The sequence below is a fragment of the Bidens hawaiensis genome, unplaced genomic scaffold (genome assembly GCF_021521415.1).
Source record: "Bidens hawaiensis isolate Kalapana, Puna unplaced genomic scaffold, B.hawaiensis_p1.1 tig00029009_1, whole genome shotgun sequence".
Taxonomy (NCBI): Eukaryota; Viridiplantae; Streptophyta; class Magnoliopsida; order Asterales; family Asteraceae; genus Bidens; species Bidens hawaiensis.
The window spans coordinates 68066-129013 of record NW_027494773.1 but is presented as its reverse complement, the minus strand read 5'-3'; the positions used below and the strand labels follow the sequence as shown (position 1 = coordinate 129013).

General features: G+C 37.7%; 4 protein-coding genes and 3 pseudogenes across 6 annotated transcripts; 3 read left to right on the top strand and 4 right to left on the bottom strand.

The window, feature by feature from the left end:
• The first annotated feature begins 5362 nt into the window (after nucleotides 1-5362).
• Nucleotides 5363-8135, top strand: LOC143578060 (putative glutamine amidotransferase GAT1_2.1; annotated as a pseudogene). Its single transcript, XR_013143210.1, has 3 exons — nucleotides 5363-5500; nucleotides 6012-6739; nucleotides 7812-8135. The product of XR_013143210.1 is annotated as a putative glutamine amidotransferase GAT1_2.1 (transcript).
• Nucleotides 8136-9778: 1643 nt separating this feature from the next.
• On the top strand, nucleotides 9779-12458 carry LOC143578070 (LEAF RUST 10 DISEASE-RESISTANCE LOCUS RECEPTOR-LIKE PROTEIN KINASE-like 1.3; annotated as a pseudogene).
• Nucleotides 12459-12630: 172 nt separating this feature from the next.
• Nucleotides 12631-16481, bottom strand: LOC143578061 (delta(7)-sterol-C5(6)-desaturase-like). The gene is made up of 3 exons (XM_077061731.1): nucleotides 16303-16481; nucleotides 14291-14596; nucleotides 12631-13158 (listed from the first exon to the last, which is right to left on the bottom strand). Exons 2-3 carry the CDS (start codon nucleotides 14571-14573, stop codon nucleotides 12866-12868), a joined length of 576 nt encoding a protein of 191 aa, XP_076917846.1. The 5' UTR covers nucleotides 14574-14596; nucleotides 16303-16481; the 3' UTR covers nucleotides 12631-12865.
• Nucleotides 16482-18420: 1939 nt separating this feature from the next.
• LOC143578059 (plastidic glucose transporter 4-like) lies at nucleotides 18421-24983 on the bottom strand. Its single transcript, XM_077061730.1, has 13 exons — nucleotides 24754-24983; nucleotides 23908-24013; nucleotides 23746-23813; nucleotides 23534-23666; nucleotides 22802-22901; nucleotides 22604-22716; nucleotides 20880-20973; nucleotides 20638-20791; nucleotides 19836-19982; nucleotides 19678-19751; nucleotides 19514-19602; nucleotides 18908-19022; nucleotides 18421-18806 (listed from the first exon to the last, which is right to left on the bottom strand). Exons 1-13 carry the CDS (start codon nucleotides 24974-24976, stop codon nucleotides 18624-18626), a joined length of 1599 nt encoding a protein of 532 aa, XP_076917845.1. The 5' UTR covers nucleotides 24977-24983; the 3' UTR covers nucleotides 18421-18623.
• Nucleotides 24984-29049: 4066 nt separating this feature from the next.
• LOC143578069 (uncharacterized) lies at nucleotides 29050-33697 on the top strand. Of its 2 annotated transcripts, none has more exons than XM_077061738.1 (11): nucleotides 29050-29350; nucleotides 30570-30762; nucleotides 30875-30960; nucleotides 31052-31136; nucleotides 31235-31313; nucleotides 31410-31540; nucleotides 31634-31720; nucleotides 32291-32394; nucleotides 32478-32608; nucleotides 32680-32810; nucleotides 32902-33697. In XM_077061738.1, exons 1-10 carry the CDS (start codon nucleotides 29292-29294, stop codon nucleotides 32790-32792), a joined length of 1068 nt encoding a protein of 355 aa, XP_076917853.1. In that variant the 5' UTR covers nucleotides 29050-29291; the 3' UTR covers nucleotides 32793-32810; nucleotides 32902-33697. The 2 variants fall into 2 exon arrangements, with proteins under 2 accessions (XP_076917853.1, XP_076917852.1); XM_077061737.1 differs by having other exon boundaries at nucleotides 32680-32822.
• Nucleotides 33698-33862: 165 nt separating this feature from the next.
• On the bottom strand, nucleotides 33863-37065 carry LOC143578068 (caffeoylshikimate esterase-like). Its single transcript, XM_077061736.1, has 8 exons — nucleotides 36794-37065; nucleotides 35341-35370; nucleotides 35131-35257; nucleotides 34874-35020; nucleotides 34649-34779; nucleotides 34436-34573; nucleotides 34254-34352; nucleotides 33863-34139 (listed from the first exon to the last, which is right to left on the bottom strand). The coding sequence occupies exons 1-8, from the start codon at nucleotides 37052-37054 to the stop codon at nucleotides 33921-33923; spliced, it is 1152 nt and encodes a 383-aa protein (XP_076917851.1). The 5' UTR covers nucleotides 37055-37065; the 3' UTR covers nucleotides 33863-33920.
• An 8453-nt stretch (nucleotides 37066-45518) lies between these two features.
• LOC143578058 (putative carboxylesterase 17) lies at nucleotides 45519-58862 on the bottom strand (annotated as a pseudogene).
• Between the last annotated feature and the right edge of the window lie 2086 nt (nucleotides 58863-60948).

The following is a 60948-nucleotide window of genomic DNA, read 5'->3' as shown; positions in this document are numbered from 1 at the left end:
CAAACATACCTGAGGCAACGCTTCTCAAAGAAGCCATTACTTGGCAACCAGAGCTTCTTGGAGGGCGGCTTGAGCTTGGGTGCAGGCGCGTTCGGCTTCGCTTTTGTTAAGGTTGGCAAGTAGCACTTCCTTTGCAGCAGCCTCTTCAACGCCCTTAAGCTTCCGCTCGGTGTGATCAAGCACGCCCCTCTGGTCCAGGATCTCTTGAAGTTTCTTGGCATCCTCCATCGCCAAGGCATCATGAGCACGTTGGAGAGCCTCCAATTTGGCCTTGAGCTCCTCGTTCTCCATGCGTAAAGGCTCAGCAACGGCTTCAGCCTTGGTGGCCCTCTCGGTTGCGTTCCTCGCAGTCTCCTTAACCAGCCGAAGCTGTTCGTTAACAGCTTGGGCAGCCTTGGAGCGGGCCTCGAGTCGCGCTTGAACCTCAACCTCGAGGGCCTTGAAGGCCTTCTCCTTCTCCGCAGCAGCTGCGGCCAACTTTTGGTTCTCCTCCCGAAGAGCCCGCGCTTGAGATACGTCTTTGGCGCGAGCTGCTTTTAACTTGTCGTTTTCACGACAAAGCAGCTCGACGCGCGGCTGCATCCGGGCCTGGAGAACCCGAAGCTCATTGGTTAGCCTACCCTCCTGGTAGCTAGCCATGGCTTCCCCCAACGCACCATGGGGAGCAGCGTGGCGAGCCCATTCCACGCACTCCACAGGGGTACGAAGGGTTGTTCCTCGGCGTATGTTCCATCGCGGAACATACACTTCATTGGAATCCGACACTGCAAAAAACAAAAAAGCAGTTAGGAAAAGATGATAAATAATAAAAGTGAAAAAGGGCCAAAGGAACCCTACGCACCTGTAGGGTCTATAACAGGCCGATAGCCGCCGAACCCATCACCTGAACCCAAAGGAAACCCATCCAAAAGGTCAGGCACATGGGAAGGTGGCAAAGATTGACGAGAAGCCCTGCGCGTACCTGATGGGCCGGCCGTCGTTGCCGGTGGCGGAGGCATAGTAGCGGCCGCCGTGGTCGCCGTCGGGGTCGCCGCCGCAGAATCTGCAGCAATCGTAACCGCCGGCTCGGTGAAAGATGCTGTAAAAATCGCACTTACCACCGGCGGTGACGTTATCTCGACTGGAACAGTCGGCTCAAAGGAGTGAGCAACTGGTCCAGCGGAAGCAGGCGCAGGCGCCTGGGTCGTCGCCTCAGGTAGGCTGACCGAGCCTACCGTCATCGGCGGAGAGGTACTCCTCTGCGCTCCACCCTGGAATGCGTCAACATCCACGCCTGCACAAGAAGATAAGTGTTAATAAATTTATGAAGTATGATAAATCTACAAAAACAAGGATGTTTGTACTTACGGGTTTTCTTGAGCCTGAACGTACGGAGGGGCGGGGACGAGCCCGATGGAGCCGGTCTCTTGATGCCGGTCACCGTCGTCGTCAATGGTTCTCCGGAGGTAACAGTTGTAGCCTCCGGAACAGTGGTCTTCTCACCACCCGGGTTCCCCGCCACCTCTTCATTATCTGACTCACTGTCAGATAGGACCACTGGATCGGCTGTGGAGGCCACCTTCTCCTTCCCTTTCCCACCGGCAGCCTTCCTCTTCCGCACCAGCGGAGGACCATCTGAGGATTCCTCAGAAGACAGGATGTCAGGAATTCCAGCAGCGGGTACAGCATTGAGGGGTTGAGGATAGAGTATCGCCTTACCTGGCCGCCGTTGGCTCAGGATCTCGTGGCCCAGCGGATAGACCTCCACAAACCGATCCGCCGTCTGCTCCAGGATGGGCAACTCGTTCTCGTCAAGAGCACGAGTACCCACCCGCACGGGACCGTCAGCTTCCCGAAGGTACAGGAGCGACTCCAAATTGTTCCCCTCTGAAAGAAAAGAAGCAGTTAGAAGACAAACTCATATCAGCAAAAAAGACAAGACATACCATAAGGAATAGAGTTCAAACCGTATTCGAGCAGGATGGGAAACCGGGACGCATCCTTCCATACCCGGCTCATCCCCAGCATCACCATCCCGGACTCCGCAAACCGGTAAACCGGAGATTGGACCCGGGATATCTTCGCGAACCATTCCGCCTCCTGGTAGCTGGAAGCATGAAGGCTCGGAAGCGCTTGCCCCTTCTTAAACTTCATGGCAATGGGGATGGCGCGGGCAGAAACGTAGAAGAACTCCCGCTTCCACGATCGGAGACTGCGCTCGGTCACGCAGATCTTCAAACCCTTAATACGGGTTGTCAAGGTGTACCACCCCTGGATGCACCTCCAAGTATAGAAGATCATCAGGCGGTCCACATAGGGCTTAATACCCAGAATCCGGAACACCCACTCGAAGTGCCGGATCTTGGCAATCGCCATTGGATGCAACTCGGTTAGGTGTACATCGTGCCTCTCCAGGACACGGTACACAAACTTTGTCAATGGGAACCTAAGATTCCCATAAACAAAGAATGCAGCATATACCCCGATCTTGCCACTGGGGGCATCGTACACAGTCTGGTGGGGTTCAGGAAACTCAGGCTCAAGAGACTCAAGCATGAATTTCCTGACGACGTACTGGTACTGATCGACAGGTAGAGCACACTGGCACTCGCCAGCAGTACTCCTATCGTCGGCTACAGCTTCAGCATCATGGGAAGACATATTGCAGAGGAAGAAGAAAACGATTTCGGGAAAATGCTTGCCTGAAAAGGGGAGTATTTGCCGGAAATCGCTAAGAAGAAGAAGAGAAGGGTGAAAGTGTGGATTACAAAGAACCCTCTCCCCCTTTATATAGTAATCGCAATTAATGTGGTGAATTTAATGCGGAGGAGAGAGAAATCGAAGGTGCAATGAAACTATGACACGTGGCAAAAAGCAAGCTGGAAACAGCTGTTGAAAGGACGTGTGCCAGTAATTTCGCGGCCACGCGCCCGAAAATCGCGCCCACGCGCCTGAAAAGCGTCTGGAATGACCATGTACTGTCACGTCACCATAACTTCCTGCACGTCCTGACACAGTCAGAAGAAACCGTCGCACGACGTTTCAGAGGTTTGGACTGTTCCTATCTTTCCACCAACCCTTCGAATTTCAAAATTCAAATTTTGAAAATATTAAAAAGTAAGCGGGAAAATACCCCTTACCTTGGCAAACAAGTAACCGTAAGACGGGTGCGGGTACAGTGTTAAGGCAAAACCCTTCACATACCTAGCACCCGCAGGGAATTGAAGCCAAGTAAAACCTTGGCAAACAAGTAACCGTAAGACGGATGCGGGTACAGTGTAAAGGCAAAACCCTTCACATACCTAGCACCCGCAGGGAATTGAAGCCAAGTAAACTTTGGCGAACAAGTAACCGTAAGACGGATGCGGGTACAGTGTAAAGGCAAAACCCTTCACATACCTAACACCCGCAGGGAATTGAAGCCAAATATTCCTCGGCAACCAAGTAACTATAAGACGGGTGCGGGTACAGTGTAAAGGCAAAACCCTTCACATACCTAGCACCCGCATGGAATTGACGCCAGGAATACCTTGGAAGTAAAGTAACCGTAAGACGAGCGCTGGTACAGTGTTAAGGCAAAACCCTTCACATACCTAGCGCTCCGCTGGGAATTGAAACCAAGAAGGATCTTCTGGGCAATGCTTGCGGAAACGGAAATAACATCCCCGCATAGCGGGAACGTCGAGAACTACGTTGTTTGAAGCTCCAGGATGGAATTGGTGGTTTTAACATAATTGATCACTATGTTCAAAACTACCAAAACCTCATGGAGAGTCCACACAAGTGGGACTCAACGCTCCTGACTTGCGAGGAGATTACAGACCTACCCGCATCATACCCAAAGACCAAGCAGGAAACTCGGGAATTTCTGCAAGTGACAAGGACTTCCGCGGGAAGAATCCCCATGGAAAACCTTAAAAAACCCTTTGCTTAAGTCCAAAAGTTCACCTCACTTTATTAAACACGCATGAGAAGAACATTGGACTGGGGGGACTTGAAGAGGTAGGTCCCAGCAGAGCCCAGTTGGACCCGCAAGACTCACCTCAAACAGGGACGTCTGCGCAGAAACCAACTGGATCCGCAGGACCAACCATGCTCAGAGACGTGACGTCCTTACGCGCAGTACGCAAGCTGGTCCCGCAGGAAATGCCTCCCAATGGTGAAGGACTCCGCCTGTCCCCGCAGCCTCGGATACAAGCCATTAGGGAAGGCCACCCGCGCAGCAAGGCTACACGCACAAGGCACTTAGCTCTCAATCGTTCAGTGTCACCTGAAGGAATGAGCGAAGCCGGGAACAATCCCGCACAAGGGCGGGAGGGGAATACTCCCGCCCAAATAAGCCAGTCCGTACGATACAGGAAGATCTTCTGTACTGTACCTGACGAGGTATGGGAAAAAGATCTGACTAAAGATACGACAGCTTATAGACAACAGTATGGCGAGCAGCATGCTCCTACACTGTATGTCACTATTAGCCGTTGCCTACTCACCAACTCTTGTCATACCACGTGCGTAGCTGACAGTTGGTGGAAAAGGAATAGTATACAGCAGGCCTGGTCGCTATCAGCCGCTACCTACCCACCAACTACCAGCAGGGCACGTGCGTAGGCTACTGTTGGTGGAACAGGAACACTGTTGCAGCCGGCCATACCTCCTTGGAAACCTACCTTCGGCTATAAATACCACAAATGGTATGACCATCTCATCTTATCATATCTTATCACATTATCATCATATTATACCTGATATCTGCTCTAGCAATCTCTTAATATACTTTTATATTTAAAGAGCAATCTAGTCTGATTCTCACGCCGGAGGGTGGTCACAAGGAGGAACCCCCCCCCCCCTTCTCAGTGACGAGCTCACGGTGTCTGTTTTGCAGGTTATCAGAAGAACCATCTTCCAAGGGTCTAACCCCTCGTGGGAAACATCTATCTAACCCCCAGGTTACCAGTAATCTGTCCGGGGTCCGGTTAGTGTTTCTTCACAAAATGATCGGGCTAGTTGTTTCCTAAATCATCATGAAATTAGAAAATGGATAAAGCCTCCACCGGTGGCTAAACTCATTTATTTAGTTATTATAATAATATCCACATAACCCTATCCACGTCAGACTGCCCTCAGTTTTCAAAATTGACCACTTGCCCCTTAATTTCTTCCCACAGCTGACGACTCACGTGACGTTCCAAGAGTCAACACACTCCTATATATGGCTTTAGCTTCCACGTGGCTTCCACACCTCTCACCTTATATCCTGCCCTATAAATACATCACACACTCACCTTCAAATATATCATCAATAATATTAATGTTAATCAAGTTAAGTTATTATTATAAGTAATATTATTCATTCATATTTCATAGCCCCTGCGCGGCGCACCGTTATTGTTATTGTTATCGTTTTCGATTCTCAAACACCGCCACCCAGCCATGTCAACCTCGGATCTCGCCGACATCTTACCTCGTGTTATCATCGTATCTAGACGTAGTCTTCGTAAGAACAAGTTTGTTGATTTCGACGGTACGTACCATCCTCGTATGTATATGATTTAATAATTTAACCCTAATTAATTATATCATTGCATTTTCCGTCGAATTTTATTTTTTCATGAATGTTATGATTTTCATTAATTTCTTCAGTTCCTTACATGTATTATTATTATTATTATTATTAAAATAAAAAATAAAACTTGAAAGTCTATAAATTCGGTTCGTTTTTTCAGGTTTTTTGTTGTATGGAAAACCAAAATCTAACAGTAAGCTCCGTTTAAAAAAAAAACATTGAACTAAACCATTGATTTTTGATTCGGTTAAGTTTTTTTGGTATGGTTTTTTTGGTTGTTTCGGTTTCAGATCAGTCTTTTCGGTTTGATGTGCACCCCTAGTACAAACATAGGCAGATAATGCCAACAATTTACAAATGCATGAAACCAAACCGTCGATTTTTTATTCCAGTTCAGTTTTTTTGAGTTTCGGACAGGTTTTTAGTTGCACATAAGCCTGATAGAAATGTGGTTCATTTAACTTACCAGGTGAATACCATCTCGATCTCATCGTCGGGTACGGAGCGGTCCCAGTGATCGTCCCACGTGTCGCCGGGGTCCACACGCTCTTACACAGCTTCGAGCCAATCCACGGAGTCCTCCTCTGCGAAGGCGAAGACATCGACCCATCCCTCTACGAAGACGACGAGCCCAACTTATGAACCGAAGAACTAGAAGAAATCCGAAAGTTACACGTCAGCGACACCGCCATCGACAAAGAAAAGGACACAATTGAGCTGGCACTAGCCAAACACTGCTTAGAAAGAAACATACCATATTTAGGCATATGTAGAGGGTCACAAGTGTTAAATGTCGCATGTGGCGGTACGCTTTACCAAGATATCGGTAAAGAGTTGTCGAAAACATGCGCACCGGACCAAAGAATAGTGCATATGGACTATGATAATTATGATGGGCATAGGCATGTGGTTAATATTGTTGAGGACACTCCTTTGGATTATTGGTTTAAGGAGTCTTTGCATAATGATATGGAGATTAAGGTTAATAGTTATCACCATCAAGGGATTAAGAGGCTAGCGCAACGGTTCAAGCCCATGGCGTATGCACCGGATGGGTTGGTTGAAGGGTTTTATGACCAGGATGTTTATAGTCCGGAAGAGGGTAAGTTTATTATGGGGTTGCAGTTTCATCCGGAGCGTATGAGGAAGGCGAATTCGGATGAGTTTGATTATCCTGGATGCACTGCTACTTATAAGGTATAGATTTCATCCAGTTTCCTTGATTTATGTTTGTGTTAATAACTTGATATCATATCATAAGAACTAATATATTTTCTCGTTTTTAAGTGAACTGCGGTTTTCGTCCTTGTAGTCTGTCCAAATTTGCGGTTTTAGTTCAATAGTTTCAAATTTGTGATTTCCGTCCCTTTGGTTTCATTTCACTTGCAATTAAACCCGATCCCACTAACCCTAAGTCTGGTCGTTAAGCCCATCAGTGTGCCCCTCACGTGAGAGGCAGTTTTGTCCTCTTTCTCCCCAAATAAACCTCAACCGTAATCAGCAAGCCCCCTCACGAGAGGGTTGGGGTGTATTTTGGGGGAGAAAAGGACAAAACTGCCCCTCTCGTTAGGGGCACACCGATGGGTTTAACGATAAGACTTAACGGCGTTAGTGTGGTTGGATTTAACTGCAAGTGAAATGAAACCGTAGGGACGAAAATCGCAAATTTGAAACTATTTGACTCAAACTGCAGATTTGGACAGACCACAAGGACGAAAAATGCAGTTTACTCTAATTTTAACATATAAAAGTCGTTAACACATTTTCAAATATCACGAAAAGTATATACTTGTGGAAAAAATAAGTTTGTTTAAATTTTTTGTTAATGTAATTCGATCAAATTTTAACAACTTTAAGAGGTAGCAGGTCATTATATTAAAATATATTTTCACAAGCGCGTACTTCTAGACAAGTGTAGGGACTTTAATATAGCAAAACTAGGTCAATGAACGTTTTTTTTAACACATACAAGGACTTTTATGTGCAGTTGACATATAAAAGTCCACACACATGTCAAATATCACAAAAATGTCTCTTTAACACGATTTTGCTACATTGAAGTCCCTACACATAGTTGTAAAAAAATGTAAATTTATTTGTAACCCCTTAAATTCATCAAAATATTTTTTCTTCATAAATGTAAAGTGACTATTTTCTGAAAAGAATGAGAAAGCATATTGGTTTTTTATGACATTAACCTTTTACTCTTCTTTTAAAAAAAGAACTTTTCAAGCTATCGCGTATTGAATGACTTGTCACATGGTTGCAGGAATTTGTGAAGGCGGTTGTAGCGTATCAAAAGAAGCTAAATGCCATAAAAAGGGTACCATCATCTTTGAAACTTGATAAAGAATTGGAGCAAAAGAGAAAGGTTATTGTTAGAAGCTTCTCTCTTGCGAGAAACTTGTATGAAGAAGGCGATAATAATAATAATAATCGTCAACGTAAAGAATCTGATCTCAAACCAGGAGCTGAGTTTCTTGAGGTATGAGTAATGATTCAGTCATTCAACAATAGGCTTGTAAACAAACTAAACAAACACGAGCATATAATTGAACAGATTTTTGTGTTCATGTTCGTTCATTAAGAAAACGGGCATGTCCACATGTTTGTTCGTTTAGAATCTAAACAAAACGAACAAAAACACACAAACCTAAATGACTATAATAGAACAAACATAAATGTATGCAAATAAGCATAATTGACCAAACATAACCAAGTATGTATATATATTAATACACACACACACATACATATACATATACATATAATTCAAATGAGCCTCTTTTATGTATATATTTATAGAGAAAAGATAGAATACAATAATTGCTTAACATACATTAGGTACAAGAATACTTATATTCATGAAATCGATCCACGAAATCACATCACAAGATCTCGAAATCGTCAATACAAATCCAATTAATCATTGGTTCATCGAAATAAACAGTTTTGGATCGTTAATCGATTATTTTTTTACTTTTCTTCACGAAAACCGTTTTTGAGCGTTTTCATACATGGAAAGATTGAACAAATATGCAAAACATGTGTTCGCCTTCGTTTAATTAAATAAACAAAAAAATATGTTCATGTTCGTTGGTTTATTAAATAAATGAACTTCCCACCAAACAGTTCATGAACATTCAGTTCTTGTATTCTTTAGTTGACTAATGATTTTTTTTTTTTTTTTTTTTTGAATTGGTTACAGTCAAATATAGCATTAAGTATGCAACAAGAGAACAGGTTGAAGCAGATGGGAGCAACAGTGAGGAATGCATCTTCATACATGGAGAGATTGAAGATGAATGAAGAAAGAGAGAAACTAGCAAGAGTTGTAATGGGAAAGATGACAGTTGAGCAGTTATCTGATCTTAATCTGTTTTATCACATGATGGGCCAGATATGTTCTGATATGTTGGAGAAGAAGCAGCAGCTGCAAGCTGTCACTAATGGTGATCTTGCATGATGATGTTTATTATTATTATTATTATTATTATTATTATTATTAATGTTATTATTTGTTTTTAATGAGTCTCATGAAATCATGATGAAATTAGGAAAAAAAGTATCTTTTTGTATTTTTGTACCCTTTTTTGTCACTACTTTGTATTGACATTTGAAGATGAATTTTCAAATGAATTTGTGGTTGAAATCTTATTGGGCTTTTATTGGTTTGAGATTGTTTTGGGCCAAAACCGAAACTTCAGTACCGTTCGATTTTAGTTTTCCGGTTTTTGTTTTAGCTTCAAGTTTGCCATTTGAGCCAAAAACATTTTGGGCCTAAGAAAAAATTATAGGCTCAAAATAATGAATTTAGGCCCAAATCAGTTTGTTAACAAGTAAGTAATAACTAAATGATAATATACGTTTGAGCTAAAAAAATTTGAGTTAAATATTTGTTAATTTATTATAAATTGATTAAAATAAAATGAAAATCAAGAAATTTGGTTTGGATTAGCTTTTTCGGTTTTTATTAGATGCAAAACCAAGACCGAATTGTAAGTTTGGTCTTTACAATAAACGTAAAACCAAACTATCAGTTTTTATTTCAGCTCGGCTTTATCGGCCTTTTTGGTTTCGAGTCAGCATTTACGATTTCCTGCACCCCCTCAAAGCAGCTGAACCTTCTTTGACTTTCTAAGGTAAATTTGTTCAACAAGATTTTATCTTTAAATCTTTACCACATGTTAAACAGACTAATGTGTCATGTGTAACAGAAGTGTAGGTTACTTACTAGAGTGTTGATCAAATTTCCTTAAAAGTCCACCAAACATTCACCTATATTAATCAACTTTCAACTTAAATAAGATTTATAGTTGAAGTTAGTTGCATAATTAGGTACATATAACATTGACCAAAGTAACAACACACCAACACACCTTCATTAATATTAGAACACTCGATTACTCGAACACAACAATCGAATAACTCCCCGATGAATCTTCTAATCATCGTAACCGTGCTAGTTGTGGCTGCAGTTCCACAGGCTTCAAGCAGCCTATACAAATCCTATAAAAACTGCGCCACGTCATTCTCATGTGGGACCATTTCCGGTATCCAATACCCGTTCTCGAGACACCAAGATCCCGAGAACTGCGGGTACCCCGGGTTCCAGCTCGACTGCAAGAACTCGCACTCGCCTACTATCAACATGAACAACATGACTTACAACGTTTTAAGCATTGATCACTCGTCTCGAATATTAAAGATCATTAGAGAAGATGTAACCGAGTCGATATGTCCACACGACTTCACCAACACAACTATTAATCATAACTTGTTTGCATACTTTCCAGATTACATGAATATAACTTTCCTATACGGGTGCCTGAATAGTTTAAATCTTCACGGGGACACGTTTTCGTGTAATGATAACGGGTTTGATAAAGTGTTGGTGTTGCCGGGCGATCAAGGCCCGGGTATATGTAACAAGAGTGTGATTGTTCCTGTTCCGGTTATGGCACTCGGGTCCGCCGGGTTGGTGAATTCGAGTGGGTTGGATCAGGTTCTAAGAGAAGGATTTGAGGTCAAGTGGAAGCTGGATACCATGGGTTGCAGCCGGTGTACAGAGTCTAACGGTCGATGTTTTTATGATAATGGCACGAACCAGACCGCGTGTGCGTGCCCGGGTTCGCCTTTGGGTGCAGATAGCTGCACCATGGCTAATTCAAGCCAAGCCAGTTCCTCACAGAAACAAAAGTCCCTGACTATAGGTACTACTTACATTCTTCATATAATAACTTAATATTAGAGTAAATTACAGTTTTTGTTCAATATTATGTGTATATATAACGACAAATGACATCGTGTATTTGAAAAGTTGTAACACATTATGTCCTTTTCATTAACAGTTGTTTAAAACTTAGTTAACTTTTCACACACAACTTGCATATTGTCCTTTAGGTGTAAAGGCAGAATAGTCATTTAAAAAAAACTTTATTAGAAGTTGTAACACAAGTTAGTAAAAAGGACGTAATGTGTTACAACTTTTAAAATAAATGATGTTTTTTTTGTAATAACCTAAGTTTTAAGACAACCTGAAAAGGTTGACATATAAGAACGAAAACTGTAATTTACTCTTATTATTATATTATATAATAAAATCACAGTTTTCGTCCTTTGGGTACATAGGATATTACGCATTTCGTCCTTAATCTCCAATAGTATTCTGACTTATTTTCTTGGTATTTCAGCACTTCCTATCACTGGTGGCCTTCTTGCTACCATCGGGATCGGGTCGGGGCTCGTTTTATGCAAACAACGGAAAAGAAAACGCGATGCCGAAGAAAAGGAAACCCCAACCAAAGACTGCATAACAACCATTTCAACTAACTTTCCCACCACCATCACTTCCTACACTTCCACAACAACTGAACTCAGTAACAGCACCTATTTTGGCACCCACATTTTCACGAAAGCCGAACTTGAAGCCGCTACCGACGGTTTCGATGATTCCCGAGAACTTGGAGACGGTGGGTTCGGGACCGTTTATTATGGAAAACTCGTGGATGGTCGGGAAGTGGCGGTTATCAGAACAGTATTAAACAAGTCGAGCAGTTCATGAACGAGGTCGAGATTTTAACGATGTTAAACCACGAAAACCTTGTCAAGTTTTACGGTTGCACTTCAAGAAGAAGTAGAGAGCTTCTTTTAGTTTACGAATATATTAACAACGGTACGGTTGCCGATCATCTACACGGGAAACTAGCCGGTTCGAGTTGGCTAAGTTGGCCGTTACGGCTCAATATCGCGTAGAAACGGCCGATGCGTTGGCTTACCTTCACGAGTCAGATATTATTCACCGTGACGTAAAAACGTGTAATATTTTGTTGGACACGAGTTTTCGTGTCAAGGTGGCGGATTTTGGGTTGTCAAGGTTGTTTCCGATGAATGTTACGCATGTGTCGACCGCCCCACAAGGGACACCGGGGTATGTTGACCCTGAATATTATCAATGTTATAGGTTAACGGATAAAAGTGATGTTTATAGCTTTGGAGTTGTATTGATGGAGCTTTTGTCATCATTGCCAGCCGTTGACACGAACAGGCACCGACATGATATTAACTTGGCTAGCATGGCTATGGACCGGGTTCAAAATGGGCGGTTGGGTGAGTGGTTGATGAGAGGATTGGGTTTGAGAATGATGGCTTGGTGAGGCGGGTGGTGACTTTGGTGGCGGAGTTGGGGTTCAGGTGTCTGCAACGCGAGAAGGATATGAGGCCGACAATGAGAGAAGTGGTGGAGAGTTTGAGAGGGATTCGGAATGAAGAGTCGAGTGTTCAGAAACCGGAAGTGGTTGATATTGTGGTGGATGACTGTAGTAATCCACCTTCATCGGATTCGATGATGACGGGAAAGTAGCTGGGGCTAGGGTGGGACAGCGGGCGAACTTTATATTCATTCTTATGGAACTATTTTAGTTTATGCAGTTTGTACGTATCCACGAGAAACATGTATTACTACAAAACTCCGTATTTGAATTGGTAAACCCCCCCCCCCCCCCCCAAATAAAAAAAATTTAAAAATAATAATAAAAAAAACAGTAAAAAGTAACAAGAAATCATGATCAAACATAATACATTTCACCAAACAACTCAAAACAAAAAAAAATTCATGAAACTACATAGACCTTGTCCAGACAGACTTACAAATCTTAAAACTTCTATCAATCTGGTCTAAAATTTCAACTATACGGGAGTCAACGAAGCAAACCTCCACATTCCGCTAACGTTTTCTCTCTCCCCTAACGCGAGTCAACGAAGTCAACCATCAAGTTCATTTGCAAACAAAAACAGTCACAATCCACCTTTTAACGGTAGTTATTATATGTTCTTAGCCTCTTCTTCCAAAGGATCACAAAGGGTACCAAACATCCAGTCCATCCAAACTGTATAATGGCCATAGTTATGACGGTACGTTGTGTGATGTATTGTATGGTACCCTGCACCCATTACAGGCCATAATTTCCCATGAATGCAGTCATGGATGTTTGCAGTCCATATAGCTTCCAAGAATAATAACACAATGTGCGTCCTGAAATGTGTCGGGATAAGAAATAGCGCGACGACATGTGGCACCGCCTGTAATATCCCGTCTAGAGAGTGGAATGCTAGCCCTGGTTATAAAAAATTAAAAGATGCACACATCATTATATTTTTAAATCTTGAAACTTTCTTAACTAAAAATAGAGTTAATATTATAAAACAAAAAAAAACTAACATAATAACATCAATTTGGTGTATAAAGTTTTTGAAACCTGTTTCGCTACATTAAAGTTTCTATACTCGCCTAGAATGCACGTTCTTATGGAAAATTACTTAGAATATTTGGCGCATTACCCCTTAGATTCATCAAAATAAATGTTTTGTTTTGTTTTTCAATAAAGTTTAATTTCATTTCATCAGACTTTGACAAATTTTTAAGAGGTGACAGTCATTGTTTTTTATTATTTTTTCACAATAGCATGCATTCTAAACAAGTATATGGGGACTTTAATACAGCAAAATTGGATTGAGGGACCTTTTCATCTTTTTTACATGGGCATGAACTAGGCCTGTAAAAGAACCGACCAAAGCATATTCGTGTTTGTTCACTTAACTTTAACTGAATAAACGATTAAACACGAACAATTAAACGAACGGGGTTTTCTTGTTTCGTGTTCGTTCGTTAAGAGTATGAATGTGTTCGTTTATGTTCATTCACTAACGATATAAATGAACGGTTCACAAATATAAACGAATGAACAACTATGAGACATAACTAAGCTAAAATAAATAAAATTTAAACGTGAACAACAATGGGTTGAGCCTAAAACGTTATTAAAAAAATAAAATAAATTGTAATAGGCCTAAGGAACTTCATGTGAATATATTGATGAATTAACTTAAGCAATAACAAGCTAATGTCTAATGAAAATAAATAAACTAAACAAACTTAAATGAGCGAACATGTAAACGAATATTCACGAACATAAATGAACAAACAAGACATTTGTTCATCTTCATTTGTTTAACTAGCTGATCAAACAATTTTGTTCATCTTCGTTTGTTTATGAAATAAACAAACATTAACAAACTTCTTGCCAAACAGTTAACTGAACGTTTGGTTACTTTAAAGACTAGAAGAACTTTTATACACCAAAATTATGCTGAATAACTTTTTCAAGAAAAATAACAAAGTATACTATTTTTTTTACAATATTTACCCTTAAAAATAAAAGAATAAGAAAAGAAAAACCGGGTACTAACCAGCAAATGGTGAAAGGGTATTTTGTTTATTGTAGATATGATGAGTTGCATGATGCCATTTGTAAAGAGGTTTGATATCATGCAACTCTCCATGCATCCAATATATGCCGAACTCAACGAATATCAAATAAAGAGCCAAGTACCAAACGTATGAAGCCCATCCGATATCGGTTATACTTGAAAAGCATCTGGTCCATCCTCTTTCAACCATGTATTCAGAGACTGCAGGAAGAGCACAGTACCATGGCATTGCCTTCATTGCAACATATATTTGCAAATACATTGCTTTTTTAGTAGGAATAGCATCTGCAAAATAATAAAGATTTGACTTTGAGTGTCAAAATAAATTATTTTCTTAACTCTTAAATCTAACGCTTCTTCATTGTTGAAGAAACAAATAATATCACAGTTAACTACTATTATAAGATTTAAGAACACAAAAGTAAAACTTTGAAATAAAAGATAATAAAGCAGTTGTTTTTACAAATCTAAATCTGGACCGACTCATGTATGTGCTTCAACATTCATCAGCAATTCTCAATATTTCAATTTCTTTCTTATTAAAGTAGCAACAATTAGAGGTGTAAATGAGACAAGACACTCGCGACCTACTCGAGATCGGCTCGTAAAAGCTCGAATTGAGCCCGAGCTTAAAAATACCCTTAGTTGGTAAACGATCCCGAGCCTGAGCTTCACTTATCGAGCTCAAGTCAGCTCACGAGCAACGAGCCTGTTATTTATATAGTTTTTATTTAACTATTTTTACATATAAAGTTATGAAAAAAATAACTAAATAATATTTATTACGTTAAATGAAAATTGAAAGTATTAATAATACGTATAAGTTTATAAAAATCAATTAATAAATAATATGCTAGCAGAGCTCGAGCTTGAAAAGCTATGGGCTCATTTACACCCCTGGCAAGAATCAAACTGTCATTTTCACACTCTATTGATTCCAATTTTTTATGCAAAAAAAGAAAACCAGATCCATGAATCTAGATTGCCAACTCACCAATCACTGTCACAACCTAAAGATCCGATCCAATCAAAACAAAACAAAACCCACCCATAAATAAATAATCGACAATTAACATAAAAAAAGTTAAGCTAGACATTTATCAAACACCTGGTGTGCACCCCACTAATTAAAACCAAAAACATTAACCTTTAGGAACATAAACATTTCGCTTAATGTGTGTAATACAAGCACCAACTAAAGCCAGAGAAAATAAAGCCAGAGACAAAGTAAATAATCTAAAAAATACGTGTTTTCGGTATCAATACTTTAAGATACCATACCGATCTCATTCATACAAACACATAAAAGGAAAGTGGCAATTGATCAATTACAAGTTTACAACAATTTATAAAAACCCAATATGCAATTCACATTTTAAGCCCTAGCTAGTAATAACAAAAGCAAAAGGATTTATAAAAAAATAAATAAAGTTTAAGCTAAACTTTATATCAAACACTTGGTGTGCAACATGCAAAAAACTTACTTTTGGAACATAAACATCCCGCTTAGGTTTATTATCGCCCAATACATAAAAATGAGATTATTTATTTCCAATTTACGAAAAAATAAAATAAAAAGTTAAGCTAAACATTATATCAAACACGTGGTGTGCAACTTTTGGCCTAGCTTTGTTAACAAAGCTTATAGCTTTTTTAGCTTTTAATTACAAAATAAGCTTAATTTGGTGTTTGGTCTAGCTTTTTAAGCTTAAGCTTATTAGCTTATATGGCTAATTCGAAGAAGCTTGTTTGTTTGAAGATGGTTTTTTAGCTTATTTGAAAAATGCTTATTTGTGTAAGGATACAAGCATAAGCCAAAAAAATAAAAGCTAGGCCAAATACCCCCTTAATAGTCGAAAGGCTGGACGGTTTATCGGCTAATACACGGATTATTTATTTCCAATTTATGAAAAAATAAATAAAAAAGTTAAGCTAAACATTTTATCAAACACCTGGTGTGCATCCAACTGTTTGAAACCAATAACACTAACCTTTAGGAACATAAACATTCCGCTTAACATGGTAGATATACAAGCACCAAATAAAGCCAGAGACAAGGTAAATAACAGTTCCGGAAATGTAACAACGAAGCCAGCCTTGAACAAAGTGTGGGAGTGGGGTCCACAGTTTGTCCGGCAGTAGAGTTCCAAGGACTATCTGGCTGTACCAAGTGGTCGAAGTGGTGGGTGTTATCCATCGGAAAGTGATGAATTGGTGGAGTTGTGACGGTGAGATTCCGGCGGCTGGTGGGGTATTGACAAGGTTTGAAAAGACAATGGGAAGTGGAGTGGGTGGGAAATAAAGAAAGAAAGAAAGAAAGATGGCGATATTAATTAGGAGGGAGAGAATGAATGTGGTTTTGGAAGTATCTTATACAAGTGGTTAAGCGTTGAGTATAATCTGCCCACGTTACTCGGGTTAATCTTGATTAATATGATTAGAATTTATATGTAACTTTTCAAATATAAAATTCCTAAAATAGTCACTTTGTCCGGTCCCTTTCTAACTTTAGCCATGGTTTACACATAATACCCAAAATAGTCTTCCTAATGCGTCAGATCCTGCAGACGACGAAACTATGGGTGAGTATGGTTCGGTTTGGTACGGTTATTGGGTGAAACCCAAACCGAAGCTTATATCTTATAATACCAACCGATCGGTTTTCGGTTATTTTCGGTGTTTTTTATTGTAAGTAGACATTACAAAAAAAAATTCAAAAGAATAGAGTATCTCGTATATATTAAATTCAAAATACAAAAATAGGCCAACGTGTTACGGGGAATCAAACAAATACAAAGTTGTTTGAGTATTAGAATTTAAATTCTGCAAAGTTTTTAATAAAAAAACAATAAAAGTTTAGCCTAAATCTTCATTCATTATCTTATTCATCTTCAAAGTTTAGACCCAATCTTCATAATCTTTATCACCGTCAATGGTAGATTGTTTTGGTGTTTTGTTTCCGGTCATAACATCTTAAATAAACACGTAGAAAACATAGGTTCGATTAATCGGTTCGGTTCGGTTTTTTTTGTTTTTTTAAATGGATAACCAAACCTGAACCCAAAAATCGGTTTTTCGAAAAACTAAAAAATTAGCTGTCGGTTAATGCTTCGGTTCAGTTTTTTTTGGTTTTTTTAAAATGGATAACCAAACCTAAACCCAAAAATCGGTTTTTCAAAAAACTAAAAAATTAATTGTCGGTTAATGCTTCGGTTCTGTTTTTCTCGGTTCAGTTTTTTGGTTATTTGATTTCGGTTCGGTTAATTCGGTTTTCTGCTCACCCCTAGACGAAACATAATAACCTCTAAAATATCGCCACGTGTCTACATGTTTTGTTGTTTCGTCTTTCGACGAAATACTTCATCACATCTGAAACCCTAAACCTCTATAACCAACCTCCATCTCCATATTTTTGATACTCATCATCAACAAATCAAGATTCAAGAAAAAAAGTCAACTGATGAAATACATGATTGATTAATGAGAAAAGGTTAGTGATAAAAAGCTTGTAATCAATTTAGGACCCATTGCAATAGAATTGCTTCTAAAGACAACATGACTACACAGAAAGTATGGTCAATGCATGTTCGAACACTACCATTTTAAATGGATCTTGTCGTACTTGGAAGAATCTTGTGACCTTAAATTTTCATGAATATAAGACACAGCTATTACCAAATACCAAATTGGATTTGACAAGTCCAACTGTAGTTTTAACTTCTAGTGCAAACTCTCCACTCTATTGGTTTGAATTTAAGAAATCAATCTACATTTTCATTTTCTTATATGATAGCCGCATTTTATATAATTATTTTAAGCGTTTGGAACTACCCAGTACAAAATCAAACATCCATACTAATTTTGACATTCTTAACACTTGCAACGCATAATAAACCATATTTCCATCTCATGTAATCTGATTTACGGCATTAAAATTTTCAACCATATACCAAAGGTTACCTAGATAAAAGTTAATAACCGATTATATAAAGTGACTATGATCGATTAAACACAACTATAGTTTGTGAACCGAGTGATATGATGATAATTTGTTATCCTTCAATTGATAAGGACACACGAGGCGTTTTTTTAATAAACAAAAGATCGAAGATTGATATCGGGATAAAATAGATACTGAAAACCCAAGTCTCAACAAAAAAGAAAATACCCATAAATTTACAATGCGGGTAAGTATCTAGAACACGAAGAACAAAATGAAACAAGTTGACAGGTAGAACTATAGCCTCCATCAGAATTAATGAGCTATACCTTATTATTCCCACCAAAATCAACACCTAAAAAGTGAATACTCTCAAGTAGCGGGACTGAGTTCACGCTCGATATCCTCCAACGACCGGCCCTTTGTTTCAACAACATTACCGCCTATGTACAGAACAGCAAGAAGACAGATGGATGCGAATCCCAGGTACACTTTGCTTATGCCAAATTTAGTCACAACGCTCAAGAAATACAAGCCGATCACGAAGTTTGATATCTGCTCAACAACAATGTAACACCATTTGTAAGTAAAATGTATAAAATACTTGGTAAATATTAATCTTGGGGACTGATACGAGCAAAATCTAAATTAATTACCCAATGCATTCCAAGTGACAAAGCAACTGCCTTTGCTCTGATTCGGGAAGCGAAAATTTCAGGTAGTAAAAGAGCTGGGACGGGGCCCGCACCAAGAGAGAATGACAGCACGTACCTGTATAATTAACGTCGACGAATAATGTTATATAATTAGCTAAAAGTAGGCGTGCAAACGAGCCACGCTACTTGTGAGCTACTCAAGATCGGCTCACTAGAAGCTCGAATCGATCCGGGCTTAAACGAGATCAAGGTCGAGACTAAGCCTAGAAAAAAGCTTGTTTAATAAACGAACCCAAGATTTAGGTTCACTTATTGAGCTCAAGCTGGCTCACATGCCTAAATGAGCCTATTATTTATGTAACTTTTATTTAATATATATTCTTATTTTAACTATTACTATATATAAAGTAATAAAACGATAATTAAAACAGCTAAATAATAAATATTATGTATATAAGAATTATAAGTAAAAAATATGTAAAAAATTAATAAATAAATAGTGAAGGAGCCAAGCTAGAGCTTTAGAACGAGAGCTCAAAACAAGCGGAACCTGAGCCCAGCTTGGTTTATTTAAACCCGAGCTAAGGTTGAGTTGATTGCACATACAGAACAGTCCCGATAACAGCAAGTGGTCCAGAATACGGTGCCAAAACTTTCCAAGTGAAAGACAGTGAGAGCAGCAACATTGTAACAGCCTTGAGAATAAAAAAAACAATTATTACAAAATGTAGAACAGATTTTGAGATATAATAAGCGCATATATATTATACCATTCCGGAAAAGCTTGTGATCAGAAGACTTTTCCTTCCTTGTTTGTCCATCAAAGAAGATGCGATCATTGTGCCTGAAAATGCAATGAAATCAAGATATTGTGAGTTACAAGTTATAACTGTCAATCGGAAAGACTGTAAACAAAAGGGCGACTGACCAAACACATTTGCAGCCCCAACAAGAGCACTGGCTGCCACATCAGATGCAACTCCTGCTGTCCGGAACACAGAGGTTGAATAGTACACAACAGCATTTATTCCAGCCAGCTGTTGGAATAAGAAAAGAGCAGCACCAACACTCACAACTGCCATACACATATATGTCAATATCGCATGATCTAATAACAAAAGGTGTAATAGAATAAATGACATGGTGTCATTTTTATGTAGTTATAGAGGTGTGCATAAACCGATATTATCAACCTGTAATCAAAATAACTGACATAACCGAACCCAACCCAAAACCGACGGTGTGGTTTTATGTTTTTTTAAAAACCAAATTTCTGGTTTGGTTTCAGTTTTGCACATACCAAAAACCGAAAGAACTGACTTTATAACCGAACGAAAACCAAAAAAAACCAACTTTTGTTATTGAATTTATGAATTATAAAACTTATTTCTTGAATGTTAAGTTTTTTAAAAAAAAATAAATCAATAAATAAATAGTTAAAAAACCCGAATTCATTATTTTGGACCATTTTCCCCCGAAAATTTTCAAGCATATGGCAAAACCGAAAAATCTGAAACTACGTGAATACCAAAACCAAAAAAACGGAAACCGAACCCACAAAGAAAAGCAAGAACTGAAAAAATCAAAAACGAACCCATTGTGAAAACCAAAATCTGAAGTCGAATGGTTTTTAAATATCAAAAGCCGAATTTTCAGTTTTTTGTTCTGTATACCAAAACCGACACAAACCAATCAATGCACACCCCTAAGCAATTATGTAATGATGTTACCTTTGAAATATCGGGCACTGAAAAGGTCAAACCAACCAGCATCTTGTTCTTCTGAATTTTGACCAGATGCACTTAAATCAGCCATGACCTCAACAACTTTTCCATCACCGTATAATGTTTTAATCGCTTTCTCAGCTTGGTCAATTTTCTTTTGCTGCAAGTAAACACTCTCATTTCACTAATTGTTCACCCCACTAATTCATACAAAAGTGGGCCCACAACAAACTAGTTTTATTCAAAACCTGAACAAGCCAACGAGGAGATTCTGGTGAAATTGCCATTCCTAATGCCAATAGAACAGACGGGACAGCTGATATTGCAAACATCGTTCGCCACCTTGAAAATGAAATTATAAAAGTAAGTGAATAATATCTTGGGCCAATTGGGCTAAAAACAAATAAACCTTAATAGTATAAGTACATGAGTAAATAACGCTTTTCGTCCCTGAGGTTTTGCCTAGAGGTGGCAAATGGGTTGGGTTGGGTCGAAACGGGTCATGGGTCGGAACGGGTTAGTGTTGAAACGGGTTAGGGTCGAAACGGGTCACTTAAAAAAGGCTTGTTTTGGTTCGGGTTGGAACGGGTTAGGGTCAAAACGGGTCAAGGGTGGAACGGGTCAAAACGGGTCTGGGTCAAAACTCGTTTAAGTGATTTTTCATTTCGTTTCAGCGCGTAACAGCTCGTTTAAGCGATTTTTCAGTTCGTTTCATCTCGTAACAGCTCGTTTAAGCGATTTTTCAGTTCGTTTCAGCGCGTAACAGCTCGTTTAAGCGATTTTTCAGTTCGTTTCATCGCGTAACAGCTCGTTTAAGCGATTTTTCAGTTCGTTTTAGCATCTAATAGCTCGTTTAAGCGATTTTTCAGTTCGTTTCAGCACTAAACAGCTTGCTTTAGCGATTTTTCAGTTCCTTTCATCACTTAACAGCTTGTTTCAGCGTGTTTTTATTTCGTTGTTGTCGACTTTTCAGTTTCGGTTAACTTGTCGATTTTTTTTAACGAGGACAACGGACGAAACGTTTTACTTTTTTTACATTTTTTGTTTTTGTTTTATTTTTTGAGTTATGATTTTTTTTATTAATTTTTTTGAATATTTTTTGATGGTTTCTATTAAGATCAAAATCCCTCAAAAAAAATTCAAAAAAAAAATAAAAAATCATAACTCAAAATATAAACGAATAACGAAAAAAGTAAAAAAACTAAAATATTTTCGCCGTTATCCTCGTTCTTCAAAAAAAAAATCCGACAAATTAACCGAAACCAAAATGTCGACGAAAACGAATCAAAAACCTTAATCGACCCGTCTAGTGCGAAAACTCGAAAGAAACCGAAACCCAACCCGTTCAGTGCTAAAACTCGTGTCGGCACGAAAGCTGATCCGAGCCGAAACCTAAACCGATATCGTTCCAATCTAAAACCCGTTTCAACCCAAACATGTCACTTTTCCTTAAGACACTAACCCACATCGACCCATGTAGTTAAATTTGTCAACCCATTTTGACCCAAAAATAAGAATGTGGAATTTCAAGTGACCCATTTTGACCCATTTAATTAAAACCTATGACCCAAATCAACCCATTTGAATTTTAAAACAACCCAAATTGACCCATTTGGAATGGTTTGGGTCAAGGTTGCCACCCCTAGTTTTGCCTGTTTAACCCTTTCAGTCCAAAAAGGAATCTTTTGACATATCATGTCCTGAGGTTGCAATTCTGACTTTCTATAACCATTTGAGCTCCTGTCGTCCCATCACGGTAAAAAATACTAAAATGCTCCTCATGTGAGGGGCATGTTAGATGATTTAACAGCATTTTGGGATTGTGTTAGCACTATGAACTGAAATGGTTACAGAAATACAACCTCGGGGCATGTTATTTTAAAAGATTCCTTTTGGGACTTAAAAGGGTTAAAAAGGTCAAACCTCAAGGACGAAAGCGTAATTTACTTTTAATACAAGCATGGTAAATCACCATAACGGATTGGAAGCTAAGGGTAGTCCAGAAACCAAAGCTGCAAGGATTCCAATGCAAATAAACAGTTGGTTGATAGATCCAAGGGTGCCACGAATTTCAGTTGGTGATATCTAATATAAAAGACATAATGTGTGAAATGTAAAACTGTTGTTTACCAGAAAGTTAGAAATAAGTTGTGACAGGTGGCAGGTTTACCTCAGATATGTATAGAGGGACAATAGCAGATGAAATCCCAATTCCAATGCCAGCAAGCAACCGACCAATTATCATGGTCTGTACATTGGTAGCCGTTGCACTGAAAAATAAAAGTACATTACACATTTACACGCATCCAGTGTCATCTAAACAATTAAGCCTGTAGACGAACCAAACGTTCAGCGAACCATTCAGCAAGAAGTTCTTTAATTAAATAAACAGACGCGCATGAACTCAAATTTTGTTCATTTAGTTAAACGAAGGAACATGAACACATGTCTTGTTTGTTCATTTAAATTCGTTTATGTTTGTTCGTTTGCGTTCATTTCTGTTCACTAGTTTACGTTGGTTTAAGTTCATTCGCTTACATTCATTAATATATTCATTAAAAAATTTCTGGCCTATTACAACTTAATGTAGTCTTAAAAACTTTTTAGGCCGAACACGTTGTTATTCCAATTACTTTTAACTAATTTTAGTTCAGCTATGCTTTTATCCATGTTAAATTATGTCTGTTCTTTTACACTTGTGAACCATTCATTTATATAATGTTAACAAACGAACATAAACGAACAGGAACAAGAACACCCTGTTTGTGTAATAGTTCGTGTTCAATTGTTTTTTTCGATTAACGTTAAACAAGCAAATACGAGCATGCTTCATTCGTGGTTGTTGGATTCGTTTGCAAGGCTATAAACAATTATTATAATAAAACTTTAAATGATATCAAACCATAGAAATGCTCCAACTGTAAGAGGAATTGCATCCAGTAAAAAGGTTTTTGTTCTTCCAAATTGATCAGCAAGAGAACCCCCTGTAAAGGAACCAACAGTAGCACCAGCAAGAAGCGTACTAACAATCCATCCTGCAATAAAACCATTCATAAAAAACAATTGTATAACACATGTAAATGAGTTATAATCACAACATTTGGTGAATCTTGCCTTGTAGAACTGCATTTTCAGCGATACCGAGATCTTTAGCAAGATACTCGAGTGCACCATTGACCACACTGAAACGAGTACAGAATGAAGTTACTTAATTAGTCACGCTAAACTTTGATGATGTGTAGAAATAAATAAATCATAAGGTATAAAGTTATTTACCCTAGATGATATCCAAATAATATGGCTCCGAGACTAGCAACACCAACATAAGGTAAAACGGATCCAGAAGAGCTTGATTGGCTCTTGACAGGAGTAACGTCTCCATCTACATTTCAGTTAATCGCATAGCTTGTTAGATAACAAGATTGTACCAGAGTTTTATCACATCAATATCTATCAGTAATCAACAAATCCTAATGACTACCTTTGATAACACTATTTCCCTAACTTAATTATAGCTTAAAACCTAATAATTCCAAAATTTTCTATCACAATTCACCTGTTGTAAACAACAGGGTAGCTCAAATAATTCAATTACGGAAAATTTAAGCAAAATTAGGTCTAACATGAATACACCAAATAATAATGCACAAAATTGGATTCAATACTGAAGTAGCTAAAGAGTATAAATTCAACAAAACAAATCTAATGACCGTCTTTTATCACACTATTTTCCTAAATCAATTACAGCTTAATACCTAAACATTTCAACATCTGCAATCACATCAACTGTTGTGAACAACAGGTAGCTCAAATAATTCAAAACAATAATATAAAACTAGGTCAAACAGCACAACATAGCAATATACAAAACAGTTATGCAGAATTCAACAAAACAAACCTAATGACTGCCTTTAATCACACTATTTTCCTAAATCAATTACAGCATAATACCTAAACATTTCAAAATCTCCAATCACAATTCAACTGTTGTGAACAACAGATAGCTCAAATAATCCAATTACAGAAAAAGAACATTTTATAATTAGGTCAAACATCACAATACAGTTATGCAGTAATGAAGTAAAGCCAGTAACAGGAGATAACAGATTAAACGAAACAAACCGGAGGCTTGAGCTTTGACTGATCTGGACTTTGCAGATAGCCGAGTCACACTTCCGGCACCGACACAGAGACTGTCAAAACGCCGTCGTAATCCGAAACGAGCATCATCATCTCTCCGGTTGGCGATCACGGAAACGGTGGCGTTTTTGTTCGTAAACTGACTCGAAACCCTAGCACGAGTTTGGAGATTGAAGCTGTGCGAACCGAGGTTTATAGCTTGCATATTCGGTTACAAAATTAATGCCTATTAATTAACACACTATGATGGTTGTTAATGTAATGCTTGTGATGACTGATGAATGAATCAATTGTTAACTTACAGTCGATCTGGTGGTGGTATGAGTGAGTGAGTGAGTGAGTGAGTGAGTGAGTGTGTGGGTGGACCCGAGAGTGTTCTTGTTGTTTCCGTTTGCTTTGGTGGCACCGATCGATTGCTAACTTGCGTTAATCTGTCTTCTTCTTAAATCCATGTATAAAAGGAAATCACGTGTGTAATTTTTATGATTCAAATATTACAAATGGGACCAGATTTTTGTTCTCGCTGAATAAATGAACGAACACGAATAATTTCTTTCTCGTCATTTAAGTGAACGTGAACTAATGCCTCGTTTGTTCAGTTACGCCTGTGACCATTCGTTCGTTAATTTACGGTGTACCGAGTAGTTTACATTTGTTAAGTTCACTTGTTTAAATATTCATTAAAATAAATTTGGTTCGTTATATTATAGTCTTGTTTTATAAATTAAAATGTCATAGTTTAATCTAGTTTTATTGATTTTTCTAGTCCCGACAAATTGATGTACATTTTTACTCTAATTGATGTTTGTTGAGGTATGTTTAGTTATGATTGCTCGATTATATTCATTTACGTTTGTGAAACGTTCGTTTATATTCTCAGCGAACAAGCATGAACATGAGCATTTTCTTAGCGAACGAATAAGAACGGGAAAGTTTTGTTCAAAAATTTTTCATGTCCGATTGTTTGTTAGGTTAAAGTTAACAAACGAACATGATCCGTTTCATGTTAGCCTGTTAGGTTAACTGTTATAGTTCCATTGAGTCACTGACCCAAAGAAAAAGATAGCTAGCTCTTTTGTCATAAAGCCATGGAATGAATTCCACATTTCCACAATAAAAAAAACATATTAGAAATTTATATATAATATAATAATTATTTATTCTAGAGAAAAATAAAGCCAAAAATAATTTCATTTTATATATTTTGGGCCCAATGTGGTAATGTCCAGCATCTTTAAACATTAGACAGGTCGTCTAGATGTGCAAGAATCAACTTGTCATATATCCCTATTTTAGAGCATTCCTATCCCATCCTCTATAATTATGTGAGGGGGATTGGTAAATTATAGGGTGATGTTTTTAATGATTGTGAGTGTAAATTATAGGGTGACGAGAGAAATATAGTGTTTTTTTGTAAATTTGGGGAAACATTCAGGGAACATTGTTTGCCCCTATTTATTTTTTTAATATTTGTTGGATTGGTTGTGAGTAGAGGAGAGAGAAAACTGTAATGATAAAAGTATTATTTAACTAAACAGGAAAGAGAAATGTAGTGTTTTATAGTGTAATTATAGAGATATGGATGAGGAACAGGATGTGAATGCTCTAAACATTAATATCTGCATTTTATGCAATGTTTCATAACCTGGAACGGACTGTCCAGTCCACCCGGTTTAACTGGGAAATGGAGGTCCAGTCAGGCTTTTTCTTTAGATTTCATATTATTGATTTCAAGACTATATGATCTAGTCACAGGTCAGCTTTACTTTAACCCTCAAATGCCTTTTCTAGACAAATCTATAAAAGAATATGTTCTGGTTTATAAATATGTTTTTATTGACAAAGATTTCGTAAAAAGCATACTTTTAGTGACACGAACGAATAAGTAAATGCATATGATGATCGAAACATATTTGTATCTTATTATTTTTAGCCCATTATTTTATGCTACTCTAAAACTAAAAGTTAGTGAAAAGTTAGTTATACTTGCTTTTATGGCCCCAACATGAATGTAGTGATGAGTGAGGACTGTTCTTGCACGTGGTAGGGTTTTAATAACTTTTGAAATGCATGAAAGTTGTTTGATTAGTCACATATTATCATTTTCGACTAAAAATTCAAAAATTACTACTTTGAGAATCTCAACCAAGTCAAAATAGGTTAAATATTATAATACACGAGATTTTAATCTAATAAATCAATATATTTTAAATTTAATATAAACTCGTTTTGTTACCGTGTTTGTGTTATGTGCATGGAACATAAACACTTGTAAATGGTAATCACGTAAAATACTAATTTTTTTGAATTGAAAAAGAGACCAAGTTATAGCAATGACATATTCAAATTGAATATAATAAAATGCAAGTTTTTATAACGTAAATGATATAAATTAAAAATTGTTAACGTACAAAAGTTTATGACCGTTCAAAGATCATGAGCAGATTTGTATAAGATTGAAATTAAAAATAAATATATGAGTGGACAAAATTGTGAGTATTATTTAATAATCAAAATTGTGTTAAGATAAGAGGACAAAGTTTAAGTATTCTCTAAATACCTAAAGGTACATGGATGACTGTGCATAAAAATATACTTTTAAATTATGTGTGTTATTTTATAACTATGTTGGCTGTTATTTTTTACATGTATTTTTAAGTAAGTAAAAATATGCCTATACGAGTCATATAAAAGCTATACAGGCCAAGAAGCCTCTACGACTCATATAGATTGCAAAAAGATGTCATCATGTTCCCCGTACATTTGTCAGTCACGTGATGTCTATAAGATTTGTATAGTTGGTGTTTGAATAGCATCCCAACGAAATTATAGTGTGTTCTAATTTATTAAAAAAATAGACAGAATTACAAATTTTGTCCTTTAAAGAAAGCCAAATTACGGTTATGTGTCATTTTCTAAATTTATTTGCAGACGGTGTACTTTAAACATTTTTTTCCTACACGTTATGTCATTTACGCTAACTGAGTTAGAAAAACTCAGTTAAATACCCTCACGTGAGGCTCATGTGAGGGCATATTGGTCTTTTCGTCAAAATCTGCAAAAAGTTTGTATGACATTATCTTCTTTCTTCCAGTCTTCCAGAACTCATCACCACCATCAACACCCACCTTCACACCACCATTCAATCTCTAGCAACCACCACCGCCGCCCACCAACCTCCCCTCCAAGACCCAATTCCATCTTCCAGACTAAACCAAAAACCCCAAAATTTCCACCACCAGTTTCCGAATTATGGTTTCCAAACCCACTCCGGGAATGCTACCGTCGGATTTCGTCCTCGTGTCCGACGCTCTTCAGCCGGATGTACACTGGAATGAACAAACTTAATTGATAGGATAAGAGGGAATTTTATTACTAAACTGAGAGAGAATGGGGATGGGAATTACATAACTTAAGAAAGGAGATGAGAAAAAGGAATACTCAGATCTAACTTTTTGCATACCTCACACTCACACCATAATTACATTAAATAGAATGCACCCATATTCGGTTAGACCATAGATGACATGGCGTCTAGAATGTAGTCTTGGAATTTCTTTGGTTGGGCTTTAACTCGTTCACTTTTCTTTCTTTCGCCCGGATCCAATTTGGTTGTGTCGTTGTTCGGGGATTGGCTCATTGGGCTCATGACATACACCTCGTCCAAACTCTCAAACTCGTCGGCGTTATCTTCTCCGACGAGATTTGGTTCAAACTCGTCGGAATCGGATATGGGCTTGTGGGTTCGTAGCCGTTCGTCGGAGTTTACCGGAAAACTGGATTCAGGCGGGGTTAACTGGATCTGGGTTTGAGATTTTTGTGGATATGGATCTGGTCGATTATTATTATTATTGTTCTTCTGGACTTCTGGTCATTTTTATTGTTGTTGTTGTTGTTGTTGTCATGGAAGTTGCAGGATCCTCCATTGTTGTTGAGAGAAGAGAAGGGTGAAGAAGATCTGGACAGGGAGAGTGGTGTGTGTGTTTGTGTATGTGAATTTATTTTTATTATTATTGATTTGAGTATATGAATTTGTTTTGAAAAGAATAATATGCCCTTATATACGCCTCACGTGAGGGTATTTAACTGAGTTTTTCTAACTCAGTTAGCGTAAAGGACATAACGTGTAGGAAAAAAATGTTTAAAGTATACTGCCTGCAAAGAAACTTAGAAAAGGACACGAACCGTAATTTGGCTTTTTTTAAAAAACAAATTTGTAATTCTGTCAAAAAAAAAAATAATAATAATAATAAAACCATTATACATGTATACGTGTAATGGGTTTTATCCAAAGTTTTTGTTAAGCAGGCCCAACTGTTGCAACCGTAGATCCGAGCCCAAAACTTGAGAAACCCGAACGCAGTGTCTTCGTCTTGTTGCTTTGCTAGCGAGATTCAACGTCGTTTCTGAAATCTCGCAATCGCTTCTTCTTAGACTTACTTGTTCACATCGTTTTCAACTGCTTCTATTCTATTCACTGCGGATTCATTCTAATTCTAATTCTAATCTCACCGTACACGATGATGTTACCAAATCATACTCCGGACGATCGAGCCTCTTCTCACGCCGCTAATTTCAGGTATATTTCATTTAATTTGGTGAATAATGATCTGTTTCAATGCTAATATGTTGTTGCCACTAGTGATTGTTGAGGTTTTGGGAGAAATTGACCTAACAGTGAATGAAATTGGCCATAGGTGTTGTTAGTTAGGGTTTATGACGACGAAATGGTTTTACATTATGTTGAATCTATGTATTGTGTTGATTCTGCACTCTCGCATTCATTACTATCCACTTAGGCTTAATTAATTGATGATGTAAATGATTGTTGAGAAATTTGGTTAAAAGTTGCTTAAAAGTGAATGAAATTGACTATAGGCGTTGTTGATTGAGGTTTATGAGAATGAAATGATTTTACGTTATGGTGACGTATGTATTGTGTTGATTTAGTACTACTCCCGCATTCATATGATTAATCAGTATGCACTGAGGTTTAATGTTTGTTTTAGTCTTGTTATGTATTGTTAGGGCTTGGTAATTAGTTGTATATTTCACTTGAGACAGTAAGGTTTAAATAGATAATTATTTTTATTCCAGTTAGTTACAAAATGTAATGTTTTCGTGGCTCATCGTTATAGTTTAGTGCAATGGCGATTCAGCAACAGTTGCATAAATGATCACACAAGTATTGGAATGTGTAATAATGAATTGAGTACTTCTACTTGAACGTTTCAATTTTCAATCATAATTGAAGGACCATGTAAGAAATCCAGTTTTCCAGGGCTTTCTTGCAAAACAAAACTAATTGTGCTTTTCTGATATCTAAAGCGTGCTTGAATCAGTGCCTGTTTGCATTATAATGTGAATCTGATATTGTTTATAACTGTGCTGTCAAAAGCCCTTTGGGCGCGTGCCTAGGCTTTCATGCGAGGTGGAAAAGTGCCTCACTGCCATCCAGCCGATCTTGTGATTTTCAGACAAGATTCTAGCCAGATTTTGGTCCGATTTCAATTGAATTCCAGCCAAATCGTATAAATAGTGGCAAAATTTTGCAAATTCTGGGAAAATTGGTTTGGAACATAAAAAATGGCATGGAACCAGCCTAAAACCACAAATAATGTTATGTATATGCTATGCACTTTGCTTATCTCGGGCTCTGGCTTTTTAAGTGCCTTGCACCTAGGCCCAAGGCTCACCCTTTGCGCCTTGCGAAATTGACAACTATGGTTTATAAGAAATTCTATGCTAAAGTTGTGGTTTCTTATTGCTTGTTTAACTGCTTAACGCGTGTATAACAGGCATACGCCCTTGCAAATAATCCATGTCATTGGAAACTTCTTGAGGATATGGTCAGCGTACTCCATGTACAGATATTTGTCTCAAACGGGAGCTTCGGTTGTACTTTTTATCTTCAGTTGTCTTGTTCCATCATCAATTATCTTTTTAGTCTTACAAAAGCCATGGAAGGGGAGACCATTATCAAACACACAGGTAAAATGAATTTGTCTTTTAATAAGATAATTTCTCAGGATCTTAAGGCATAATTCTGGTGTACACATTTGGTTCTTTTCTTTTAGCATAAAGAGAAAATTTTTACTTTCAGGTTGTACCTTCTTTAATTAATGGCGGGATTACAGCTTTATACTATATCTTGTGGGGATTAGGCCTCAAATCCTGTGGACCTGTTAGGTTGGTTTTTCTGCTTTATGGTAAACTTGGTAATAGTTTCATCATGAATCCAATCTTTTCGACATTTGTTGAGTTTCAAGTGTAATTTCAGGGCTATTTTAGCGGAGTATTCAGGTGCTGTTCTTGGAGTGCTTTCTGCAGCATTGTATGGGAGGCGAGGACACATGTTAAAAAAGGTAAATATTACACGTAGTTAATTTCGATTATGATAAGCCAGTGTTTTTGGTGGTAAAATTTGGTACAATGCTTCTACAATTACTTTTACGCTAAGCAGGTTGGCGGGCTTTTTGCAATGTTAGCTGCGTTCTACTTCTTGTCTCAAGGATGGGCCATGGCTACATATTCTCCGTTCTATATCCTCTCACTAATGAACTTTAATATTATTTATAAATATAAATTCTTTATGATGTAAATGTTCATGCCTGACGTTAGACTTAACTAGGATATACCATTTAGTGATAGCCAAGTCAGCGAGGGTCAGACAGAGCAATTATTGGATATGAAGAGTATGATAGCTCCTATCCTTGCTGGAATTTTATCAGCATTGAGAAGGGTTATCACAAGACGTATTTCACTTAAGGTATTCACTCAACTAAAATAGTATTTTCTTGGTTAATTTTTAACTGTCAAATAATGGAGTTTATGAAGTACTATCTTTTCTTTATGTTTTCAGAATCAGCTGAAACGGAGGCTTCATGCTATAACAATTGCATCTGCAACTTGCTTTCTCTTTCCTGTTGCGATGTGGGACATGATTGTAGTAAGTTTAGCTACATATATTGTTACTTACAGTGTTACGAGATATTATGATATATATGTAACTCACTTTTGCCTAGGTCAGCGAACTGAACGGACATGAACGGGGCATGCTCGTGCTTGTTCGTTTAACTTTAACCGAACAAACGATCAAACATGAACAATTATACGAACTGCACATGTTCGTGTTCGTTTGGTAATAGTATAAATCAACGTTTCACGGACGTAAACAAACATAAATCATAACTAAACATAGATGAAAGATTATTAACAAACACCAATTGAAAGTAAATGTGAACATCACTCTGTTAGGCCTAAGAGAAGAGAAGAGGGGGGGGGGGGGATACTAGACTAAATTGTAGTAAGTCCTAAAAATTTAAATGAATATATAAACGAACATACTTAAACATTTAAACAAACGTAAACTAATGTACATAATGCTCGTTTACTTAAACGAACAAAAGGTTGTGGTCATGTTTGTTCATTTATTAAGTAAACGAACTTCAGTTCATTTACAGGCCTACTTTTACTATTTAATGTAATCCCTTCTTTATCATCTCAATGTAACATTCAGGGCTCACTCAAAGTGGAATTACCATTTTCTCCTTGGGCCTTTTCAAGCACCATTCTCTTTGGCATTATCTTAATATCCTATGTGGACAGCATTGCTGAGGAAAGGTATCCTTAATCCTACTCACATGCTTTATTTTCATTTAAGTTTTCATAAATATTTGTATAATATTAGTGAATATTGTTTTTAGGCTGCACATGGTTTTCTCATCCCCAAGACATATAATGGTCGCCGGTGGATGCTTGATTGTCTTGGAAATCTTCTACAAAATGGACTTCTCGTTACCGGGCTTTCTGATTTGCTGCACTCTGTTAGGATTTGGTACGTATAATGACATCACTTTCATATTTTAGTAAACTTCAATGGCTAAACTGATTTGACCGTTTTTGTAGGAATATACGAAGCAACGTCTTTGGATCGTGGGAAAAAAGATAATGTACACAGTACTGATATTACAGATGGGATTTTTGAGGATCAAAATCAGCGGTCTCCTCTTCCAACATGAAGTATCCGAGACTTGCAGGTTTGTTAATTGGTATGTTTTCTAAGACATACATAGGTTAATCGGTACTGATATTATGTGAATGTTTAATTTTTTTTATTTTTTTTTGCAGAATCGTTATGCCTATCGAGATTACAAGAAAATACTGGAAGCAAATGTTGTAGATCTGATTTATTTATTCTTAAGGACAAGTTACAATGGATGCAGGGTAAAGGGTACAAGTAGTCTTTCTTATAGATGAGATAGGTATGTCTACTTACAGTTTGAACATTCGTCATCTTGTTACGACAAAAATCTAATTCATCTTCTCGGAGAGAGTTTATGTACAGACAGTCGCTACTGAAATGAATTTTTCATTATGTCATTCCACAGTGAAGTTAATCTCATGTGTGTATATAGTGTATATTTATTATAGACTATAGAGCGTTTTTTAATACATAACCAATTTCTAGTAGAAAACTATTATACCTATTGCTTTAACCGTGATACATAAGGCGGTTATGTAACTGCATAATCCCATGTCTTTCACTCGTCTATTATATATGCATGTGGTCAACACCATGTGTACAACAATAGTCAATAGAAGTGGACCGTGGTTATGTTATTCTTGGTTCTCTATTTAGGATCGGTTATGCTCTAAACAAAGAACTTATTCTCGGTTCCCATGTGTTTGATTTATCGACATATCTTGACAAGTGAAAACTAACTTATTAATAACCTCCATAGCCATATCCATAGTGGAGAAACACTATTAACTTCACATGGGCATCTTGGTTGGATTAGACAGTTGTGGTGGCCATTGTGTTGACCATGTTAACAATGCTGTCATGTTGTAAGTCAAGAGTGCCTGCTAGATTGGACAATGCCTAAAGATATTTGTTAACATGAATGCGCGCGTTATATGTTTATTGCATCCACATTCTACCGATTCAACAAATATTTACACCCTTTCGAGATATTATAACATATCTCAAAGGTATAGTATTGCCATTAAATCATCTAACTTGTACCGTTATGAACCAACTAGGACGAAATTGATTTCATGACTCGACACATTAACATAACAAAATGTGTAAAGAGGTAAATATTTTATAAATCAAATAAATAAAATGTATACGTTCCACATAAAAATCACTTCGCTGCACTATGCTCATCGAGCCAAGTAACAATATCGTTAAAAACACGAAGAATAACGTCACCAGGTTCACCTTCTAAAAGAGCATGACAACCATCTTCGTACAAGTTAAGTTTCTTATCTTTACTCCTTGCTTTCTCATATAACGCTTTACTGACCGACGGATCAGTCACTATATCCGCCTTCCCATGCAGAATCAACAATGGCAACGAAACCTACGACACCATATAAACACATGTAACACATTATATTAGCCACTTTTACTGCAACTGATTATTATTATTATTATTATTATTATTATTATTATTATTTAAAACATACATGCATACCTTTTCAAGTTGATTTTCGATTTCTTGGGTCGTGTTTAAGAGCTCCACAGCTGTTCCCAAACGCGGTTTATCCTTATACGAGATAACATTATAGCTCGTCTGCACACGATAACCAATTATTCAAAATATTAACAAACTTATCAAGCAAGTTAAAACCGTTAAAACCACAAACTCAAACGAACCAGGGGCTTTTTTTTCGGGTCTCTAAATGCCATATCCCCTAAATCCTTTTGTGGAACAAGTTTAGACTTTGGAAGAACTTTTGCAACACCTATGAGAAATGTCTTTACTGCCCATGGTGGGACCACATCATCTGCAATCTACAATACTTTTAGTTAGTTATGTTGGATACATGTAATATTATACTACATATGTAGGCAAGGGCAAAACAGTACTTTGCACATAGGCGCGACAAGGACCGCACCATTCCAAAAGTCGGGTTGCTTTAATTGCACCTTTAGAGCCACGGCTCCACCCATCGACTGCCCCATCAAGAATCTTGGAAGATCACGCAACTCCCGATCGTCTATAACATAAAACGAGTTCATGATGGTTACCTATAGTAACGGCTTAACGGGTTGTTTGGATGCATGTTTCGAGAGTGATTACGTGAACCGAACCTTTAATTTTAGAATATTGTTCAATAACATTGTCGACTAGACCATCAAAGCTTGGAATATAACCATGAAGACCTTCCGAAAGACCGAATCCCGAAAAGTCCATGGCTAAAACACCGTATCCGCATGAAGCAAACTTTCTAGCAACTTCTGTAAACATCAAAGCAATTAATACTGAAGGTCACCTGCCCGGTGTAAGCTGTGTTTTATATGGTCTCACTCCCTTGGTGAAAAAAGTAAAGATGTTATTAATATGTTACCTTCAAAGAAAAAGGTGCACGTGTCCCCATATCCATGACAGAAACAAATCACGGCTTTTGGAGGACGCGTCTCCGGAAGCCAGCGTTTTACCAAAATTTCTAGTCCTTTCGAGTTCACCTCATATGACTAGATAAAAGAAGTGGTAACATTTTATTTATGTTTAATGCTGGTACAAGGAGTAGATAATATAATATTTAATGTTTTTTTACCTCTTTTGTCTTCAATCCATCATATCTTGTCTGTAAAACAAAAAAAGAAAAAGCTTTAAGTGTTACTTAAATTGCATCCATCAACAATACAACATGAAAGGCATGAAATTTTAACACAAAAATACTAACTTTTTCCACACATGAATAAAGAAACCCGAGCTCAATGGAGAAACCTTAAATTTGAAACATTTAGGACGTGCAATCGGGTATGAGATTAATTATAAATAACGGGTTTAGGGCGCATATGGTACTACTAAGGTACTTTTGATTTGTCCTTTGCAGAAACTAATATTCATCCTATTTATTGCTCAAACTCATTTAACTCTCAACATTAAATGCAGGAACTTATACACACTACCACATGCCAATTTACACATAAAATAGTCAAAATTCCAAACATAATTTCTTCAAACAGTGATGCAATTTGGACACAAATTTGAATTTGACTTTTTTTTGGTACCAGTTATTGTTGCTCCAATAAAAGAACGAACTTTTAAACAAAAAATCCAAACTTTTTCTACATGCGGTTAGGCAAAGCAGAAAAACAAACCTTAAACCCAAAACATTTGAGACGGACATGTATGAAATTAGTAATAAAAATTTGTACTTTTGCTTTTGTCCTTTGCATAAACTAACACCTCATCCTATTAATTGCTCAAAACATTAAATCAGTGATACATTTTGGGACAATTTTAAATCAAGAGACCTTTTTGGTACCAATTACTGTTGCTGCAATAATAAAAGCATTAATCTTTAACCCAAAAATCCGCACTTTTTTAAACGTACATTAAATAGTGACCGAAAAAACTCAAACCCTAAACCCGAAACAAGATTGGTATTCATGTGGGATCAGGTATATAATTAATTATAAGAATTTGTACTTTTTTGCTTTGTCCTTTGCACAAACACAAACCACCCAAGTACAGTCAAATTCCAATCATAATTTAACACATAAAAAAAGTCAAAATTGCAATCATAAATTCATAATATCCCCAAATAGTGATCTAATGTGTGCACAGCTTTCAATCTGAGATTTAACAAAATCACAAATTCCATTTACAGTTACTTTTTAATATGACTGACAATTCGTGTCATAACAGGTTAGAAACGACAAGCTTAACACAAGTATTAAACATGAATACAACTTCTTTTAACTATTTTATATCCCATGACTATAAGACAGTTTTAATTTTACTAATTTTAAATATTTAAGAAAATAAGAAAAACACATACCACACTTTTTTAATTAACATGTCTTATCATGTCTTAAAGAGGTACCCATTGCCACACCTATTGTCTAATCGGTCACACATCCGTCTACTCCTACTTCTAAATCACACAAATAATACACTCCATCTGACAAGAGTCTTTACCACCCACCCGATAGATTAAATCCATCAATAAATACATCCCACCAACCAAACAATAAAACAAAATAAAAACAATTAATTACCTTGAAGAGAATATGATCAATATTAAGCTGAATATCCTTAAAGGCCTCACGTGCAGCACGCCTCTGTTTAACATCATCCATATTAGCATTAAGTATTTGTTTCAATTCATCCGTTAATTCTTCAACCTTCAACATCTTTATTAAAACAATTGACTGGATAATAGATTTATGATGATGATGAACAAGATGATGAGGTTTGTTGTTGTTGATATGAAACTTGGTTGCAAAGTTTGGAAGAATAATATTAATATTCAATACCATGTGTGGATTATGATTATTATTATTAAATTATATTCTATCTTTATGTTATTCTAGAAAAGAATACTAACCAAATCTGATTCTTGATTAATTGATTCAAAATCAATGAGTTGTAGTTTTTGGAATTTGGACACTATGTTTTGTCATTAGATATCCAAACTCACATGTTTGGTCCTTTAACTAATAAATTTAGATACAAATATTTTGAAGATTTATCGGGTGAATTAATCGGAAATAGTAGTGTGAATTTCTGACATGACAAGGACCTAGTACGGAATTCACGGGTTTAGGTTTAGAATAAACGGTTCATGTATGTGTTTGGATACTGGGTTGGCCTGCTTAAAACATTTTTTTATTAATTTATTTTAAAATGCGTTTTAAGTAATACATTAAATTAAATGGGCTTTCTTATACCAAGATTATAACTAAAAAGGAAAGTTTATAATTTACTTTTTGTAAATATATATATTTAAGGTATTGGTATGTGAAATATATGAAAAGAAAATAATAAAAAAAATTCGAGTAAAACAAGTTAGGAAAACCTGCAGATATGCGGATCAGGTTTGGGTCCACGAGTCTTACACGATTTTGATTCTGGTGGTGTTCGGGTTGAACAACACAAGAACATGTCCCCTTTAACTAGGGATCAGCAGATTCGGTACTAGCATTTTTCGAATTTTGCATGAAATACCGGTACCGAATTAATACCAAATATTTTCTAATTTAGGAATCGATAATTTTGAGGTCAATATCGGTACCGTCTCAAACTTATCCCTACATTTAGCACCCTTAACCATAGCCAATATGACAAGTTCGATTTTGTTTCTCAAAAGAATATAGTTATTGAGTCGGTTAAAGAATTTATTTAATCAAAGACGGTTAAACCAGACTGTGACCCATAGGCAAATGTCACATAAATGTTAGTTAAATGTCTAATTACTTACATGGGTTTTTATAATCCTAAAAAACACTCAAGGTTCTCTTAAGTGATCATTTCTCATCTTCCACGTAACTTTGTGATGTGACAAATTGAATCATCATCATTTTTGAATAAATGCTATTTTAGAATTCTAATTAGAATTTATGAGTTTTTAAATAGGAGATGATCAAGATAAAACTAAAGCCGCTTTAAAAATGAAAGCCTATTAAACAAGTGTTAATAGAAAATCATTGCAACTTTGTAGTATTCAGGCCCCTAACTTTATGTATTCAAACATCATCCTTTCCTAAATTGGATAAATGTACTACAAATTTTATTATTTTATCGTTGGTTGAGTGATAGATCCCATAAAATAATTTCTTGTATTTAGACCATAAGTAGTCATAAAGCCTCACTACCAGGCATTATGAGACACGTGGCATCCAGTCAGAGTTATGATTTTTTACAAAAACAAGGTATAGTCATAAAGCCCCACCCCAGGCGTTATGCGCCACGTGGCGCCCAGTCACTATTTTTTTTTTGTTTTTTTATTAAAAATAATCAAATAATAATAATACTTATTAAATAAATATTACTTTAAATAAACCAATCCCTTCCATCTAACATCCATCCCTTCCATCCATTGATCTAACTCGCCGAAAAAGTCGCCGTAAAACATCAACTTGCCGTCAACATCCAACCACAACATCATCACCACCCAACAAAACCCTTACCGGTCACCACCATCAACAGAGGCCACTGTCAAATCATCTCCGGCCACCTACTCCTCCACCTCCTCCTGCCACCTCCTCCTTCCAACGGATATATTTTCTTGAAAATGGTGCCATTTTCGCGTTATATACAAAACGCTGGAAAAAAGAAAAACCCAAAACGCCGGGAGGGGGCGGTGTGCCCCCGACGTTATGGCCTAAAACGCCGGTATAACTCGCCGAGTACACATGGTCTTATAAGTTTTAACACATATTAGAAAAGTAGTAGACAAAGCCCAAAGGCTAGAAGCCCATAACTCCAGAAGCTGCAGGGCCCATTCCCCTTTTGTTTTAATAACAGCCCAGTTAGTAAAAACTAAACTAATCGCCTAATCTAGGGCCGTCCAAACCGCTCGTCGTTCAAACTCGCTCGAAAATTGCTCGCTCGTTTTTTCGCTTGATTGAAAACGAGCCGCTCTGCTCGGTTCGGCTTGTAAACAAGCCAAGCAACGAGCAAAGGTCTGCTCGGTTCGGCTCGGCTCGAATATTTTAATTTATTTTATATATAATTATAATCAAAACACATAAATATAAGCTTACAATTATTTTTACCCCTGTAAAATTTTTCGTATTCCATCAATTTTATAGTTTTATTTGTTCGCTTCCAATTTTTAGAAAACTAGACGTTTGTTTACATGATAATTATATTTTACTTCAAACTTATTTTTAGTAAAAATTTACAATCTATTACACGTTTGTATAAAAACTAGTAATTTATTTATAAAATATATTATTTATAACTTTCAAATTTGTTTCTTATTAAGATTTTTAAAGTGAAAATTAAATAAATAATGCTCGAAATCGCTCGATATTCGATCGGAAAATGCTCGATTCGATTTTGGCTCGTTTCGTTTTTCGCTCGGTTCGAATTTCAGCCGTTCGGTTGGGTTTTAAACGAGCCAAGCAGCGAACAAGCCTTCGCTCGGTTCGGCTCGGCTCGTGAACAGTGATAATTGGGCTTAACTAAATGTGATAAGGCTTTATTGAATAACAAGTGGCATGTAATGTTTTAAACTTTGATGCATGCTTTTAAAAAAAGTACATTACTTCAAAGAGAAATCAAATTAATCTATGCTACCAGCTATATCATCCCATAAACTGGAACCTGCAAAATTAAATAAACATATATTAAGATCAATAAAGTGATATTAAACTAGTAAAACATGCGTAACGAGACTAGTACTTACATTTTTTGTAATGTTCTTGATCGATTTATAGAACCGCCTTAACTTCCTAAGAAATTTTATAAAGCTTTTGCACATGTTCAATACTTTTTTTGGTATTAAGACACACGCTTGCACCCAGAAAACTTTAGCATAAATGGCAGCGTCCGGAATGTATGTATTGCAAACACTAACGACGCAATTAACAATGCAATGACCGTGATTATTATAATCACTAACGATAGCTTGTTACGGGTAGCTATAACCGTTCTACGTGCATCAATGTTACACAAAGGGTAAATTAGTAATATGAAAATAACCAAATAAGCATCATAAAGCCGGAGAAAAAACGTTTAAAAATTTAAAAACATACCCGGAGCCTGCTTGCTCACTCGGGGCAACATCTGTTGGTACATATATATTCATATTGCGCCACTTATCCTATAAGAGCATTCCCATCCCATCCCATCCCCCATAATTATGTGAGGGGGATTGGTAAATTATAGGGTGGAGTTTTGAATGATTGTGAGTGTAAATTATAGGGGTGGAGAGAGAAATGTAGTGATTTTTTGTAAATTTGGGGTATATTGTTTGCCCCTATATATTTTTAATATTTGTTGGATTGGTTGTGAGTAGAGGATAGATAAAACTGTAATGATAAAAGTACTATTTAATTAAACAGGAAAGAGAAATGTAGTGTTTTGTAGTGTAATTATAGAGATGAATTATAGAGATGGGGATGAGAGATGGGATGTGAATGCTGTATGTTAGTACAAATGCCAAAAAATAAATAAAATAATAATAATTATTATAATTTTTCGAAAAGCGAAAGGTTGAATCAAAATAACCTTCAAATAGACATTGGATCGGTGACATAGGTTATCAGCAAAGTCTGGATCATTAAATATCACAATCCATTTACCGATTCCGTATCTTTTAACTCCGGCTTTCAGAGTCTCTTCTTCTAATGGTGTCCACATTTTCTTAGGCTTGCCCATGAACTCATTTGGCTTGAAAGTGGTTTGAAGAATACTTAACGGTTGTGCTTTGAATAAAGTATAACGTTAGTTTGTTTTATAGAGTAAAAACATTTATAGAAACACCCAATGATGATTCCAGTTGACTTAAAACACCACCATTTTATAGCTTTTAATTTCCCAAAACTTTGGCTCCTAAATCATTAACGTTGAAAACAAATTTTGGAAGCCAAAAGTCGGGGCTAATTCAAGGGTGTATTTTGGGAAACACATAGGTAAAGATAAATCATTTTTGAAATGTAAAAGAAAAGGAAAAATAGATAAAATCTGATATTCAAATAGTAGGAATGTTCAAAGGGTAAGACCCGACTCTTTTACCTAATACCCTACCTGGACTCTTTACCCTTTTAGGAAGAAACTTGGACCCGAGACCCTACCCTCTAACCAATAAAAGGGTCGGGTATAAATAAGGGTTTCAAGGGTTCAACCCTTTACCCTTTAAGACAATAATCACACGTCATTTTTCTGCATTTACAAGTTACATATCTCATAAATGACTTTATGAATCATAGAACAATTATACTTTCATTTAATAACATTGTAAAATTTAACTTCGAGAGTTTATCAATCATTTGAATTGATGCATGCAATATTCACATTCACAAATTAATTGTAGAGAACAATTCAATGATTTTCATATATATATTTCCATTCAGTAGTATGACCCTTTATTTTTATTTTTTTTAGTAGTTGGAAATTTCTGATGAATCATATATGAAATACAAACCCCTCATAAATTTTATATTAATCATGAATCTGATGTATATCTATCTAGTAAGAGGGTCAAGGTTTGAAAAAGGGTCAGACCCTTGAAACCCTTTTACCCTTTAAGATGAAATTTAAATACCCTTTACCCTACCCATATTATTTATTCGGGTTTAATTAAGGGTTTTAAGAGTCGGGTAACCGGGTTTCAAGGGTCCGACCCTTATCTTGCTCACCCCTATCAAATAGTGAGTTTTTTTTTTCAATAGAGTGTTACGGGTAAAAGTATTTATTAAAATGGTGTTGCTCTAAAAATAATTACCAAAATGGTGTTGTTTTAGTTTCATTTCTCAAACTGGTTTTCTTACCCCTAATTTTGTTAGATAGCATGTCATTTAATAAAATATACTTTTTGTAATATTTAAAAAAAACTTCTCTTTTATCAATTAGGCATACATTAAAATATACATTTTATTAAATCATATATTTGGTTATTTTTATATTAGCCCTGTCAAGACTGATACAATTGATACTACACATCTAAAAAATTAAAATTTTTGCCCTCATACATAAACTTGTAGGATAACAATATATTTATGCAGTGATTCAATTCGTCTTGGAAATAAACTTGAAACAACTTTTGAAAATAAAAATCACTAACTTCCTAAAGAAAAATGACTGAATTTTTTTTGGAAACCATTACAATTTCGATAAGCTTTAAGTCTTTAACATTATCAAAGGATGCTATTTTCACAAAAAAAATTTCCTTGTACATAGATATATTATTAATGTATACTAATTGTATAGATAGATAGATATATTCCTTTATATATACTAAAACGTAATGTTTTTTAAAAAAATCTCAATTGGTTTATCGTTAAAAAGTTAGTGAAACTAATTTTTATACGGGAATTTTATTCCATAGTTACTTTTACCCTTGAAGACAAATACAAAGAAGCAATCATATCAAAACACATTGACGCAGCGAATCAGAGGACGATTCCAAGTCATTGTCGATAGAGAAATCGGTGTTCTTCAATGCTCTAGGGGACATTTGTTTCTTTGGCTTTCTACCGTCACTAATCGTTGTCGTCTTCCCCATGGAATCCTACCATAACCGCCACAGGCACTTTTACAACCAAAACAAAAGCTTCAACAATAAAAATTCATATAGACACTCGAGGCTCAGAAGTGATAACCCATTGTGGTTGTAAACCCGCAATGCTAAATTAATGAAGTTTTTTTTATCATCAACATAACCTACCAAAGGGTTAAGTTCCGATTAATCTTGTAACACCTCTAAGATGACGAATGTCAACTATTGATACAAATGTTTAGCTGAAAATGTGTATATGACATACACACACACAGATAAATGAGTTTTCTTTTTTTCTTTTTTTATAATGAGTCATATTAGTTTTTTTAAAATACTAATGGATAGTTTAATGTTAATGAGTCAAAATTTGGTAATTTAAACAGGTTACGGTTATAATATGGAAAAATAATTTGAATATTAATCCACGGTTTCCTGTTAACCGATCTACAGGCTAAAAACTTAATTATGGTATACTCTTTAACTAGTTACTGGTTAAAAACTTATATGGACGGTTACCTGTTAACAGGTTACAGGTTACGTGTTTTAATCTGATAATGTTAATGGATGGTTTCCTGTTAACAGATTAATGCAACTTCAAACTATGTTCTTACTAACTGGATCATTTTAAAACTGTGACAACAAATGACAAAAAAAATGTATTTTGCTATGATCTACAAATATTGAACTTAAAATAGATTCTTCACTAGCTCTGACATCACCCATTCAATGGTCACCCGTTAGTTTAGGGGGTGTTTGGGATTCCTTATTTTACCTCCTTATAACTTTTCATTAAGTTAATAAGTTACAACATTGTAACTTATGGAGCTTTTCCTCTCACGTCAAAAGCAATTCGAAACACCTTATTACTTTTCAAAAAGTTTATAAGTTATAAGTTAGTAAAAATAAGCAATCCCAAACACCCCCTTAGACTAACAATTCAACTATTTCAAAGAATACTAAAAAGAAATCACAATGAACTTATTATATCCATAAATTGCATCCTTTTGGAGCTACATATGTGAACATTGAATCCGACGTTTGGGTGGTATAATAGGTCATTGCACATATTAAATGTGTTGTACTTTTATCTTATAACTAATTTGGTTTAGAATGCAAATTGCTTTCGTTTGCTGCAGTGAAACATTTAAATTATTATTGACATAATGTGTATTGATATCTTTAAAATAAATTTATGTATAAAAGGAGGATGCCTCGTTAATTTTTTGGACGACAAAAGATATTTATAAAAAGACGATGGTTAGAAAAAACTAACCAAACATCAAAGAAACAAATGATCGAACGATTCAGATGAACACGTCATTTATTTACGAAGAGAATTGAATTTTGAAGCCACTCGGTCTAATAAAGTTTGGCTTTTTTGTTTCTAGTCAAATTATTATATATTCATATTTCAAAAAGATCATTAAAAACTTCCTAGTCAAATTAAAACACACCATTACCAATAAATATGTTTGTGTATATATTTATTTATTGGTTAAAATTTTCTCTCTTGTAGAGTTTTTAGGTTATATGAGTTCAATTCGAATACGGACACCTCTATTCAGTTTGATAGATTCTTCCTTCAACAGACAAATATTACATGATAACCAAAGTGTTGACTAACTACTCAAAGCTTAACATCCACCAAATATGGTTTTGATAAGCTTAAAACCAGTTGACTTTAATCTCTATCACAATTCATAAGAAGTTAAGAACAAGAAGTTGAAGAATGTTCTTTTGCTTTATGCTACACCCTCCATGTAAAGTGCCCCATTATTTAAAGATATGGATTCCTTTGTATCTAGTCAAAATACCTTATGTCAATTCCCAAATATTCTTTTCAAAGTTTAAAAATGGAAATAAAACCTTTTCTTATCATTTCCAAAACTAGAAGTTATTTTCCTTTAATTAAAAAAAAAACCAAAAAGATCCTACGGCTAACATGAGAGAGGTAAATCACGTTTTCAGAATAAATTAGGTGATGTCCGGGTTTAAAATTTAAATCTTGGACCTCCACAATTGATTCTAACCTCATTACCATTAAGGCACCAGCATGGGGATTGAATTAATATTAGGTTCGACAGGTTTGGGTGAAATTATTATCCAACTTGTTAACTACGATTTTTGAAGGAACTAAACTAAACCAAACCGGTTGGTTGACATAATTGCCTAGGACCGCTCGAAACGATTCTGTTAGATTGATTTATTATCTCTTTATACGGGATCGTACCTTTAGATTTTATATAGTTTAGTAAGATGGTAAACTTTGAAAAAAAATTATCAACCGTTTTACCCTTTTGAGTATTAAAGGGTTTATGAAAAATGTGAAACTAATAATTAAGTGCACGAAATTGTTTAAATTAGTAATCTATAAGTAATTAAGTATTATGATTAAATATACTTATATTCATTATAATTGTTCAATTATTTATTTAGAAAGTCATCGTTTTAAAAAAATATTTTTTTATCAATATCTCAGCCGGTTTGGTTTACTAATGGCTTACAATTTACTTTCGGCTGTTTCAAACCGTAAATCGAACCGTGAAACTTGGTTTTTCAAACCATAAATCGAACCATATTACTCCTAACCCAAGTGAACCGACAAATAGCCATTGCTTTAGTCGGTTTGGCCGAGTTCAACAATTATCAAACATCTATAGAGTATAGAATTTATATCAGATCATGAGTAAGATACATGTAGATTACACTTTTATATAACTAAAAAAAGAAGAATAAAACCCTATTCTAGATCTTACAATCTAAGAGCCATCATAACACTAGTTATGGTTGATGAAAGCCTTAACATGAACCATCATCTCACGGGTTCGGGTCAGGGAAAGCGGGTAATTATGCAAAACTTGAAACGCATGTCCAACGTCTTTATAGACAAAAGATTGCACCGGTGCACCCACACTGACAAGTGCACCGATGAATTCTGAGTTTCTATCTTTCAATATGTCTAACTCGGCCACACAAACCAGTGTCTTGAAATGCCTCATGTCACTTAATCTTGGTGCACCCCTTGCAAGAGGGTTGCACCATGGGTGGTCCCGTGTGAACCCTACTGGGAGCGCCAACCGCCAATATGTATCAGAAGCAGATAATGGTAGCGCGGAGTTAGCTGGTTGTGTAGAATACTTCTCGGACGTGGTTCTTGATTCACCAGCAAAAAAAGGTTGTATCAAAATAATCCCCTTTGGTGACAATACTGGTGTAGACACTAGCCGTGACGCGACATGGTGCGCTATGTTCGCACCAGCACGGTCACCGGCTAGATACAAGTTCGAATAATCACACCCTTTTAGCTCGTTAACACTTCCCTTCAAAGCCTCTTGTTTTAGCCACATAACAACATTGAACCCGTCATCATAGGCCGCTGGGAGCCGGTTCTCAGGAGCTAAACGATAATTTACCGACACAACAACACAACACGTTTCCCGAGCTAGATTTATCAAGAAGTCATGATAACAAGCCCAAGAAGCCGACCCCACACAAAACCCTCCTCCATGAAAGTAAACCACCAACGGTCTTTTTAATAAAAACCGTTGCTGGTTGCTAGGGGCATACACCCGTGCTCACAAGTTAGTAAACTTGTTTATCGTAACGTCTGTAGCCGCAACCTCGACTCCTGACTTGACCATGCAAGAAACATGAGGTACAATCATCGGTCTCTCGACGTAGCCATCTTTGTGAACCCGAATCAGCCCATTGATCTCCTCAACGACCGAACCGTTTTTCGGGTGGTGAAAGTTAGTTGACCGTTGAGTTAATGATATTGTTGCCGTTACAAGACTAGTTATAACTTATAAGAAGTTAAGAAGTAAAGTAGTTGTAGTTGGTTGTGTGTAATGTGATCTATAAGTCTATAATATATATAACGGTTGGAGATCCAACGAATGTTGGGACATGTTTTGTCATCATCTTCTAAATTCATTGACAGCTTTCAGTCAACGGTTCATTGTGTTACAAGATTTTTGTGATCTTATCGGATATGAACCCCACCCACATGTTGGTCAACTGGTCCAACTTCCACTTGCACACGATGTTGTTGGATCTTAATAAAAGTCACATGTCTCATAATAAAGGCTACCACAACATTTCAATATTTCGTTTTAAGTTTAAGGTAGAGTAACTAATAATATTTAAGTTTATCCATTGTTATTTGATATTGTTTTGTATCAACTAAGTTAGAGTATTTGTATAGTAAGCTATACGAGGGTCAGTATCATGCCAATATCATGATGAAATGAACTGATTCCGATCGAAGAACGTCGGTACAGCCGGTACCAACATTCGTTTTTATGGTTTCAGTCACTGTAAAACATGTGTCGATATTATTTCAACATATCACAGCTTTATTTTTGGGGTTTTCTCTTTTGTTTTTTATAGCGAGTATTGGGGATATTACGACTTGATTTTTTTGGATTTTTTTTTCTTTAGGATGCTCTAGCGCATGCACCAATACCAATTGTATTCCCGTTTCATCTTCACCGCAGCACGTATGCACCAAGTTCCAACAGGGTTGCACCCTCTAGGTGGTGAGGGTTAGACCCTTTAATAAAAGTTACTTCGGATTTGCATGAATACGATAATCGGTGATAACTATTCAAAAGCAATATGCTATTGTTTATTGGTTGTGACTCAAATCTGCATCAACTATGTCCATTAATGGCAAATGTGATCATTAGCAACTAATCGGCTGTAACCTGGTTCATCAGTTAGTAACTGGTGATCAGTGGTAATTGATTATCAACAGTAATAAAGTTCTAACCAAATGGTTTTTAACTGATGTAATTGATTAACCGTCAATGATTTTAGTCGTCAATAGTTAATTGTGAATAAAACATTATGATGCTTCCTTATCTATAAGAGGAAAGTCTTTGGTGTGTTTCAAACACGTTTTTCTTACAAAAACAAAAATCAAAACTCTGTTTTCACAAAGAAAATGCATTCTTAATTTAATAAAAGTATCTGAAGAAACGTGGATCTACTCACTGGTAGCAGATCTACTTTCCTCGGGTGTGATTATACTATTTCACCGATGGTTCTTCTGGATTAGTGTTCTTCCACCTACAAAATGAACAGCGCCGTTACTTACCCCTCAGAAAGGGACAGAGGGGTCCTCTTTGGGGTAACCCTCCGGCGTGAGAATAAGTATGTGTAGGAGAAGATAATAATGTGAGAGTAAGAGAATTGGGAGAGTATTGCTTAATAGCTGAATACTGTATGTTACTCTGTATGATTGTGTGATTGAATATGCTTCAATGTGAATCAATGTGTCTGTAACTGTCAATGATTGAGTATGAATGTGTTCATCAAAGTGGAGTTGATGCTGTATTTATAGTGCTAGGGTTTCCACTGATTAGGCTCAACCTCGTTGGCCTCCTCCAATCGCACTGCGCCACGTGTCCTCTGGGACACCTGGCGCTTTCTCGTTGGTTGTAATCACGTGGTAGCACATGTGTCATGCTGAGTTGTCGACCTTTCATTTGGCAGCTGTCAACATCAGCATATTCTTATTCCTTAAAAAGATGCCTTCTGGAAGGTTGTCTGACGTGCACAATCAAGGTTGCCCTAATCCTGATTTGGATAAGGACGAGGTCGATTATGTGCATGTGTGATATGCGCCCATCCTGAGGATGCGAGAGGTCTTCTCTTTATTCTCACGCGCAGATATTTCATGCGCAGATGTGATATGCACGAGCATGTGATATGCGCCGCGCGCATATGTGATGCGCGAGCATATGTGTGCCTGGGCAGATGTGATATGCACGAGCATGTGATATGCGCCGCGCGCATATGTGATGCGCGAGCATATGTGTGCCTGGGCATATGATGCCTGAGCATGTTTTGTATGCGCCATGCGCATAGGTTTTGGCTTTGTGCCTTCATAATATGTTTATCTTGTGGGTTGACCCGCCTTGCTCGGTGTTGAGGCGGGTACATACCTCTTCAAGCCCCCCCAGTCTAATGTGTGTCTTATCTCGCGCGAGCGCGGTAAGATAGATATTAGACTTACTGATTTGGTCTTTTAAAGGGGTTTTGTCGTTTTCTTGGTTGTTTTCATCGTTGCGCGAAGTTCTATCCATTTGGTTGAAACGAAGGATCCAAACACGTGGTTGGTTGGTGGTGACGTGCGCCTTAAACGTGTCAGACATTTCGTGTGCTCGAGGTGCTACAGTTGCCTTTCATGTCCCCTCGCACAGCTGTCTGGAACACGTGTCGCGCTCGCATTGGTTTGCACCTGCGAGTGGGGGCGCGTCTCTGTTCCGTGGCAGGTCGGTTACATTTTTATGTCCCCTCAACAGTGTTAGGGACACGTGCCGCGCTCTCGTTGGCTTGCACCTGCGAGTGGGGGCGCGTGAAATCCGATCAGTTACCACTTTTCTCTCTCCTGGGCCTATAAAAGCAGGCCCTTAGGAAAATTTTTTTATCTTCATCTTCATTGTTGCTAATTTTCAAATTTCTGCCTTTCATATTCTGATTTGAGTGTTTTGATTGTTTTGAATCCTCGATTATCTGCTGCTGCAATTGTATGTCTGATAGTTCAGACTCCTCTAACCCCTCCATCACCTCTATTGCCTCCCAAAGACGCCGTGTGAAATCTGTGGTGATGTCGACATTGAAGCAGAAAGGCAAGGGGAAGAGGGTTGTTGAGACCACATCGGAGGAAGTAGGGAAGACCAAGGCCCCGAAAAGGTGGAATGAAATCCCCTGCAAATTGAGGCAGGCCGATCTGGACAGCCTCATCTCGTCACAGGGCTTTCCCGCCCTGTTTGGCTGCATGTTGCCTGGGGCCGGGCAAACGGCGGCGGACCCGCCTCCCGGCTATATTTCGCTGTACACCCATTTTTTCACCCACTGCAACCTTCGTCTTCCGATGACAAGGTTTGTAGGCGCGGTGTTACGGTTTTTCGGGATTCATATATCCCAAGTCCATCCGTTTGGACTTGTGCGCATGACTCATTTCGAGTTCATGTGCAAATCACAGCGCGAGGAGCCCACCCCTCGGCGCTTTCAATTTTTTTACAAGCCCAAGATCCAAGATTCTTGGATCTCCTTTATTCCTCGCAGTCAGAAGGTTAAGTGCTCCACTGTTTCATTCAAGAGCCTTCATGACTGGTCTGAGAGGTTCTTCTACATTAGGGCTGGTGTGATACCCATCCGTATGACCATGCGCTCCATCTCTTCTGCGCCTGCGGATGTGGGTGTCCTCAAGAACCCAACTGGCGCCTGGGTTAAGAAGCTGTCCACTGAACCATCCCCCGCCAAGAGCATTCGTGAGGAGGCGCTGGTGGGGGTTGGTATGAGCAAGAGGTGGGCGGACAGCTCGCTTGAGCCCGTTATCCAAGTCGACGGGTTGTGTAAGTTTATTTCATTGCTTTTTTTTTTCTTTTTCTGCGCGAACATAATTCTTTTTGCTGATATCACTTGACTTGTTTTTGCGCAGTCACCAAGGATTATATCCACGCCGCTTATGATGATCAAGTGGAGGGTGGCTCCGTCGCGCTTGGCGCTGGGGAGGTTGGTTTCCCAGATCGCTTCGATGACATGTTCATCCCTGTGGATCTGGAATTTGATTTTGATAGCGACGCGCCTGGTAAGCCTTCGCATTTATGCTTATTCCTTTAGAATACCAAAATTTATTAACAGTTCTGTTGATTGTATTTTGCAGATGCGCTCGAAAACTACGAGCTGGAGCTCGCGGAAGAGGAGGAGGAGGAAGAGGAGGCGCCCCTACTAAAGCGCAAAGCTAAGGGGAAAGCCGGCGCAGGGGGCAGTAAGAGACAGAAGAAAGACGACACCCCTGTCGCTCATCCCCATGCTCAAACGAAGGGACCTGCGGAAACCGAGGTGTTTACCACCAAGGTTTCTTTAGCTTCCCTGCCTGTGAAAGTGGGCAGACCTCCTGTCCACTTGAGGTATGGTGGCGTCATCTCCTCCGTTCGCGCGGCTGAAGAGAGAAGCAGTGCCGCGCATGCGACAGGTATACTTTGCTTATCTTCATCTGATTGAATTATTATTAAACCTTTGCTCCTTTGAATGTTCGCAGGACCGGCGACGGTCGCAGAACAGCCGCATGCGCCACAAGGTGCTGAGGCTGCGCCGGGGGCTGCTTCGAAGTCCCCTGTTCTACCCTCTGAAAAGGGTAGAATGAACTTTATGGCGATGTTCGCCGCGCGAACAGAATTGCGCCAAGGTATGTTTTGCACATTTGTCTCCTGAATTTTTTCTTTTGGATCCAGTCATAAACCAATTTTCCTTGTTGATTTGTTCATAGGAGTTGTAGCTGGCGTACAAGTTGCTGGCGACACTCCTGGCGCCGTTGCCGGCGCCGCTGGTTCTGGTCCTGCTCCTGCTAGTGCTGAGTCTCCCCTTATTGGGATTACAAAGGAGCAGGAAGCCGTATTGCGCGCCGAACTGGCGGCGTCGAGACCTCCCTCGCCTCCTCCTACACGCAGCCCTCCCCGCGAGACTGGTTTGGAGCCCTCCAGGTCGCAGGAGAGGAGGCCTATTGAAGAAGATGAGGAGGCTGACGGGGCCCAAGCTGAGGACTCCATGGGAGACCGCGCCAGCCCTGCGATGCCACAAGACTTCGCAGCGCAGACTTCTGGTGGGGCTGGCGCTGACTTTTCTGCTTCATCCCCGCAGGTATGTTTTAATTTGTTGCTCCGCTGCGCGTACCTCCATATAAGTATGTTTTATGACTTAGAACATTTCTTGTGTTTTGCAGGAAGGTGACCACGTTTACCGCCCGAGATGGAATATTAACGAAGACAGTTCCTTCCAATCCATGGGCGTATGCGAGGACTTCTGGGCTCATGCCGTGCCTCCTACTGAAAGGAGGTATCAGGAGGAGCGCACCCGCGCTGACTTGCTCAACGATCACATTTTCGCTGGGTCAGCTTTCTTTGCTGCCTCCCAAGAGCTTCATCGCGATTATATTAAAGTACGCGATGCTCTTGTGGCAGCCCAGCAAGAGGCTAAGGTGGCTGCCTGGAACCTTTCTGATGCTCGCGCACGAGCTGAGAAACTCCAGGCGGAGCTCAGCGAAAATAGAGCAAGTGCCAACACCGCCTTTATTAAGCGCGGGCATGAGCTCCAGGCTGCACGGGAGAAGCAGCAGGTGGCGGAGGCCGAAGTTGCCAAGTACGCGCGGAGAGTGCGTGTCTTGGAACAGCAGGCTGAGGCGCGTGACCAAGCTATCGTCCAGAGTATCACTGAGAAATCATCACTGGAGAGTAAGGTCGCGCGCCTGAAGAAGGAGTTGGCGGCCGCGCAGGCCGATAGAGATGAGGCCTTGGCGACGGCAGCGTCCAGCCAGGAAGCACTTGATGCTGCGCAGGCGGAGAAAGAAAAAATATTGGCGGCAGCAGCGTCTGATAAAGAGGAGCTAAAAAAGACCAAGGAAACTGTTGAGTTATTAAACTCACAGGTTCCTGCCCTCGAGACGTCTGTTGCTGGCCTCGCGCAGGATCGCCAATGGCTGGTGTCACAGGGCATGACTCGTTGCGCTTTGGCGATGAAATATTCCGCCGAGTTTCAGGCCCTTGTGATGGACTGCAATGCTGCCGCGCGCTTGGTGGGTCGAGCTGAAGGGTTTACGGATGGGTATGAATATGGCATGTTGAAGAAGAACCCATCCGAGTACCCTTACAAGAGCGACGCGGCCTGCGCGGACATGGCCGCGGTGGGGGAGAAGTATATGAATACTCCCATCCCCATCCTTATGCAGGTACCTTGACCTTAATGAGTTTTACTTGATTAATTCTTCAAGTGTTTTGTACTCAATACTTTTCTATTGATTTGCAGATTGCTGCGCTTGCTGACCAGCCCGACCTCGGCGCGCTAAAGAAGTTGCTCAATGAATGCGAGAGGGCTGGTGGCGATGATGGTGGCGCGGGGGATGTTGCCCCTGCCAGCGGCTCTGGCGCGGCGAAAGAATCTGCTCCTGACACCGTCGTGATAGAAGACTCCATTGAGGAGGAAGAACTTGACTATGGTCAGTTCGGAGATGAGGAGCGGGGCCGCGCCGGATGCTGAGGGAGATGATGAGGGTGATGAAGTGGCTGACGTCGACGTGGAGACCTGAGAAGCCCTTCATCTTTCTAATTTTTTTTTTTTATTTTTTATACTTGTAATTTGTAACTCATCATATACTTGTAAATTTCAATGCTATGGAATGAAACTTGTTTTCCCTTTTTCACATCTTGCGCATTTCCATTCATCTCTTCATGTTTGCTTGTATAGATATAAGATATGCTTGCACGTTAAAATAAGAACAAGGTTGTAAGGAAATTATTCACTTAACCATAGTCCTATTTTGTAAGTGGTTTCGCAGTATATTGTTTATGCTGACATGCGCGATATCTTTTCTCAATTCCTTTTTTGCGCGTCGAGGTCGCGCGGTCATAATATGGAAGTATGAGTTTTAGCCATTACATGTCAGCATGTGTTACTCAGATATCCACTATGATTCCGCGCGCGACCTCGACCTGAGACCTTAACAACTATGATATGGCATGTGCTTTGCCTTAGTTGTGTTTAAGGATTTTTATGATCTTGCTGCGCGGGATGTAAGATGGATGTTTGTGAGTGTTTTGAGCTAAGGCTCTTTGTTTTGGGCTAAGGCCCTGACGTTTTTAGAGTTAAGACTCATTAACGTGTTTGAGCTAAGGCTCGTAGGTTTGGGCTAAGGCCCTGACGTTTTAGAGTTAAGACTCGTTAACGCGTTTGAGCTAAGGCTCGCGCATGTATGTTTTACTTCGTTTTATTTCGTTTTGAAGTCATATAGTGTTGTCATATTGCTCCAAATTAATAAAGGAAGTGTGAAACATGTATGCAAAGGTAATAGAACAAATATTGAAAGATAGCGCGAATCATCATTCATGATGGCTTAAAAGCCTTGATTACATATTTGAACTTTTACATGAAGCATTTTCTAAGTTGTGCCGCGTTCCACGCGCGCGGTATCTTTTTTCCATTCAAATCTTTTAAAGTGTACGCGCCTTTCCCCAAATCTTCTGAAATTTGATAAGGTCCCTCCCAATTGGGGGACATTTTTCCTGGGGGTATTGCGCGGCTAGCTTCATTGTTTCGAAGGACAAAATCATTTTTCTTGAAGTGGCACTCTTTAACGCGCTGATTATAATATTTTTCCAGCTTTTTCTTGTATCTGGCTTCATTGATGATAGCCGCTTCTCTGCGCCCTTCAAGCAAGTTAAGGTCCAATCTTCTTTCGCGCTCGTTATCAGTCTTGCTCATCATGAGTACCCTATGGGATGGGCATCCAATTTCTGCTGGGATCATAGCCTCTGTCCCATAGGTTAGGCTGAACGGGGATTCGCCATTGCTAGTTTTGCTTAATGTCCTGTGCGCCCACAGGACATTAGGTAACTCTTCGACCCAAGAATGGGATTCTCCCTCCAACCTTTTCTTCAGCCCATTTAACAAACTTTGATTCGCGCGCTCCACTTGGCCATTCCCCTGAGGGTGGTAGACCGAAGTGAAGATTTGGTTGATGTGCAATTCTTTGAGCCAGCTGGATATCTTCCTGTCAGTGAATTGTTTGCCATTGTCGCTCACAATTTCCATAGGAAGGCCAAAACGGCAAATGATGTGGCTCCAGATAAATTGCTTCATCGCCTCAGCTGTGATTTTTGCTAGTGGCTTGGCCTCAACCCATTTTGTGAAATAGTCTATCGCCACTACCAAAAATTTCACTCGCCCTTGCGCTTGCGGCAGGGGCCCCACGATATCAATGGCCCGTTTGTGGAAAGGCCATGCAGAGGTCACCGGAATCAAGTTGTTCTTTGGCCGCATGGTGTTTGGCGCGTAGCTCTGACATGCCTTGCATTTTTGTATTTCTGTTACCTGATCCAATGTCGAAGCACGAAATGAATCTTACCTGATCCATGACGACGTTTCTTCATTGGCGCCATCCGTGGGACGGCAACGAACTGCCCTTCGATCTTCATCTCGGCTGTCAGATCTCTCCCAAGAAAAACGCAGATCTGGAAGTTTACAGAAAAAGGCTTCAAAGCTTGTTCTATTTAAAGCTCAAAAAGATCCATAGATCTAAAAAGAGGCTTCCAGATCTGGGCAAGAAGGAAAATCCGTGATTCGAATGATCAGATCTCCGAATCTGTGAATCTGTGATTCAGGATCTCCGAATCTGTGATGGTTTTAAATCTGCTCCGAATCTTCAGATCTGTCCAGATCTGATTTACAGATCTAGGTCTAGATTACAGACCTGGATTTTAGGTCTAAAGTTGCAGATCTGACTCTTAAATTGCAGATCCAGAAGTTACTAGACTTCCGCCGCCATCACGCACGCCCGGGGGTTCTCACTCCGCAGCCGTGCATATGCCGCCGCAGAAACAAGAAATCCTCTGGATATCTTAGCAGTCGCCTCCACACCCCCGAAACCATTGCAGGTCACGGCATTGCAGGTCGCCGGCGCAGCCGCTGAAGAAGAAGAAGATCAAGACGTGGTTCGTTCATCTCGAAAATCCGTGGAAACATCGTCATGGATCAGGTAAGATTCATTTCGTGCTTCGACAGAATCAAATTATTCTTATTGAACAAAAGATGTAGAACCTAATGATTAATACAAGAACATACAAAAACAAGAAGATGAAAAATATAGGGATGAACCTTAGAACAAGAAGAAGATTAAAGCACTGCATTGTTACATTTTGTGTTATCCTAAGACTCCAGCAGTTGCCTCCAATTTATTGCATGAGCAGGATCGTTTATTTCAAGAAGGAGAGAGCTGTTAGAGACAGACCAGGAGACTTGAACAAATAGAGAGAACCCAATTGTGTGTGCCAACAGGAACACAACTAGAGTTTTCAGGAAGATCTGTTGGGCTGTTGATTAGAGAACCATGAGAGATGGGCCAAATCTGGAATATGCACTTCGAGTAGCCCACGCGAACACAGGATTACTTTAGTAAGCCTTTGATTAACCATAAGCTCAAAACTCGGGAGAAGCCCAATAGGCAAAGACAATAAGAATAAGTTAAACCAAGAATAAGAAAACATTACGATTATAAAATTGAAATAAATACTCGGGAGAAGCCCAATTTTCAACAAAAAGTTTTATTGTGTTTTAGTCTCCACAAATCCATTTGTTTCTGATTGGCCTATTGATTATTTGGGTTTTGGCCTCACACACTTTTCTATGCTGCCAGTTAGCAAGGTTTATCACATTTTGAGCTACCGGCCTATTTATGAACTAGGCGGGTGCCCGCACGATGCAACGGAAAACACAAACCTTGGTAATCACGTAGTAGATTTATGAACGTTTATTGTTCTATTTGAAACCCTGAGACTGTTTGTTGGTATATGTAAATTAATAATGCTTATTTTAAACTCAATTTATTATCGAAGTGCAAGCCAAATCGGAACCAAATCGTTGGTAATGAATAATGATTCAGTTTGGTTGGTTTCAATTTTCAATAGTCTGGTTTCAGATTACGAATGATTTGCCTCACAGTTTAATTCAAACCATTAAAACCCGACCACAAAACCTATACATAAAATGCTATTTTTATAACTTAGACAAACTATAACAATATCATACTCAAATTAAAGAGAATAAAACGCTCGTTTTTATGGTGCAATTTTTTTAAAAAAATATTAACGTACGAAAAAGTTAAGACCGTTTAAAAATCGTAAGAGAAGTTGGGTTAAAAGTGAAATTAAAAAGAGTATATAGGTAAAAGATACAGGTAAATTTGTAACTATTCTTTAAATTTACAAAAAGTTAACTAAAGTAGAGGGACTAAAATTGTAACTATCTTGGTAAAAACATAAAAACAAGTGATATTTGTGTTATAATGACCTCCTCTTTGAAGTTGTACTATATACTTAAACAATTGCAAATCCCTTAAAATTTACCGTCTTAATTTGCCCATCACTTCTATGTTATATATAGTATAGATAATTTGCCAGCAATTATCATGAGTTGTATGATTTTATACATTCGCATTCATGTAAGATGTAGAACCCACCCCATATTGGGTCTTGAATAATGAATATGGTGTAATGGTGTTCCCAGTTTAACAAAAAGTATTTTATCAAATATACAATTAGTTGTCCGCTGTCGTATTGCTATTATTTTCTAATACGATGGCTAATCTATTCGGTATCAGACAGATCAGATACTCTATCACATGTTGCTTAAACCTAATGTTGTAAAAGTAGGTCTACAAAGTCGAGTACTCACTATAAGGTGTGGCGCCGAGGCGAGTTTTTTTAACTAGATCAGCCTAGTTACTAAAAATCGATGAAAGGTAATCAACCTCGGGTAGAATCACATCTAGTCGGTCAGCTTGGGCCGATTTTGACTTTAAAAAATAAAACATAATTCATATTTGTATAATATTAAAGTACGAATATCTTTTTTTTAATTAACGATTAACAATTTTTAGAATAACTTAGTATTTAAAAATATATTTCTCTAATTTATATTGATATTTATCTATTTTGTTATAAATATTGGTAAACTTATGATATTTGACATATACATAACGTCCAAAAATTAATTTTCTTTATATTTACCATGTTCGAGTATACTCAACTCCCCAATCGACTGTCCACGATCCGTTTAGCGACTTTTGCAACCTTGCCTAAACCTCATCGGCTCCACGTGATTACCACCACTAAGGTCATCCTCTTGAGAGCTATGGCATTCCTGGTCTAGGCATCCTTGGTTGCGATTATTAGCACCTTTCACCTTTACATGTTTCAAATAAAAACCAGACAAATAATTGTAATGCTTGTAGTACACTAGTACCTCAACATCAACTCGGTAACTGTTTTTATCGTTATTAATCCATTGCATATCGGGCCCATCACCCACATGATCTCGTTTCGACTATCGTTAGTTCAATACATTATTGAAGATTTTAGTCGCTTTACATAGATGCATCCATTAACTCATCACTCTCACGCCATTGTCTTAATTATTTCGTCATTTTAAAAAATAATTATGTTGCATAAAACCTCAATTACAGGGCCGGCCGGGGTGGCAGGGTGGTCGACGGCCACATGCCCGACACCCCGCTAGGCCCGAATTTTTTTTTTTTTGAAAAAAATTATATGCATTTTTATTAAAAACAATATGTATATCTAATGTTTAAACAAAATTACATAACTACTAGCTTGGTCTAGTAGCAAATGGGTATTACTCACAACCAAGAGGTTGTGGGTTCTAATCTCACTTAAGACATATTTAATTCTTTTTAATACAAAAGTTTGTTACACAACCCAAATTATAACCAAGTAAGCTCATATAAAAAATAAACTGTTTAAATCCAACAAAACACTTCTTTTACTTAAGACAAAAAAAAAAAAAAAAAAAAATTTCGCCTTCGGCCCAAAAGTTTTTTTGTTTTCTTGAAGCCGGCCCTGCTCAACTACCATCAAACATCTCCATTGTGATGGTGCCTCTCGACTGATCCACAGAGTGATAAGTAAATTTCTTTCTGATTTTGCATAGCTTACGCCACAAATCTATAGTTTTTATATTGTAGGCTATAGTGAATGTCGGTACCATACGCGTACCATGACGGACCAAACTAATACCATTCCAACAATATTTTGTCGTCAATTCCGACCAACCTTCATTACCAGTATCGTGTGGATATATTTTGGGCATATCATATGTAAGTTACTCAAATATAATCAGTATTTTTCTCTTCACTATTTTCTATAATAGTTTCATTAATGATGCGGAAGAGTGTCAGTCTTTGTTCATTATTTAATAAATTGATGTGATAATATAGACTATCATAAATAATGGTTAAACACGACCAAAACAAAAAAAGAGCAAGTTACGTCTATTTTTTCTTAAAACGATACACTGCCGGACTGGTCCTCACCATTTAAAATAGGAATGAGGTCAAACTTATTTCAATTTCAATTGAAAAAAGAGCCAATTTTGAATTTTCAGTACGCTGGTCTTCTTTTTCCATATTTGTAGGAAAATGAAACTCGTTGAATATGTCATATCTATGGTATGACTCTTACCTTTATTGATAATCTAATTGAAGGCCATTTAGCATATTTTGAAAAACTATTTCCATGCTTATTTTTGTCGGAGTAAAGTGTCATTTTCGTACCCGATGTTTGGTTCATTACGCAATTTTGGTATAAAAACTTTTTAATTCTAGAGCCTTGAGGTTTCATCTTGTCATTTTTGTTCATTTCATTAACCCTGCTAATTTTTTAAAGTTAACCATGAGTATTTAACTATTTATGTCATTTTACCTATTTGAATGAAAGTGACAATTTTAACCATCTCGATATATTTTATAAATAATAACTTATAAAATGTCTATTTAACTCATTTTTTTACTAAAAATATAAATTGTTTATTTAGCTATTTTCAACTAGTTTTTTTTTCCTTTTTAATTAATTTTCTGGTTTTGATGATTTGTTTAAGTTTTTATTCTACACATTTACTTATTTTTAAAAATAATTTTTTGTAAATTTTTATATATTTATATAATAAATGTAAAGAAATAAATAATATTTGTAGTTTATAAGATCTTTCAAAATTAGGTTTAAAATCCATTAAATTTCAACTTCTAGGGCGAATTTTTAAAATCTTATGATATAAAAATCTGCATAGGTTTTTTTTTAATGGGTAAAATCCGAAGCATTTCTTTTTATAAAGAATAAAGCATTGTTTGCATCCTTGTGGTAAAAGGGCGTATATGGCGAACGTGGATGTAGGTGATGATGTTCTTCACAACGTACTTGCTCGACTTCCCGGAATGCCTTTACTAGGGTTCCAATGTGTGTCCAAGCATTGGAATCGTGTAATTTCAGATCCTTATTTTATGAAGTCGAGATCACGTAGAATGATCCTTTTGCCAATCCCACGGCCACTTGCTGTCATAGACGACAACGTACCAGCCGAAGACGAGGCTCATTCCACAGTCAGAATTCCTTCTCTTTTAGAATACCATGAGAAAGGTACAGAACTTTCCATCGTTGGAACATTGAATGGCATTGTGCTTTTGGCTCTTATTGAAATTAAGTTCTTACGTTGTCAGTTGATCATACACAATCCCTTAACCCGTGCATCAAAGTTACTTGTGGTTATGCATCGGCAGAGACAACATCTCCCCCCTGTATGATTGGATTTGGATATGGGGCGACCGAAGATGACTTAAAGCTTGTTAGATTTGATAAGCCTGACCATCCAAATCGATTCTGGTATAAATATGATGTCTTGGATCTTAAAACTGGTTTGTGGAACATGCCATAAGAATACCCTAGACAAGCTTTTTACGGTTTGTTTCTTAACAGCTTTTTATATTGGTTAACAACAAGATTCATCATGGCCCTCAATGTTAAGGAGATGGTATTTTCAAACATTGAACTGCCTTCGGAGTCTATAGGTGCACTCGAAGACTGGTTAGCAGGGCTTTCTTTTGGATCTATAGGTGGATGCCTTTGCGTGATTAACAAGATTGGTACCGTTAGATTTGATGTGTGGTTGATGAAAGAAGAGTGCTCATGGACAAAAGCACATTCATTCACATTCGGTTTGGAAGGTAATTGTTTTAAGGTGTTCAACCCTATGTGTATTTTGAGTGATGGAAAAATTCTTATGACAAATAGCTCGCTTCAACTTGCTATCTACGACACATCAAAAGATCATATAAGATGATCAACGGTTTGGCAAGTCTTGATGATTTCAAGAGGATAAACTCAATTTCTGATTTCAAAAAGATATTCTATATTTATGAATTCAAGCATCTACGCTCCATCGAGTACGTGGAAAGTTTGGTTTCACCTTCTGATATTTGTTTTATCTAACTGTGCACTTTGAAACTGTTTGCAAGCCTACGTATGTGGTGGTATTGGGATTCTATGTTTGTTTCCTTTTAGTTTATTTTGTAAGATTTGGATATGTAAACATCATTGATTATTGCTTTGGATTGGGTAACATCTATAACTGGTCAAATATAACTTACTATCGAGTGACATATACATACAATGTACCGATGGTTATATGTAGACTTCATGCCCAGTTTACATGGTGAAAGGTCCGGCTCGTTAAAGTGTTTCTGAAAATATATAATGAAAAAATGTGTATAAATTGATTAATAAAGAGCTTGAGTTTGAAAAAAACGACTCACGAACTAAGCTTGATCGAGCTTAAAAAAAGAGCTTGAAATAGGTTGGG

Excerpts from the sequence above, each read along its gene's own strand:
- LOC143578061 (XM_077061731.1), bottom strand. The coding sequence starts at position 14,573 with ATGTATTTGCAAATATATGTTGCAATGAAGGCAATGCCATGGTACTGT. Across the intron at positions 13,159-14,290 it reads TACCCTTTCACCATTTGCTG|GGCTAGCATTCCACTCTCTA; the intron begins GTTAGTACCCGG and ends TTTTATAACCAG.
- LOC143578059 (XM_077061730.1), bottom strand. The coding sequence starts at position 24,976 with ATGCAAGCTATAAACCTCGGTTCGCACAGCTTCAATCTCCAAACTCGT. Across the intron at positions 23,814-23,907 it reads TTATTTGGATATCATCTAGG|TGTGGTCAATGGTGCACTCG; the intron begins GTAAATAACTTT and ends TACTCGTTTCAG. Across the intron at positions 20,974-22,603 it reads TTAGCTTCCAATCCGTTATG|GTGGCGAACGATGTTTGCAA; the intron begins GTGATTTACCAT and ends TTCATTTTCAAG.
- LOC143578069 (XM_077061738.1), top strand. The coding sequence starts at position 29,292 with ATGATGTTACCAAATCATACTCCGGACGATCGAGCCTCTTCTCACGCC. Across the intron at positions 32,395-32,477 it reads GACAGCATTGCTGAGGAAAG|GCTGCACATGGTTTTCTCAT; the intron begins GTATCCTTAATC and ends TATTGTTTTTAG. Across the intron at positions 32,609-32,679 it reads CTGCACTCTGTTAGGATTTG|GAATATACGAAGCAACGTCT; the intron begins GTACGTATAATG and ends CCGTTTTTGTAG.
- LOC143578068 (XM_077061736.1), bottom strand. The coding sequence starts at position 37,054 with ATGGTATTGAATATTAATATTATTCTTCCAAACTTTGCAACCAAGTTT. Across the intron at positions 35,021-35,130 it reads GTGCACCTTTTTCTTTGAAG|AAGTTGCTAGAAAGTTTGCT; the intron begins GTAACATATTAA and ends TGATGTTTACAG. Across the intron at positions 34,353-34,435 it reads ACCCGAAAAAAAAGCCCCTG|ACGAGCTATAATGTTATCTC; the intron begins GTTCGTTTGAGT and ends TATCGTGTGCAG.